Here is a 71,052-nt window from a genome sequence, read left to right on the forward strand (position 1 = left end):
AACTGTGGGAGGGGGTGAAGGTTTGATTCTATCTAGTATGTGTGGGCTTGTGGAGATACGGCTTGAAATACGGCATTTCTTGCTGTGTGAGGGGCTTGTTTTAGAGGCACTGCCATCTATAAACCACTTGGGGCCGTTTTCAAGAGGCAACCAAAAATACAGGCAAAGAGGAGTCAAGTGTCTGAGAGTGAAGGGGATTAGAGGATGGGGAGGAGTGTTGTGGGGTTGAGAGTGGGCTAGCCTCATAAGTTCTCACTAGCTGCTTCAAGCTCCTGCCTCTAATGACTTAGCTGCCAGGATGGTTTATAATCTGGAGTGATTGTGAACCAAATAAACTCTTTCTCCTAAAGCTGCTTTATCAGGGTGTTTTATTACCATAACAGAAAAGAAACAAGGACTTCACACTTGCATGGCAAACATCTTGCCCACTGACCCATCTCTCCCTCTTCTAAATTTGCTATGCTTGATCATTAAAAATAATCTTTTTAATGCCCTCTCCCGCCCCACCATAGTCTCGGTATGTGGCCCTAGCTGGCCTGGAACTTGCAATGTAACCCACGCTGCACTAGGACTCACAGAAATTGGCCTGCTTCAGCCTCAGAAGAAATTTTAAAGATGTATGCCACTATACTCAACAGTCGTTTTTAAAAAATCTTAACTTCAAAAACAATAAACAAATCACTCACTTCCACAACTTCTCTGAGTGTTCTATATATTCCATACCACTTTGAAAAATATTTTTAATGAAATTAGAATAAAAACATGCCATTGCACATATTAGCGTTTTTCAGCAAATACAACACCACGCACATTCCCCATGTTCCTTTCTTTACAGTCTTCATAGATAAAATTGTAATGTCAACTAACATTCTGTTGAATATGCTATAAAATAACACTTTTCAAATAAAAATTCCAAATAATGGATGTAGCTATTTCTGCCTATGGAAAAGTTTTATTAGGTTAGAAATAGTTGATCAGACTTTGGCATGTCTTATATCTTTCAATCTCTCTCTCTCTCTCTCTCTCTCTCTCTCTCTCTCTCTCTCTCTCTCTTTCCCCCCCTCCTGTTTCAGTCATCACTTAATAATTCAACATTCTATTGCCTTCATTTGATAATAATGACAGCCATACTATTCAGGCCACTGATAAGGAAGCCATCCCTTTTCTCTACAATTGAACAAAGGGGCTGGAGGGATGGCTCAGTGCTTATGGAGGGATATCTCAGTGCTTATGGAGGGATATCTCAGTGGTTATAGAGGGATATCTCAGTGGTTGTGGAGGGATATCTCAGTGGTTATGGAGTGATATCTCAGTGGTTATGGAGGGATATCTCAGTGGTTATGGAGTGTCCCGCGCTATCGTCTCGCCAGCAAGAACCACACAGGACATTCGGATCCTTCTGCAGTAAAGCTTTAATGCATCTTGAGAGGAGAGCATAAGCTTACCAGAGCGGAGACCCCGAGCCAAGAATCCCGTCCCCTAATAAAGGCTGGCAGCCGCCGCCTGGGACGTGACACCCTATGATTGGCTTCAGCTCATCAGGCCATATGACGCCACGGAATAGGCAGAGATCAAGGAATGGAAAATTACCCAGCGCCTGTGCAATAATCTTGTTTACATTCAGTGCCTGCAGGCGCCATCATTGTAATGGAGAATGCAGGGACGGCTCCCTACAATGGAGGGATATCTCAGTGGTTATGGAGGGATATCTCAGTGGTTATGGAGGGATATCCCAGTGGTTATGGAGGGATATCTCAGTGGTTGTGGAGGGATATCTCAGTGGTTGTGGAGGGATATCTCAGTGGTTGTGGAGGGATATCTCAGTGGTTATGGAGGGATATCTCAGTGTTTAAGAGCTTGGCTGCTCTTCTAGAGGACTCAGGCCCAGTCTCCAGCTCCCACATGAAGGGTCACAACCATCTGTAAAACTCTAGCTTTGGGCATTCCTGTGCCCTTTTGGTTCTGCAGGCACCAGGTATACATGTAGTGCACATACATACTCATAGATAGAACACCCAGACACATAAAATAAGAATAAATAAGTATTTATAATTGTACAAAAATCAAACCATGTGGCATGGCCCCTCAAATCTGTAATCCTAGCACTCAGGAGGCAAAGGCACCTGCTGAGAGTTTAAAGCCAATCTGGACTGTATGCTTCCAAGGCAGCCCGTGCTACAGAGTGAAAACCTGACATACTACCGTCTGTCTGTCCATGCATCCATCCATGCATCCATCCATCCATCCATCCATAATATACAATGTAATAATTTAAAAAGGAAAATGTTGGGCTGGAGAGATGGCTCAGAGGTTAAGAGCACCGACTGCTCTCCCAGAGATCCTGAGTTCAATTCCCAGCAACCACATGGTGGTTCACAACCATCTGTTATGAGATCTGGTGCCCTCTTCTGGTGTGCAGATATACATGGAAGCAGAATGTTGTGTACATAATAAATAAATAAAATCTTTAAAAAAATAAAATCTTTAAAAAAAATAAAATAAAATAAAAAATAAAATTTTTGAGCACCAAATCTTGGCCTGTGGTCATGAAGCAGCAAGCAGAGGGAATGGTTTAGCAAACTTAACTCTACTTGGTTTGGGCTATGCATGAGTTTTGCTCTGTCCCACCAATCAGCATGAAAATAATAACATGGAGACTTATATTAATTATGAAAGCTTGGCCTTCGCTTAGGCTTATTTTTACCTAGCCCTTATAACTTAAATTAACCCATTTCTATTAATCTACATTGTCACTTACCGCCCATCCTGCTTCTTTCGTGTCTCCTGGAGTCTCTCAGGTGCTTAGATTCATCTCCTACTTTCTCTCTCTCTGCCCAGAAGTCCCATCTATACCTCCTGCCTAGCTATTGACCATTCAGCTCTGTATTAAACCAATCACAGCAATATATCTTCACTCAGTGTACAAATATCCATATCACACCCCTCTTTTAACAGTGCACAAGGTAGCCTGGGGCCCTTCCCTGTGTATTCATACACCCACCTCTTTCCAGACTATGTACATGGAAATTTCTTGCAACATAGGACCTGCACCTACATCAAGTTCATGCACAGCTGTACCAGGCTTTCTTTCAGGCCACCAACAAGTGCCCAAATCATGACAAAGAGACTTCTTATTCATTATGAATGCTCAGCCTAATCTTATGCTTCTCCCACCAGCTCTTATAACTTAACTTGTTTTGCTATGTTTTGCCTTGGAGCTTTTTACCTTCCTTTCCTTCTGTATATCTTACTTTCACGACTTCTCATGTCTGGCTGACAGCTGCCTGGCTTCTGGCCCCTAGGTCCCTTAGCATATCATCTCTTTCTCCCTCCTTTCCTCCTTCTCTCTCCTCCTATTTATCCTTTTTTTTTCCTGCCTATCCCTCTCCTGCCTAGCTATTGGCTGTTTAGCTTTTTATTAGACCAATCAAGGGCCTTAGGCAAGCAAGGTGAAACAAATAACATATCTTTACATCGTTAACAAAGGCAGCAGAAACAAATGTAACACACCTTCATATAATTAAAGTAATATTCCACAGCATAAACAAATGTAACACATCTTTGCCTAGTTAAAATAATATTCACAATACATGACTCTCTGAACAATGGAGTATATTTCTCTTCACCTTAATGACAAAAAACTTGAAACACTTTCAATTCAAATGTATTTCCAGAATATTAGCTATGACAATAGAAGGGTTGATTTAGCCTGGACTGATTTTCTGTGTCTCCAGGGTGAACTTTTGGGGCAAATACCCAGCTCACCACCTTACGTTTATGAATAATTGGGCATACATATGATTAAAATCAGATGCATTATGGGAAAGGACATGTGCAGTGGAGAAATGGTTACAACTTATACTAGAACTATACAACTCACTCTGTCAACCCCCAAAACTATGGCCCTTAGTAAGCAGCCTCTTCTTCCTTCAGACCCCATAAATAGAAGCTCCAAACATTATTTTGGTACATCTTGAGACCCTTGATTACATGAGCCTCTGTGCTCTTAACAAAATATCCCTTTCTAATCTGTATTATTGGTTTTCTTTATTGAGTAAAGTGTCCGTGTATGCCTTTATTTTATTCTTGAATAATATACCAAGAACCTGCAAACACCAATTCCAGACGCTGACCACCAGTCATAGCAGGCACGCTAAGATACTGACTATGACAGGCCTCAGTGGAAGCCAACAAAGGGCAGCTAAACAATTGCAGAGTTATTGAGAAAATGATAGAGTGACCAGCTATATTCACCCCTTCTAATGCTGCCTTATGGTGACAACTTCATCCATCTATAGATTTCGCCATTATCTGGGTTTTCCTACTCCAACGATTCACTGAAAGCTGTCTTTGCCAGTTTGACATATTTCTGAGACAAAAAGCCACTTTTGCCTAGGAGCTAGCAAAGATGCACTACTTCAAAATGTCTTCCTCACCATTCAACAGAGCTGAGAGTGTCTGTCAAAACGTTCCAGGGAGAAGATACTCCATGCCATAGAAGGTACCAAGACTGCCCTGGCTCTTCCGCAGTTTCCAAATAGTTTACAAGCTGTGGCCTCTGATGGAATATGATAGGCTTAGCACCTTCTAATTAAGACTTATTTATTTAGTATGTATTCTGTCTGTGTGTGTCCCTGCAGATGGGAAGAGGGCACCAGATCTCATTATGGATGGTTGTGAGCCAGCATGTGGTTGCTGGGAATTGAACTCAGGACCTCTGGAGGAGCAGTCAGTGCTCTTAACCTCTGAGCCATCTCTCCAGCCCCTAAAAGGCCACTCTTACTCCTTGGTTTACTAGCTGGTATCCTTGTGCTCTACCACTGTTACTTTATTATGTACTGGCCACTTATTCTTAATATGATTCTAAAGTACTCCAGGACTGTGTGAATGGAGTTCCATTATAAAACTCCAGACAGATCCAGGTATGGTGGATCACACCTGTAATCCCAGCACTCAAGGGGCTGAGGCAGGGAGATTTGAGCTTTAGGCCAGCCAGAGGTATATTACAAGACTCTACCTCAAATTTTAAAAATAAAAACAAAAAGTCTAAACGGAAGTCTCTGCACCCCAATGTGCGCCCTTGGAAGAAGGCAATGCTCAGTGCTCCACCAGCGTTCTTGAATTGGGCTCTTATGATCTTCTGGTCTGCCTTCCTTGCCTGTCTTTAAACCACCTTTCACCACGACTTTTCCCTTTGTTCTCTTTTTGCTTTATTATCAGTTCCTTTTCTGAGTGACACAGCTTCAAATGCTGCTCACATTGGTGACTTCTTAAAATGTCTCCATTTGCTGCATGAACACTTGGTATAGTGTACAGTCAGCATTCCACAGTGGCTGCCAGACTATTGGTCTCTGGGGGCAAACGCTTGGATCTATTAAAAAAATTATTAAAAATTATAAAACAAATTATAAAAAAAAATCTTAGGGATTGGAGATACAGCCCAGCAGCCAAGCACTTGTCTGGCAGGTGGACGGCTCTGGGTTTGATCCCCAGTACCACAAAACAAACAAACACTAAAACAAAAATACTGGTTTTAATTTTTGAAAAGCCCCCACTTCCACTTTATTCAATCTTCACCCCCTACCTCCCTACCCCCGCCCTAGAAAGCTGTGGGTTTTGTTTGTTTGGGTTTACATGTGCTAGGCAAATGTTCTCCCACTGGGTTTCCTTCTCTGGAGACTCATCCGGTTTGTTGAATCAGTAATTTGTTCCCTCTTAATGCTGAGCAGTAACTAATGGCACCACAGTTTAAGCTAACTATCAAGTATGAGACTTCTGGCTTCTTTGGGGGCTCTGACAAACAAGCTTGGATGAACATGCTTGTTTTGTGTGGGGGTCAACTTTAACTTCTTTAGGATAAATGCTTTTGGTGATATAATGATTGCATGTTTTGATTTTAGGAAACTGCCAGACTCTTCCAGAGTGGCTAGGCTAGTTTGCATTTCCATCAGCCACCAATGAGGAGAGCTCAGTATGTTCAGATCCCCACTTTATAAAACCAGGTAAGGTGGCATGCACTCGTTCCGCCACTGCTGGAGAAATGGAGGCTTGACAGCCAGAAGTCTAAATAAAACTCTGAGCTCTAGGTTCACTTAGAGACCTGCCATGAACCTTTATCCTCTACATGCATATGCGTGAATATGTACGTGTCCCTCATACACACACACACACACACACACACACACACACACACACACACTGTACATACATGTACTACCTTACATACACATACCACCTCTCTCTCTCTCTCTCTCTCTCTCTCTCTCTCTGGGAAAAAACTTAGAAGCAGTTGTTAATTAATTAGTTTTAATTAATTTAGTGGTGCTGAGAATCAAACCCAAAGTTAATACATACTAGGCAGATGCCCTTCCACTGAGCCATACCCCCAGCCCAGTCAGTCATTTTAGTTGGTTTACAAATGCCATTGTCTTTTTCTTCTGCCTTTAATAAGGTAAAGTGTGTGTGAGATGTATGTACAGGTGTGTATGCAGGTGGGTGTGCCCTTGCACATGCATGTAGAAGCCAGAAGAAGACACCAGTGTCCTCTACCATTGTGTTCCACCATTTTGGGTAGGCTGGCTGGCCAGCAAGCTCCCAGGATTGGCCTGTCAGCCTCTCCGTGCTGGGGTTATAAGCGTGTGCCACAACATCTGGCTTTTTATGTAGGTGGTAGGGATTCAGACTCAGGTCCTCATGGTAGGAAGAGAAAGGCATATGTATTTGTGTGTGCTTTTATCCCCTTTTCTCTGCAGTGTATTACTATTACTATCTAGTAACAAAGGTTCTCTTATTTGTTTATTGGTTGATTGACTTGGATTTTCAAGACAGGGTTTCTCTGTGTAGCCCTGGCTGTCCTGGAACTCATTTCATAGACCAGGCTGGTCTCACATTCAGAGATCTACCTGCCTCTGCCTCCCGAGTGCTGGAATTAAAGTCATGTGCCACCACTGCCTAGCTCATTTGTATATAAAATTATAGAGAGAAAATTTTACTTTACTTCACAAAATTCTCAGCAATAATGAAAGATGGGGTCAGGAGCGATGGTGGAGTGCTTAAGACTTGCTATTTGCAGAGGACCTGGCCTTGGTTGCCAGCACCCACACGGTGACTCAAAACCATCTTTAACTCTAATTTCAGGGAATCCAACACCCTAACTAAGACAGAAGTTGGTACCAGGAGTGGAGTATTGCTGTGCTAGGCCTGACTATGCCTTTATTTGGAGGAATTTGAACTTTGGGGGTTTGGGTTAGGAAAGCAGTAGAATGCTTTAAGCTCTGGTTAATGGGCCATACGAGTAGGAACATGGAAGACAGTGATGCTGAGGGTGATTTGAACTGTGGTGGCTGTAGGGCACACGAGCCACTGGAAGATGGTGCTGAGGGGAAGTCAGATGGGTGAGTCCTGAGTTGTTTACAAAAACAAAGATGACCGATTGCCTAGATCGAACCAGATGAGGTCACTGCATGAACAGCTCGTGTTTACTAGGTAAAGTATAGGGCACCTAGGCACATAATAGGCTGACCTTTAAAACTATTGGCTGGCTGTTTTCTCTGCCCTGAGGTTTTTTGCTTTAAAAGATGTTTGTTGCCGGGCATTGGCAACACACGCCTTTAATCCCAGCACTCGGGAGGCAGAGGCAGGCGGATCTCTGTGAGTTCGAGACCAGCCTGGTTACAAGAGCTAGTTCCAGGACAGCCTCCAAAGCCACAGAGAAACTCTGTCTCGAAAAACCAAAAAAAAAAAAAAAAAAAAAAAAAAAAAAAGATGTTTGTTGTGGGACAATAAACAAGTTCCTACTTGACTAAACTCCCTGCCTTCCTCAGACCCAGCTCAGCCTTCCACCGTTGTTCTAAGACCCTGAAGTGCTCTGGCTCAAGAAGTTTCAGAGGAGAAGAATGTTAGGCATGTAGCCTAGAGACTGTTCTTGTGATATCTGGTGAAGAATAGCTTTTTGCTCTTGTTCAAATAATCTGCCTGACGTTAAAGAGTTTTAGATTAATTTCATTGGCAAGGAAATTTCAAAACAGCATAGTATATACTCTGTTGTGTGGTGATTTGTATTCACCCTTTTTGTTTTGTTTTATTTTTCAAGACAGGTTTTCTCTGTGTAACAGCCTTGGCTATCCTGGCACTCACTCTGTAGACCAGGCTGGCCTCAAACTCATAAAGATCTGCTTGCTTCTGCCTCCCAAGTGCCTCCCATGTGCTAAGTGCCTTTAGCACATGCTACCACTGCTCAGCTTTGTGTTCACTCTTAAGAAGACTTATAACTTTTCAGAGCAAGCTGAGAAAGGAAAAATACAAAATGTACAATTTAAGGGAAAAAAAAAGGGGGTACCAGGAAGTAGAGTATAGCTGAGTCCTGTGTTCAAGGAGGTAAAAACATTAAGGCAAAGCTCACTGTTAAATCGAATAAAGGGAGTGGTGACCTCGGGTCAAGATCCCACACAGCTAAATTTCAAACTTATTTGAAGGAATTAAAGAAAAGCTCAGATTGCCTGGGCAGTGGTGGCACATACCTTTAACCCCAGCACTTAGGAGGCAGAGGCAGGTAGATCTTTGTGAGTTCAAGGCCAGCCTGGTCTACAGAGCAAGTTCCAGGACAGCCAAAGCTGTTACACTGAGAAACTTTGTCTCCAAAAACAAACAACAACAACAAAAAATAGAAGAAAGAAAGAAAGAAAGAAAGGAAAAGCTCAGAGCCAGGTGGTGGTGCACACCTTTAATACCAGCACTGAGAAGGCAGAGGCAGGTGAATGGAAATTCAAGGCCAGCCAGATCTACAAAGTCAGCTTCAGGAAAGCCAAGTTTAGGTAGTAAAGATAACCATCAAAACCGGGCGGTGGTGGCACACGCCTTTAATCCCAGCACTGGGAGGCAGTGGCAGGCAGATCTCTGTGAGTTTGAGACCAGCCTGGTCTCCAGAGCGAGTGCCAGGATAGACTCCAAAGCTACAAAGAGAAACCCTGTCTCGAAAAACCAAAAAAAAAAAAAAAAAAAAAAAAAAAAAAAAAAGAAAAAAAAAAAAAGAAAAGAGATTGCATGAATTTTTCCAGACAGGGTTTCTCTGTGGCTTTGGAGGCTGTCCTGGAACTAGCTCTTGTAGACCAGCCACCACATGTATGCCTGCACACCAGAAGAGGGCACCAGATGGCATTATGGATGGTTGTGAGCCACCATGTGGTTGCTGGGAATTGAACTCAGGACCTCTGGAAGAGCAGTCAATTCTCTTAACCTCTGAGCCATCTCTCCAGCCGAGATTTTGAACTTTTAAACAAGTTTGAGACTGTTATAAACTATAGGCACTTTTGAAGTTGACCTGAATGCATTTCTGCATTATGTTATAGCTACAAGCCTATGGGGGCCCAGGAGAGGAATGTGGTTTGAATAGGAATGGCAGCCATATACTCATGTATTTGAATACTTGGCCCATAGGGGGTGTCATTATTAGGAGATGTGGCCTTGCTGGAGAAGTGTGACACTGTGGAGGTGAGCTTTGAGGTCTTTATGCTCATGTGGAACACAAATATCCTTCTGCTGCCTGAGGATCAAGATGTAGAACTCTCTGCATGCTGCCATGCTTCCTGCTATGATGATAACAGACTAAACCTCTAAAACTGTAAGTCAGCCCCAATTAAATGTTTTCCTTTATAAGAGTTGCTGTGGTCATGATGTCTCTTCACAGCAATAGAAACCTGAGACAATCCTCTGTAGGGGGAAATGCTGACCATGCCTGCTTGGGGGGTGGCACAGATGCCGCTGACCACACTCTGGTGTGGTCAGAGTGACTTAGCAAGGCTTTAACTATCAGAGACACACCCATGCGGCTCTCTTTTCCCTCTCCCCCCTGTCTGAACGGACGAGCAGGCTTCTGGTGTAAACCTGGTTTCTGGATCCGTTGCGTGAGTACTTTCCTAATAAACCATCTGTTATCAATCTAGTTCTGACTCCATTGCGTTCCACTTTACCCCTTTCCCCCGTTTTTTGAGACAAGATTTCTCTGTAGACCTGTTGGTCCTGGAACTCTAGTCCATGATGGCCCCTAACTCACCAGGACCTATCTGCCTATATCTCCCTAGTTATGAGATTAAAGGCATCCTCCACTACACCTGCTTACCCTAGATAGGAAATAATAACAGATCAAAGTAATATTCTACCAAAGTCCAACTTGGCGAACTAATGAGGTTATTGGCTTATTTACCAGAGTGTGGGTTACTTACGGGAGCAGGAATGACCCATGAGTGGTTGAATCACTGAAACACATACCCAGTACATGACTACTTATGACAGCTGGTACATTGGCACTCTCAGCAAGACCTGCAGGTAGCTCAACCCGTTGAAGAAGCTCCAGGCCAACTGAACAGAATCTCCCCCCTCAGCAGCTGCTGGCTTAGTCTGCAAGTTGGAGGAGGACCCGTGAATCTCACAAGTTTCTGTTAACTCCCTGAGTCAACATTCCAGGATAGAAATGTTTCAGCTCAAGGAAGTGGATACATAACCCATCTTGCTCAAACAAAGCCCCAGTGAGCTATTATATGTCCTCTCTGTTGTTTTCTGGACATGTGGACAGCTCCCCACCCTTGTGACCTTCTAGAGTCCCAGGAATTTACCAAAGGTTTAAAAAACCCTCACTGGTTCATTCATTCTCCATTTTTGACAGTCTATAATTAGCACTATACGTTTACCTTGTTACTCCACCTACACCTGTTTGAGAAATGACCTCAGTGTTTGTAAAGAGCAAACAGTAAATCTGGTGAAATGAAGACAGGAAGGGAGAGCTGTGTCCCAGGTGAGGGAGCTGCAGGGAAGGGATGTGGCAGCCAGCCTTGTGGGGAAGGGATGATGTGGAGGCCTACCCTGGTTTTACCTTAGTAGCTCCTAAGAACTTGTTTTGTAAGCCACTGTGCTGAGATCCTCTGCGTCTCCAGGCCTCTATGGAGATTGGGAAGGGCAACCAGTAAGGTTAAAAATGTCACAAGGCTCAAGTTTCCTGCTGAAATAAAATCAACTTTTGAAAAAAGCAAATACTTTTCAGGTTGTAAAATATTACTTTCCAGAGTTCTGAAAAGTCCTGGTTAGGGCATTTTTTTCTTCTTTTCCTTATTGCCTGTGTAGAGCCAACTTTTGGATATCCATACTCTTGTTCTCATGTAAATACTCTTGTTCTTAAAGATTTATTTTTATTTTTCAATTGCGGTATGAGTGTGAGTAACCATACAGTCCAGGGTCCCCCAGAGCTGGAGTTACAGGATGTGAGCTACCTGACATGGGTGTTGGGAACCGAACATAGGTCTGCTATGCATGCCCTTAAAGCACAGAGCCATCTCTCCAGGCCCTGGAGATGCTTCTGATTAACATGTTCACTGTATTTCCATTCTCTGTTGCCATGTTATCTATTTATTTGAGTTAAGTTCATGAGTTTCATGAAATGCTATGACATAGCTGGATCTGTGAGAGCAGCGAGAAGGCTCCCATGGTGAGCATGACAGGTCAGGGGTATGGCTGGAGTACTAGAATTCTTGCTTAAGTGTGTTCAGTCCCAGCAGTGCGCAAACTGGGCGTAGTGGCACATATCTGTAACCCCAGCACCTAGAAGGTGGAGACAGAATCATCAGGGGTTCGCTGCCACCCTTGGCTCCACTGTGAATTGAGCAGCAGCCTCAGACAAATGGTTTGGGGCCTGGCACTTTTAGACTACATGGGCAACCACGATCCCTGGCACTCTTGAGTTTGGAGGGCTATCATGAAGGAGGTCTATGGGCACTGTCTACCTAGTTGCTTCTGTCAGCGTGCTGCTGGGCTCTGGGCACTGTGGGCTACTGATGGCTACTTTTCACAGCCATAGGAATGCCTCTTGAGAGATCCTGAGCCAGAGCCAGGAGGCCTGAGGCAAATAAGCACACAAGGGGCTGTGTTCCTGACACCCTAGAACCATTCCTGGCTGGACAGACTTGCCCTCTTTCCATTAAAGAGCAAGCTTATTTCAAAAGGAGACAGGGATTGAGACACAGAGAGAGAGGAGAGGAGAGGAGAGGAGGAGAGGAGAGGAGAGGAGAGAGAGAGAGGAGAGAGAGCAGAGAGAGAGAGAGAGAGAGAGAGAGAGAGAGAGGAGAGAGAGAGAAAGAGGGAGAAGGAGAGGCAGAGACAGAGAGAGAGACAGAGACAGAGACAGAGAGAATGAAGTATTTTGGTATCTCAGACTTCCAAAATGGGTTGGGAAACCATCATACTGGGCCCCTCTCATCTGGGAACTTCTAACATCACACATTACTGGATCCACACAGATGCCAGTCTCCACTGTGGCTGCTCTTGCTACACAAACTAACACTGCTTTCAGTGTTAATACCATCAAGGCTCAACACTGGGTGTTGTTACCTGTGTCTGCTCAAGGTCTGGTCTGAGAGAATTCTGATGGAGCTGGCGTCACACATGTGTGCTCTGGTGTACAGAGGTCTCGGAAGTGATTCTTACTTATCTATATTGTGCAACACGTGACTTCTCCTAAGCCCCCGTGGTGGTTTGTGTAAAAGTGGCCCCTACAGGTCCATAGGAAATAGCACTATTAGGAGGTGTGGCCTTATTGGAGTAGGTGAGGCATGGTTGGAGGAAGTGTGTCACTGGGGGTGGGCTTTGAGGTCTCAGTGTGTCTGTTTCTTCCTGCTACCTGTGGATCCATGTAAAACTTTTAGCTACCTCTCCAGCACCATGTCTGACTGCATGCTGCCATGCTTCCTGACATGATGATAATGGACTAAAGCTCTAAACTGTAAGCCAGCTCCAGCTAAATGCTTCCCTTTATAAGAGCTGTCGTGGTCATGGTGTCTCTTCACAGCAATGGAAACCCTAACTAAGACAGTCTCCAAAATGAAAACTCCTCCTTTCCCATTAAAACATGGGCAATGTACGGGCAATGAGGGCTGATGAGAGGTTCAGTGGGTAACAAGACACTTGTAGCATAAGACCACTTCAAGGTCCTCTGCCCTCAATATCACACACTGAGGACCCAGTTTCTGATGGAGGAATTCTTTCAAAGAACATGCTCAAACCACATTCAAATTGCAGCAATACTTACCATGGAATGAGTATTTTTGTCACGACTCATCTTGGTTGCCAACTACGCTGGATTTAAAATGACTGTGGAAACACACTTCTGTGTCTATGAGGGTGTTTCTAGAAAGTTTAACTTAAAGGGGGAGGACCCACTCAGAATGTGGGTGGCGCCACCCATTGCCTGGAGTCTGAGGTTGAATAAAGATGAGAAAGGAGGCTGAGAACCAGCCTTCATCACTACTTTTTTTTTTTTTTTTTTTTTTTTTTTTTTTTTTTTTTTCTTCTTCGAGACAGGGTTTCTCTGTGGCTTTGAAGGCTGTCCTGGAACTCGCTCTGGAGACCAGGCTGGTCTTGAACTCACAGAGCTCTGCCTGCCTCTGCCTCCCGAGTGCTGGGATTAAAGGTGTGTGCCACCAATGCCCGGCCCTTCATCACTACTTTCGCTTGCTGATGCAGTGTGACAAGCTGTTTTATATCCCACTGCTGTGACTTCCCTGCTATGGTGGACTGTGCCCTCAAATTGCAGGCCAAAACAAATCCCTTCCAATTTTTAAAAATTTATTCTCTATTATTCTCTCTCTCTCCTTCCCTCCCTCCCTCCCTTTTCAGTGGCACACACCTTTAATCCCAGCACTTGGAAGGGAGATGCAGGTCGATCTGTGAGTTTGAGGCCAGCCTGGTCTACACAGAGTTTTCTAGGACAGCCAAAGCTATATAGAGAGATCCAATCTCAAAAATTTTTTTTAGATATTTTATGTGTATGAGTGCCTGCGTGTAGGTCTGTGCACCACGTGTATGTGCAGTGCTCATGGAGGCCAAATAAGGGAGTCAGATCCCCTGCAACTGGAATTAGTTGTGAGTCACCATGTGGCTGCTGGGAATCAAGCTCAGGTCCTTCCTCTACAACAGCGCTAAGTGCTCTTAACTACTGACCATGTTTTCTTGAAGCCGCTTTTGCCACCTAACAGTAAAACAGAAAACTGCTATCAAGAATGGCCTAAACCCATGACAAAACTGACCATGTGGGCTGTGGGCCTTTGGAACTGGTCTATAGAAGGAATGTCAAAGCATTTGGAACTTCAGGCGAGAAAAGCTCTAGAACATCAGAAGAGCTTAATGGGTTATTCCGCTGGGAGTTTGGGAGACCAGAATGCCAAGAGCAATGCGGTGGAAGCTGATTTTTGAGAGGAACAAGGACTTGCTTATGTACTAGGCTAGAGGCCAGTCATGTTACACTATGACAAAGTCTGGCTGCCTTCTGTGCATGTCCTGGGAGTCTTGAGTGAGGCTGGATTCAAAAGTAATGAACTAACTTCTTGGGCACAGGAAATGTCAAGGCATCGCTAGTCCATCTTACTCGTGAGACAGTTTTTCGAGGTTTCTCATGTTGTTCTTAACATGAGACATGTGTTATGAGACATGTCAGCCTCCTGAACAGGTGGGGTAACAGGAGTGTGTGCCTGTGCCTGTCCCTTTTGCCTATGCCTGCCCTCTAGGTTTCTGTGAGTTCCAGGTTCTGGTTAGTTCTTCAATGCTTTTAGGGTTTTTGTTGTTTTTGTTTTTAATACCTCATTGTGTTTGTAAAAAGAGTTATAACTATTTAGACCACAATTGCTAGAAGCAGAATCACGTATATTCTCTTGAAAAAAATAAATATGAAGACATATGTATGTGCGTATACTTACATATATACTCTTAAAAGTATATATTGGTCAATTCTAATGTATGTGAATGTGAATATGTAGTTCTAAACATAGGTGTGAATTCTGGGCCAATTCTGAGGACATTTGACATTTTAAGGAAAAGCTAACTCTTGGGCATAAATAGTTAAACTGTGACAGCTGTACATTATATTATTACTATTTATTATTATAGATAGGGTCTCATGTATCTCATTATATAGCTGAAGATGACCTTAAACTTCTGATCTCCTGCTTCATTTCCAGAAGTGCTGAAAGCTATGTACCACCATTTATGGGATGTTGGGAACTGAACCCAGGGCCTCATCTATGTTAGGGAACCACTCTACCAACTGAGTTACATCTCCAGCCCAGACCATTGTTCTTATTCAAGTTATACTACCAGCTAGAATGCTTTCCAGAAATGATCAGTAATGACTTTACCTTCTGGTTGAGTCTATTTGGTTGTGTCAGAGCTAGAAGCTTCCTCTTCAACATCCTTAAGGCAGAGAATGCTTTCATCAAGTGGCGAATATGGCCAAGATAAAAAAGATTCAGGTAATTTTAAAGTAGTAACCTGGAGGCTGTAGAGATGCCCCAAAAGCACAAGGACCCAAGTTTGTATCTTCAGCATCAATGTAAATACTGCAGCAGTAACTTCTGGCTTTCACATACTTACACACAACACACCCTCAAAAATAAATAAATAAAATAATACACCTTTAATCCCAGCAGTAGGGAGGGAGGCAGAGGCAGGTGGATCTCTGAATTTGAGGCCAGCCTGGTCTACAAGAGCTAGTTCCAGGAAAGCCTCCAAAGCCACAGAGAAACCCTGTCTTGAAAAACAAAAAGCAAACAAAATAAAACAAAAATTCTAGCCTGTTAATACCACGGATGTTGTCTGTGTATCATTGGAAAAATCTACATTTGATCTTAACCAAAAAGGTGAGTAGCAACATCACTGGAAAAATACATCATAAGATCCTTTTGGGGGTCCAGCACAAGAAAACAATAATCCCATCTCCAGTAGAGAATTGGAAGTGGAATCATTTGAATTTTAAGGTTTTTTTTTTTTTTTTTTCTTTTCGAGACAGGGTTTCTCTGTGTAGCTTTGGAGCCTATCCTGACACTTGCTCTGGAGACCAGGCTGGCCTCGAACTCACAGAGATCTGCCTGCCTCTGCCTTCTGAGTACTGGGATTAAAGGTTGTGTGCCACCATGCTGAGCAAATTTTATTTTTTTTTGTCTTTTTAAGGTAAAAAATGCTTTATTAGTCATGTGTGAAAAAGACAAAAGAACTTTGCTGAACATTTTTCTTAAGACTGGGAGGGGAACTACTCTAATTTTAATTTTTAATCAATATGTATGTGTGTTTCTGAGTGGCAGGTTTATGAACAGATGGCTGGGTCTGGGAAAGCATACAATAGGGTATCAGGTTCCCTGGAACTGGAGGTACAGGCAGCTGTGAGCTGTCTGAAGTGGGGTCTGGGAATCACACTTGGGTTCTCTGCACATTCAGCCCATGTTTTTTGTTTATTTTTTTTTTGAGACAGGGTTTCTCTGTGGCTTTGGAGGCTGTCCCAGAATTAGCTCTTGCAGACCAGGCTGGTCTCAACTCACAGAGATCCGCCTGCCTCTGCCTCCCGAGTGCTGGGATTAAAGGCGTGTGCCACCACTGCCGGGCTAGCAGTATGCTTTTCTAAGTACCCATCTGTCCTTATCCCAATATGCTCAGTGTGGGTCGAAGAGTCTTAGTACAAAGGAAATTTCCTGGGCTAATTTTCAGTATTTTAGTAAGTGTGGTAGAATGATCTACAGAAGCATCTCTACAGGGGGCCAGGAGTGGTGGCACACACCTTTAACACCAGCACTTGGCACTAAAAGATCTGCAGAGGCAGATGGATCTCTGTGAATTTAAGGCCAGCCTGATCGACAAAGTGAGTTCTATAGACTGTTACACAGAGAAACCCTGCCTCAAACTGCACCCCCTAATACAGCATGACAGAAACATTTGATTTTAATTGGCATGATACCTATCATCTCACAAAGTTCTGAAGGCTGCCTATCTTTTGGTTAAAAGAAATGCCACAGCACAATGAGTTACACACCCCATTTTAAACAAGCCAGCCAAGAGTGTCTTGCACACCTACAATCCACGATTAAGGAGACTGAGGCAGGAGGAACTCAAACCCATCATAAGCTACATGGGGAAATTGGGCTCAAACAAAATACAATGTATAGAAAAAGTAAACTCAAGTGCTCTGGTGGAAACCACAGCACTCAAATTTCTTTCACTAAGTTTGTAAACAAAACAAAACAAACAAACAAAAAACCCCCAAAAGCAGGCAAGCAACCAACCATCACAGAACCCTACAGATAGGGGTGGTAGTGCACACCTGTAATCCAAGTAGTCACGGTCAGTCTGGGTTACACATTTAGAGTGTCTCAAAAAGCTAGTTCTACAACAGCAAGGGATACATAGAGAAACCCTGTCTCAAAAAACAAAAACAAAAACAAAAAAGGTGCTTGCTACTGCAGAGGACCTGGGTTCAGTTCCTTGGTCCCACAAGGTGTTTTTACAAGTGTGCGTAATTTTAATTCCAGGGGATCCAATGCTCTCTTCTGGCCTCCATAGGCACCACACATAGGTACTGCAGACATACATACAGGAAAAATACACAAAGTCCACTTCTTTTGGTATGTATACATATATGCACACACATACAACCTGAGTACCTCAGGATCCAAGGACAATCAGAAATCACTGTCAATATCCAAGGAAAGATCTTCCCTACGAACAAATACCCACTGATTGGCTGGTGTTGGTGGTGCAAGCCTTTAATCCCAGAACTTGGGAGGCAGAGGCAGTTGGATCTCTGTGAGTTCCAGGCCAGCCTGGTCTACAGAGCGAGTTCCAGTATAGGCTCCGAAACAATACAGAAAAACCCTCTCAAAAAACCAAAACCAAAAAACAAAACAAAAATACCCGCTGATCTCCTGAGAGAAGTGGATCCACTGTGGCCAATTCTACTTCCCTACAAGCCAACAAACCAAGAGTATTAAAGAACACTGGCCAGTCTTTCTCTGAAAACCTAGGCCTCAGATAAGCCTAATAGGTTAGTAGGAGTTTCATGTTTATTTTTTCAGGGTTTCTCTGTGTAGCTTTGGAGCCTGTCCTGACACTCGCTCTGGAGACCAGGCTGGCCTCGAACTCACAGAAATCCGCCTGTCTCTGCCTCTCAAGTGCTCGGATTAAAGGTGTGTGCCACCAACGCCCGGTTTAGGAGTTTCATGTTTAAGATTCCAAAAATGTCAGGTAACTGCCCTGCCTTGAAAACCATGGGATTAATGAAGTGAGAAGGACCTTTGGTAGGGCTGTCACTCTTTTCTCACTAAATCACACTAACACACACTCCCTGTGTGTATGCACTTGTGCATATGTGTCCAAGGCCAGAGCCATTGGAACTGGTGGAGGTGGAGTTCCAGGTAACCCCAACAGCCTAACCCGGGTGCTGAATTCAGGTCCTCTCTAAGAGCAGCACTTGTTCTTAATCACTGATCCTACCTCCAGTTTCAAGACTTTTGACTTGTGTTAGTTTTTGAGAAACCAGAATCTCGTACATTTCATCTGAAATTTCTTAACCTGAAGTAACATGCTGAGTATGCCTTTTCAAAGCTGTCTTAGCACTTAAGAACATGCCTCTTCAAATGACTTTGAGCCCTGATAAGAGGAAGCGCGGTTAAATCATTATTGGAATAGCACAAAGAATCTATTTTCACTGTTGAGTATTACGCTAGAAATACCCCAGACCAACAATCACATCTTGTAGTTTTCAGTGACCAAGAAGTCATGCTGCATCCTTACTTTTTATGAAACCAAATCATGCTAAAAATCCAATTTCCAATTTGGCCATTTTAAAGAATAATATAAAATCCCAACTGATCCCTTTTTTTTTCTTTTAGGAATACATTTTCAAACGCTTGCAAAAAAAAGGCCATATAGAGGTTGTGTTGTTAAAAAAGTTGAGACCTGGGCTGGAGAGATGGCTCTTCTGGAGTTCTTGGGTTCAAGTCTCAGCAAACACACAGGAGCTTACTACCATATAATGAATGGGATCTGGTGCCCTCTTCTGTTGTGGAAGAATACATGCAGATAGAACACTCATAAACAACAAAAGTTAACAGCCAGGCAGTGGTGGCACATGCCTTTAATCCCAGCACTTGGGAGGCAGAGGCAAGTGGTCTCTGAGTTCAAGGCCAGACTGGTCTACAATGCAAGTTACAGGATAGCCACAGATGTTACAAAGAAACCCTATCTCAAACATTGGGGGAAAAAAAGTTGAGACCACAGGTGACATTAGGACAAGGTTTGAAGTTTTTTTCTTCATTAGTTTTCTAATACTGTTCAACACTTTTAACAAATCCATGACATGTATACACACACATTTTGTGTTTTGACTATGTGGTGAGTGTGCTCTCATGTTGGGAGGGCTGAGGCTGTCATGTCTTTCCTCGATTGCTTTCCCCTTAAAAAATTTCATATACTATGACAGTTATGTCGAGGGTGGTTTTGTAGAGTCAGTTCTCTAGGTAACTGGTGCCTTTAAGGGGCAGAGCCATTCTACCAGCCTGTCCAACTGTGCTTTTTGAAATTTTATCAACATTCTTACTCTGATTCTTAGTAAACCATCTCGGTGATCTTTGTATTTCCTTAAAGTCATACATAAAGACTTAACTGAAATTTTATTTTAAAAAGACTTTATTCATTTTGATCAGGGAAAAATGACAATCTCAATGTTAACTTGTCACCTAATTGTAAGCTTGAACTCACAGGTATTTCTTATTCTGGATATTGTACCAACTAACAATGTGAAATGGTCTCCCTTCTATTGTCTTGGCTGTAAGTTGAAACAAACAATTCTTTTTAATAGTCAACACTGGTACTTGGCCATAGTAAAATGAGGCCAATGCATTACAACTTGATAGCCTAGCAAGTACAAATATTATCGAACAAAGTTGTAGGCATTTTAAAAAAAGGTTATCAGTATAAAAAGCTCACACTGGTCTTCTAAGACCAAGCACTCTAATCTTTAACGTATCCCAAACCTAGAAGTGTCTGTGGAACCATAGAAATCCCCTTTCTAAGTCCAAGTATTCAATGGAAAACTCAAAGGTTGTATTACCTTACAATCCTAAAAAAAGGTTTTAATGCCCCAAAAGATAGACCACTTTTCCACTGCCTCAATAGAGAACTGCTTAAATCTACTCCGTTCATGCACTATGATGGGATGGATGCTCTAGTGTTAACTTCCTTAAAAACTCACCCCACTGCACCCAAACTTCAGGACAATCCCATACATATCTGATAATGCCCTTAACTATGAGTTTGATAGCATCCTTACCTTGCATTTATCTATGGTACTAAAAACCCAACAGCATGGTGATCAGCTAAAGCCTTTTTTTTTTTTTTTTAGCAGACAAGCCATTAACCGTTAAAAGCCATTATACATGGTTTGTCAGAGGAACAAAGCAAAGATAGCCAATTAACAACTTTGTGCTGCCAACAGGCCTTCCATTTTCAGTGTCAGCGAGGCAGTCCTAGCCCAGCCAAGATGCTTTCCTTAGGAAGTCTGAAAGTACAGCTCACACTAGAAAGCTTTACCAATCACAACAGACTGCAGTGTCAGTCTCCAGATAACCCCGGCAAACATTATTCAAAAGTTGCGGAATGAATATCACGTAGCAAAGAGACCAGGAACAAGGGGACAGACACTAGGACCAGTTTAGTTTCTTCCTATGGACCAATACCCCCTACAAAACAAGCTGTGCCTTAATTATTGCTTCTTTATAAAATTACATTTCCACAGAACTATGTAGTACCTGACGCAGAAAAACAATCACATAAGGAAGCATTTATTTGAGGTTTAACATGAATCATACAAATAAAAATTTGTATAAACACAAATCCACATTGAGTCAATACACAGATAGCAAAGGACAAAGTAAAAACAAAGAAACTAATTGGCAGCTATATACAGTTGGACACAATTGTGTCATGTACACTAGAAAGTCTTTTACAAAATAATCATCTTAGGTCAACAGAAGATCAAGCAATCTTCAATGTCTGTCCTGTAAGATGGTTTTCTTTACACCCCCTAAAACAAAAACAAAACAACTGTTAGATGTGTGCAATCCTCACAAGCTTGCAAAGGTCCACTTTCATGAATTGTTTTAAGTCCTCACTTTATTCTTTTCTTCAATAATTAAAGATCACATGCATATTCAGTGACAAAATGTAGTTTGAGTATTTGAAAAAAATCATGTGGAGTTCCCAAATGATATTAAGTGGATTTACTTTCGAACACAGGAATGCAATCTTCCCATAGTTACAAGCCTAGCAGATGAAGGCCAACTAGAAGCATAGCTCTAGTAAGCCAATAGAATGCTATCACCAACACAAATTTCAGGCAGGTTTATATTATCAAAACGACAACGAATTGCTTTGTGCATATGATCTTTAACTTATATCCCAGATTTAAAAGTTCTTGTTTTGCTTTGTAGATTTCACTATTAGCTATAAAAAGAAAAAGCAAGCATTAAATCTTAAAGAATGGACACTTAAATGAGGCTCCACAATTGAAATACAACACTAAACAGAAGACCAAAATGATTAAGCTGTAAAAAGGCATTTATGTACTTTAACTCCTGCAAAAAACCATTTAAGTTAAGTTTAGACACTTAATCTCCAAAAAGATTAAAAAGAAGCCAAAGTCTGAAGTTTTCCACTTTAATCTTTACGCTGGTACATGAAGTTGGAAGAGACCATACCACAGGACAGCGTTTTCTGGTGTATGCCTTGCGCTCTGCCCGCAACGTGCGACCCCCAGAGATAGACGTGGTCAGGGTGACACACGGCCTGCAATGAAGTTCCCGCTGGCGGGTACAAACAAGGTATAATGTCAGAGTTAGAAGACAACATTCTTGTTTTCCTTAAGTTGTACCCATTTCAGTACTTTACCTGTTATAGTTCTAAAAAAAGTTTAAACCTCCTGGTACACAAAGCAAACAGAAAAACTCTTAAGTTTTTCTGTAATTCTAAAAAAGGTGAGGTAAGACTTTAAAGTTAAAGATCTATAGACACTTTAGGCAAAACAGGCTCATAAAGCAATTAAAAATTAACAATTTAGTAAAGACTACACAGTATTTTGTTTACTCGTCTTTTCATTTGTCTATTGATCTTTAAATTAAATCAGACACTGCCAATGTTTTCTTGTAAGCTCACACACCTGCTTTTTCCCATGTCCTCCTTAGTAGGGCTGGTAATTGTTCTGGTGATTGCCACCCCCTCTGGATGCCTTGCCATAAGTGCTCTGTTGACCTAGTTTGAAAGGATACAAGTTTTACTAAGCAAGTTTCCTGTAAAACTGCCTTCTTAAACATAAAAAAAATCTACAATGTGTAAAACTATGCATGCTGAACATTAAAATATCAAGCCATCTTAACAGCCAAGAGTTGTAAATTGTACTTTAAACAACAATCACTGTCTGTTACTTTCCTAAGACTACACAATATGACTTAACTCCAAACATCAATAGGAAACTCATACACACATACAACTTCAGAATGGGAAAGTACTTCAAAACTGATTTTAATACCACTGGTTTATAAAATTAAGTTAAGTATTCTTACCGCTGTAGTCTGCATATCCCTGTCCATATCCATAGTTCCCATAGTTATACCCAGTATAATCATATCCGCCATAGCCACTATAGTTTTGATCACCACCATAGGCACTATTATAATTTCCATATCCTTGATCATAATAGTTATTAAATCCTTGGTTCCAGTTTTGGCCCTGACCTGAAACAATGCACAATGATTGTTAGGAAACCACTTTGGACTTTCCCGATCCTAACACAAAATGATTCATTCTTGTCCCCTACACTGTACTTACTAAAAACAAAACAAAAACCTCCCCACGAACCAGCCTTTACCATGTGGGGTCATTTTTAAGTTTCCATCTAGCTGTGTTCTCCTATGGGCCATTTTACCTAGCAGCTTACTGTTACAGTTTAAAAACCACTATTTCCCCGTCAAGTCTCACCTCTTCCACGTCCCCTCGTACCACCTCTTCCACCAGCCGCTCCACCTCTGCCACCTTTTTGTTGTTGCTGTTGCTGCCTGTATACCTCTTTGGGTTGTGCAACTTTGATTTCACACTAAAAACAAACAGAATTTTTGCATGTTCTAAGCTCTGAACACAAAAGTGGCTTTCTTTTCAAACAGGGTTTCCACATACACACTTCTCTTAATGGAATTCAATCTATTTACCTTCCCAGAACCTATTTGATGGTATCTGCTTTCTAATAATTTCTTTACTGGCTCTTCGTCTGTGTATGTGATAAAACAGAATCCTCTTCTTTCATTTGTTTTTGTATCCATGGGGAGCTCAATATTCTCTATCTGCAACCAGGTGCATTCAAAACAAACAAAACCACCCATTAGTGCAAGTGTACAGACTTCACAAACACACTCTACAGACCACTACTGTCTAAAAAGTCGAGTTATATTCTTTTACAGTGTCTTCTACCCCAGAGAGGCCACCAGTTGGTAAAACTTGCACCACTTTAATCCCTTGGGCTTTGGCTAGACCAGATTAGATACTGGTTTCCACCATGGCACAGAAAGTAGCAATTAAGATGCAAAACCATAAGGCACCCAAGAAGTAATTCAGGCCCATCTTGTGAAATACTAATGAACCCTACACAAACTTGAGCATTTCAAAAACACATTTATACAAACACAGCCCACCTCTCCAAAGGCTCCAAAGTATTCCTTAATTTGTTCTTCTGAAGTGTCTGGACTCAATCCACCCACAAAAACCTTTTTAGGGGGTTCTTTTCCCTTTAAAGCTTTGGCCCTTTTGGGGTCTATCAATTTGCCATCCAGTTTGTGTTCCTTCAGTTCCAAAACCTAGAAGACAAGTTAGACAGGAACTTAGAAGCCTATAGCAATTTGCAAGCAACACAAAAGCACAGTGCAAAACACACCCATACCTTATCCACACTAGCAGCATCTTTGAAAAGCACAAATCCAAATCCTCTTGATCTTCCAGTGACTGGATCTGTCTTAATTGTGCAGTCTACAACTTCCCCAAATCGAGACAAATACTCAGTCAGATCTTTCTTGCTTGTATCCCAGCTCAAGCCTCCAATAAACATTTTACTAGAAATAAAGTCATTTAAAAAAAAAAGAGACTTAACAGTAACTTAGTGATTACTTCAACCCTGTAATTAAACAATACAGTAGGTGCATGCAATCCGCTTTGATTACAAACACTAACAGACCACAAAAACCAGCTCAAACAAAAACTTGCTCAAACAAACCAGCAGACAGGTTGCTGTCTACAGTGCAAACACAAAACTTTATAAAAGGCCAACGAAGTCTGGTAGAGATTCGGCTCCGACTACTTTGGTTTGCAAAAACACAACTTGAACACCGAATCCGCCCCCTCCCTCCCCGACAACTTAAGTGAACTTTCATCCATAGCTCTCAAGTCAACTTGCTACCTACGGAACTCTTGGTACCAGCCGGCTACTGGTGCCCAAACCAAGTTTCCCAAACGTCCCCCGGAAAAAGTCGCCCCAGCAACAGCAACAATAACAACACAAGACACACAATGAAGAGGCGGCGGCAGCTGCAGCATGTGGCGCACCGAGCCCGGCCCCTCCCCCCCGCGGCGCCTGCGCACTCGGGACACCGACGGCGCCGCCTTCCTTCCCCAACCCCTCCTCCCTTCCCCCACCCGCGGCGGGCCTCTCGAGTCACCCCCCCATCTTACTTTCCACTAGTGGGGAAGCTACTGGGGTCCAGCGGGCACGCGGAGAATCGGCTCGGGGAAAGAGTGGGGGCAGCGCGCGCAGCTCCGGAGGGGGCGCGGGGCGCGCGCGGGGCTCTGGGGGAGGGGAGGAGCGGAGCGTGCGGTACCCGTCATCCTGCTGGTTCTTGCTCGCGTTGATCTTGGATCCCTCTGCGAACTCCTCTATGTTGCTGTACTCGTTCATGTCCTCCATGCTGGCGGAGCCGTCGGCGAGGGGGTGCTGGCGCGCAGTGCGGGTCCCGGCGGCGGCGGTGGCGGCGGCGGAGCGTTGTATGGAGCCGGATTTAAAATGGCGGCGGAAGAGATCCGGCCGCCGCCTGCGCCCTCCCTTTATAGCCGCCCCGCCCGCCAATCGGGAGGGCTGCTGGGCGGTGACGTGGCGCTGGGTCCGGCGCGCCCCCTGCCGGGAGGAGCTGGAAGCGAGCGAAGGGAGGAGCGGGGCGAGCTGCCGGGGAGCCCGTGGTCGCCAATGGGAGAGGCTACGGGAGGCTAAAGTAGCGGGAGCGGAGGGGAACAATGGCGGCGGCTGCGGCTGCACATGGGAAAGCCGGGGCGGGACCTCCATCGCGGTGCTCCGGGCGAGGAGCGAGGTCGCGCTGGGGGTCGGCCTGAGAGAGCAGGAGAAGTCAGACGCGCAGGACCGAAGCGCAGGCAATCCCGACGGCGCCGTAGCAGGGCCACAGTCCCTCTTGCCTTGAGAGCCTTTTGTGTCACCGCGTCCAGTCCGCCGCGCCCTCAGTCCCCCAATGCGGAGCTGCGGCGGTGGCGGCTATGACCGCCTGGCTGCTCCGGGAAGAAGGCGGCGTGCACCCGGGGCTGCTTGCTGATGCTGCAGCGCGCCCGCAAGCTCGCCCGGCGCACGCGTGCTCTGTCCTTGCGCGGGCTGAAGCCAGCCGAACCAGAAAGCGGACGCAAAGCGACGACCCTCTCTGTTCTGGCGGGGACTGCGGCTTTTCCGCCGTCGCCTCGGGGCGCTGTCTGCTCGGGGGGCGGGGGGGGGGGGCTCGGCTGCAGGATCGCCGCAGCCCGATGCGTGCGGCCGGCCTCCCGGGCTGGCTGAGGCCGCGGCGGAGGGCGGGGCCTGCTCGGAGGACTGAAGCTGTGCCAAAGCGCACGCGGTGGGCGGGGAAGGGGGTCGGGTGCCGGAGAAGGCAAGGGGCACTCACGTCCCCGGCGCGCCACTCACGGGGCTCCCGTCTGCACGTGGCCCGGGCCGCTCGCGCCGGCTCCCTCCTCCAGGCTGCGGAGGACTGGCGCCCGCGCTCCGGGATCCGGGCTCTGGTGTTCGCTTCTTTGTTCCCGCCCACGCGAGGCCCATTTTGACGGATCGGGTTCGCGGCTCGCCGGTGACCAATAGGAGCGCGCTCCCTGCTTTCCCCGCCCCCCTCGGAACCCAGAGCACCGCCCCCTCTGCCCACGTGGTCTGGGCCTGCGCCGCTCGCCTGGTCTTTGGGTGCAGCGTCTTGGGCGGCTTCCTCTGCAGTCGCGGGTACCCCGAGCCGGCCTGTGCCCACCTCTCTGGCCGCTCGCTGCTGCCAGTTCTCAGATTGTTGCTGGGCTTCGGGAGCCCGAGGCGTCCTGGGGGCACAGGCTGTGTTGTCCTCTTTACCAGCGCGGCCGAGCCCGTGGTAGCATCCGGCAGGGAAATGGTCGTGGTTTCGGTGCCCGCCGAAGTCACAGTTATCCTGTTAGATATCGAAGGTACCACAACCCCGATTGCTTTCGTGAAGGTGAGGGGCGGAAGGGAGCGGGGAAGTTATTTGTGTCTAAAAGCATCTGAAAAAGAAATCTTTCAGTGTTGCGGGTTTTGCCTATGGGCTCAAGGAGAGGTGGTGTGGCTTTGCGTCTCTGGAATGGGGAAGAGTGAGGCGGCGGGGGGTGCTTTTCCTCGCGCCACCATCTTCTCCCTCCCCTGTCTTTGCTTTTGGTTAGGTAGAAAAGGATAGGAAGACGTGGAGGTGGTCTCAGCAAAGGCCTGGGGGAGGGCAGGTCAGCTGGGAGGAGGTGAGATGACAGGCCTGCGGGTAGGTGTGTGCCCTGTCTCCTGGAGGATGAGAGTCCACCATGTGTTGGGCTGTGGTCTGGAGAGGTGGTGGCCTTGATTAGTGGTCCTTGAGGTTTAGGTCTTCCCTAATGCAAAAGACAGAAGTGAAAGAGGAGTTTTCAAGGGGCTCTGGTACCTTGGGCAATAACAACTGGTTTTCGAACTGACACTGGTAAGTGGCTGAGCCATATGCATACTTATTTCACTTGTCTACCAGAACACATCTAAATGTCTGTTTCACAGGTCAAAAGACTTTGCTTTCTTACATGTACTCAATCACCCGAATTAAGTGCAGATATATGTGTAGAATAGGAAAAAAGTTGGAAGACCCATTATCTAGTAAGCTTTGCAGCCTGTTTTAAGTTATATTTTGCTTGTTTACATTATACAACTACGCGATTTTCTAGGTGTAGATCTTAATATTTGTATGCAATTTTAGGTTGTTTTCTTAAGACAGGGTCACTCCCTCAATATATAACCCTGGTTGGCTTCAAACTCCTGGCAAGCCTGCCTCAACCTCCAGGGCTGAGATTTACAGATAGGTGTCACCAAACCTGGTAACTATTTACACCCCCCCCCCCATTAAGAATTATGGTACTTTGGACACTAGAGGTCCTGAAAAGGTCTAGTTGGACATTTCCGCAACATTGTAATTACAATAGAGACCAGTGGAAATTTTCAAGACTGCTTAAATGCTGATAATTGTGCCCATTTTCTTGTTATATAACTAGCTTCTTTGTGTGTGTGTGTGTGTGGGGAGGGCGTATAGTTCACTAGCTCTATTCTCTGTTGTCCACTGGGGAGGGTACCAGGAGTAATGACCACAGAGGTCATGATATAGCAATAGATTTGCACCATTTTTGGGAAGTTGATTTGTTGAATAAGATAGGTCATACAAGTCAGTTTAGAAGCAAAGAGTAAAACTTCTCCCCCATCTTTTTCCTCCCTGCCTTCCATTAGATGAGCCACTTCTTAATTCTTGGGCAGTCTTACTTATTCTGAAGCCTTTTGATAAAAATGTTCTAGTGGCCTAAATACAGTATATATCAGAATATATACACACATTCAAGGCTAGCTATCAAATAATGATTTAGGAATAACAAAGCATTTAGCAGTCAAGTGTGGTGCTGCTTGGTAGGCTGGGGCAGAAGGATTGTTGGTTTGAAGTCAACCAGGGCAACACAGTGTGACATCATCTCAACAATAGCTAAATATAGGGCCTGGAGAGATGGCTCAGCGGTTAAGAGCACTGACTACTTTTCCAGAGGACCATGTTCCATTCCCGGCACCTACATGGTGGTTCACATCTGTAACTCAAGTTCCAGGGGTTCAGAGTCCCTGTTTTGGTTTTGGGTGCCATCAGGCACACAAGTGGTGCACAGACATGTATGCAGGTAAAACAGTACACACAAAATAAAAATCTTAAAAAGGAAGCTAAGGGCCAGACATGGTGACACACACCTTTATTCTCAATGTTAGGGTAAGGCAGAAGCAGATGGATCTCTGTAGATTTGAGGCCAGCCTGTTCTAAATAGCAAGTTCCAGGATAGCCGCAGCTACTAAGAAGAGAGGGAGGAGAGGTGTGGGGAGGAGAGAAGAGACAGAGAAAGACTGTTTCAAAAAACAAAATAGTTTAAAAAGTAAACATCTTGGGTCTACTATTTTACTATTACACATGAATGTATCAAAATCAGTATTTCTAAACGCATGTTCAAAAGAATGAGTTACATTCAGGAGAATTAGAGTTCTGTGGGTGTTTATGGTAATTCTGCAGAGAAATTCCATCAGACACACTTGAGAGCTGCTGTCTAAACAAGTTTAGCTAGCTTCCTTTCCATCATGCCTCCTCATGGCCGCTGAACACTCGTGGGCATGTGCTGTGTGAGTCCTCAGAGCCATTGAACGCTCCGGTGTAGCCTTTGCACACTCGTGTGCACATGTGGTGTGTGAGTCCTTGGGAGGGGGGTGCCCACTGAAGTAGACATGTTTAGGGCATCTGAGGGAGAGGATGACCGCATCATACCCACCTGCAGCTTTTCAGCATGGAGCTGGGAGTTTAAAGGTGTCTACTGAAGAACTGTTAGTCAAGTAGGCGTGTGACTTTGAGTCTTGTCTCCTAGGAACACTGAGTGCTCTTTACTTACAAGACACTGAACTTGTCTCCATAATGATGATGTGTGCACTATCTGAATTTAATAAGGCTCCAAAAGGTTGTGTAATTTAAATGCCTGAGATTTGAACCCAAATAGTCACGATCATGGTAGGAGCTTACCTAGCATACAGCTCCAGCACGTTATAAAACCAGCCATAGCACTAGGTGTCTTAGGGCTTTTATTGCTGTGAAGAGACACCATGACCATGGCAACTCTTATAAAAGAAAACATTTAATTGAGGGGGCTTGCTTACAGTTTCAGAGGTTCAGGCCATTATCATCATGGCTTTTGGAGTGTGATGGAATACAGGCAGAGGTGGTGCTGGAGCTGAGAGTCCTACATCTTGCAAGCAACAGGAAGTTGACTGTCACACTGTGTGAAGCTTGAGAAAAGAGACGTCAAAGCCCCAGTGACATATGTCCTTCAAGATCACTCCCACTCCAAGAAGGCCACACTTCCTAATAGTTCCACTCCCTTTGGGGCCATTTTCTTTCAAACCACCACACTAAAGTGTGGTGTCAAAGGTCTATAACTCCATTACTAAGGAGGTAGACATGGGAGAATCAGAATTTCAAGGTCACCCTGGCTACAGAGCAAATTTGAGGCCTGTCTGGGCTACATAAGACCCTCTCTTTAAAGAAAAAAAAAAGCCACTCTTAATGTTTCTGTTATTGCAACTAACATTTGTCAAAGTGTTTTATCCCATCTCCAAACATTTTTTATTAGATGTATTTATTTTATGCGTATGAGGGTATATGTAGACCATATGCATGCAGTGCCTGTAGAGGCCACAAGAAGGTGTGAGGTATGAAACTGGAGTTATGAATGGTTGTGGATGCTGGGAACTGAACCTGGCCTGACCCCATGCAGTCTTTTTTGCATGGAAACAGTTGATATGAGAACAATTTGATCACTATGAGATACCATGAAAGTACATGGTAAAAAAATTCAGTTTATACTGCTGTCTGACGATGGGAACCCTTGGGTCAGAATGAGTAGAGGTGTACTTTATTTGCATATTTGGTTCTGTGGTTAGTGTTTACTGAGAAAGTGAAGTATTGTCCAGAACTGCCCTTGAAGTTTGTCAGTATTCTTTGGAAAGACCGACCGACTTCCTCCCTCCCTTCCCTCCTTCCCTCCCTCCCTCCCTCTCTCCTTCCTTCCTTCTTTCCTTACTTTTGGTAGTTCTGTTTTGTTTTGAGACAGGGTCTCTATGTACTCCTGGCTGTTCTTTAACTCTGTATGAAAACTGGGCTGGCCTTAAACTCAGAGACTGGCTTGCCTCTGCCACCTCCCCAGTGCTGGATAAAGGTATGAGCAACTACACATAGCCTCATTTTCCATTTTTTAAGTCAGTCAAGTGCAGCCAGTTATTTAAGGTTGAAAGAAGGCCCTTCTTAAGCTGTTGGCCCTGTAGCGGGTTATTTTGACCTCACACTGGAGAACTGAGATAGGCCTTGGGAACTGAACACCCTCATTGGGTGGAAGAGCAGGCAGATTGCTGGTATTGCCAGAATAAAATCTATCCTATTTCTGTGCTAATAGGCTTAAAAAGAATAATTTAACTGAATTAACTGATAATAGTTTGCATTAATGAGTTGTTTTCTTTTATCCTAATAGCATTTTTCATGACTGTTAGGGTGCACACATACTATGGAACAACCACTTGGTCTTTTTTTGTCTGTGGGGATGTAATGAGCATTTTTTTTATGCATTGTTTTTAGCCTTCTGAATACAAAATAGCACCAAGTCAGCAGTTTTCGGGGTTACCTTACTTGGGAAATTGGATATCCCTTCTGAGCCTGGGGAACATTCTCTCATTTGATAAAGTGCTTACTATTTCATGCTTTTTCTTTGGTTGCATGTAAGAACAGTTGTGATAGTATTAGTGAGTACTGAATCATTGCCCAAGAGGGAAATCCCACAAGGTTCAGTCCTGAAAGTTCTGGTCCTGTTTTTATCAACAGTCAGTGCACAACTTTGTTTTATATTTGTTTGTTTGTTTTTGGTTGTGTGTGTGTGTGTGTGTGTGTGTGTGTGTGTGTGTGTGTGTGTGTATGTATGTGGAGAGAGAGAAAGAGAGACATGAATATTGCAGCACAGCCATTTGTGTTTTCTCCACAAGGTATGCCATAGCAGCCTTGAGTTGAGGAAGCAATAAACAGCACTTGGGCACTTGCTGCAGGGCTACCACCTGAAATGTAGAAAAGCCTGTATTGTGTGGGAGCTTAAATAGGCATTCTTTGTTCATTCTCAGCTGTCACCTGGGATGTGGGCATCCTATCCTTGGGAAAGTTCAGTGATTTGTTTTGTTTTGACATGATGCCTAGCATGGGGAGAGTCTGAGGCAGAAGGATTGTGAGTTCTAGTCCAGTCTGGGGTGCATAGTGAGACTTTCTTTCCAAAGAGAAAGAATTAAGTATCTGTGTAATGGAGTAATTTCTAGATAGGGCTTGGGGACCATGTGGTTCAAGATTACAGTTTAGTTCTTGGCTATACTGCAGTTAGACTTGCAGTGGTTCAATTATTTTAGAAAATTATCTTATGATACTGACTATGATCTGTGTAATCTTTTGAAAAGATTTGAAGGTCGGAGGACAACTTGTGGGAGTATGTTATTTCTTTCCACTGTGTGGTTGTCAGGCTTGGAGGCAAGCACCTTTACCTTCTGAGCCGTCCTCATGGCTCAGCTTCTGCTTTACAAAGGATTGTGATGGTGAGGTTATTGAAGACAGTGCTCAGGGCTGGAATTTTAACTGAGAATTAGATACTTGTTGGTTATAAACAAAAGAGGGAAAATGCTTCGACTACTGAGGGAAAGTAACTTATTATGGTTATAGTTACAACTGCCTAATCAAAAATCCCTCAGCTTTTCAGTTCAAAATCTCTTAGAGCTGGGGAGATGGCTTAGTCAGCAAAGCAAGTATTGATCTTGTGACCTGGAACACATGTAAAAAGTGAAAAACAAAACAACACCCAAACCAAATCCTGGCATTCCTGAATCCCAGCACTGGGGCTCCACAGATCAGTGGACCTGGGGGTGTGCTGGCCAGTTAGTTAGTCTCATCAAAACAAGCTCCAGAGTCAGTGAGAGTCACTGTCTCTAGGGTGACCAAGAGCTTGCCTTTGACTTCTTGTCTCCAGAGGTCCATCCGCCCCCCCCTCCCTTCCAAGCCTCTTTAGGATGTAAAGCTTGGTTACTAATTTTCAAGTGGAATATGGTAACATCAGGGGGTTGGTGTTAGTGAGCTCTGTCCTTGAAGATAGCCCCTCTGAGGCCTGGATGACCTCACCTTGGTTTGGGGTTTGAGAAGCTTGTAACTTGAGTTCTGGATATACTTAGGGCCAACAGTAAAGCCTCTTGGAACCAATGTGAATTCTTGACCCCTTTCTCGTAGAGACTAGGAACCTGGGCATGGCTGGCTGTCAGGAGCTCACTGAGTTCCAGTTCCCAGCTGGTTATAATGCCCACTTTCCCTCATCCATTGTGACTCATCACACTTAATTAGATTAGAATTTCTTTCTTTCATTACAGTCAGCCTCCTTAACGGAATTTACGTTGGCCACATTTCTTCATTTATTTGGAGTGCGGACACTAGTTTTCTAAGGGTACCCATTGTGTGGGTTCTGCCTCACTCACTCATGGAAATAGAGATGTAGAGGGACAGTTTGTGAGCCCTTCTGGCCCTGGAGCACCAGACTTCTTAGTTTCTGGTCTTGTCCAGATGTTTAGTCTCTAGTTTTGCTGAGAGGTTCGGGAAGATGGCGTGGAGTTGTTTTAGCCTGATGTGGTGGCACATCCCTGTTACTCTAGAGGCTAGGCAGAAAGGTCATGAGTTGGAGGACAGTTTAGGCCATACATTAGTCCTTATCTTTAAAAAACTACTGTAATGAAAATCACAGTAAAAGTAGAGCTTGTTTGCTAGTGAGCCACGTCTAGGTAAAGTGCCTGGCAGAATAGGTGATGGATAGAGCATGCCTAGATCATTGCCACAGGCTTGTTGGCTTTCACTGGCATGTGTCCATATTGCAGCGACAGTGGTCAGGTGACTCAGTTAGTGGATCTTAGGGAGCCAGAGAACATAAGTGATGTAACTTGTCTAAGTCAAACCCTCCAACCACTCTGTGGGGTGAATATTGCGAATGAATAAACAGAGGTCAGAGGCTAGGGTTGAATTGACCCCACTACTTCCCTCCCTCCCATCTGCTGGGTATGAAACTGTGTGTGGGCATGATAAATTATTAGCACATGCTACTTACCCCGAGCTATGCCCTCAGCCCACAGCACTATTTTTGAAGGGAGAAAAGGACAACATTATAATTTACATATATGATAAAGCTAAGTTGTTCTTGCAGGGGTGAGTGGGTAGCTTTCTCTGAAGTCACAGGAACTCCTTGTCCTCTCTGTATGAAGCTGCCCTGTGTGATGGGACGACTCCTGCCATGCTGTTAGAGGCAGTCTCATTCAGAGTGCTCGTCTTCACAGCCAGTGCAGAGCTGTCTTAAGAGTAAACTTCTACTTGCTTTGAGCCAAGTGAATGCTTTTCTTTTTTCTTCTTTTCTTTTCTTTCCCTATTTTGGTTTTTCAAGACAGTTTCTCTCTGTAGCCCTGGCTGGCCTTGAACTCACAGAGCTCTGCTTGCCTCTATCTCTCAAGCACTGGGACTAAATGTGTGGACCACCACACCTGGCAGGAATTTGGGTTTTACCAACTTCTTTAGTCATAGTTATGTATGGCTAGCTACTCTTGTCATTGCATTTATTTTCTCCTAATTTCATTCAGGATAAATGGCTTCTGATTTGTTTTTACAGTGAGTAGCTGATTTAAACACTACCAGCAAGCCCACTGCGGTAGCATGTGCCTATAATGCCTGTACTCAGGTGGAGGCAGGAGGTTCTTAAGTTTCAGGCCAATCTGGGCTATGTGATGAGAGTCTATTTCACATCCAACCAAAAAATATCTTTTAAAATCTGATTTTGTTGTTGACATGGGGTCTCATATATCTCAGGCTGGTCTCAAGCTTCCTATGTAGCCAAGGATGGCCTTAAACTCCTGATTCTTTTGTCTTTACCCAGGCATGCTGCTGTCACACGTAGATTGACTTTTTAAAAAACTAAACTTTACCAATTTTGTGTTCTATTATATGTTTTTGTGTTGGTGAGATGGTTCACTAGGTAAAAGCTCTTGCTGCCAAGCCTCATGACCTGAGTTCATCCCAGGATCCATGAAGGAAAGAACTGACTCCTGACCACTGTATACATGCTGTGGAATGTACACCCCATACACACATGCACACACACTCGGCAGAAAGTAGAGTGCGGTATGGTAGCTCAGCTTGTACTCACAGCACTGCAGAGACCAAGTTAGGAAGGTGGTCAGGCAAGCCAGAGACAGCGTGAACTCAATGCCAGCCTAGAGTGAGACCTTGGCCTAAAAAGAAAGATACATAAAGGTGTATCTTCCTAAAGCTTTTTATTAGACTATATTAATGATAAATTATGGGATTCATTATGACTGTCTCATACGCTTGTGGTGTGTTTTGACCATATTTACTCCCTGTAACTCTCTGTCTGTCTGCCAATCCCCTGCCCTTCTGACCAGTCTCCTTCCATCGTCAAGTCTTTTCTTTTTTGGTGACCGAGTTTAATTAAGGTTGCTACACACTGAAGAAAATGCCTCATCTCCCCAGCACTCAGGGACTGGTTTAGAGCTGCAGGGAGAAGTGGAGTGAAAAGATATCCTTTGCTCCCAGTGAGACCAACCTGGAGAGAATCCTAACAGAGCCCTGTTCCCTGGTCTCTTCTGTATTTTATATTGCCCACAACAGGGTTTTACATTGCAAACTATCGAGTTTCATTTCTTGCTTAGAAAGTTAATTTGTTTTTAAGAACCACTAAACCATTTCATTTCTCTTTTCATCTGAGCTTAGTGTGATAGTGGGAACAATTCTTAATGTTTCAGTTACTATCACTTGTACTCCCTGGCTCCCCTGAAAGACTTCTAATGTATTCTCCTTAAGTAGCTGCACTCTGTTCCTGGGAGGCATCATTCATGCCCCATCTTCTTCAAAGGGAACTGACGTAAATATTGCAGCCACTATTTTATTTTTATCGTCTCTGTGACTTTCTCATTAAAACAGCCACAGCCATAAAACTCATCCATATTTTGACTTCTAAACATTTACGAGGCAGCTTCTACAGTTAGGCCGTCAGTTGTCTTAATGATGCTGTCTCTGTGAGCTATCATTGAGCTGTGTGGAGTAATATAAATTGCTGCTTGCAGGGTTTCCCGTCAGCACTTAGTGGAGTATAATCATAGTTCCCTGGAAAGCAAACACTCTCATTTAGTTTTCTAGCCTTCTCTACCCCCCAGAGATTAAACTCAGGCCCTTGCACATGCCAGGCAAGCACTCTGATACTCCGCTGTTGCCAGGCCCATAAACTTTTGTTCAATGTACTGCTAAATCTACGTCCAAATCCCTTAGATGTCCGGAGCACTAAAAATATTCTTAGGTTTATTTGTAGACACCAGGGTTAACAGCATGTTTTTCATACTAGAATATTTTGAAACTGCCAATACATGGGTTATAACTGAAATTGAAAGTTACGATCATTTCTGGAATTACTTTTTAGGCCTAAAAGTTTCACTGGATTGTACATTTTCTTTTTATTTGAGACCAGGCTGGCCTTGAACCGGATGTCTGGCCCCCTTCCCCTGTTTGAATTAAAGGCATGTACCACCACACCCGCTTTCTTTCTTAGACTGTTTTTTGTTGCATATTGAATGGATGAGGTTGCTGTGCTTGACCGTTTCCCCATAAGCTCATGTGTTAAAGGCTTGGTCTCCAGCTGGGGGTGTGTTTTAGTTACTGTTCCTTTGCTGTGAAGAGACACTATGGCCCAGACAACTTACAGAAGAAAGTGTTTGATTGGGGACTTGCTTCCAGTGTAAGAGGATGAGTCTGTGACCATCACAGAAGGAAGCTTGGCAGCAAGACAGATAGGCATGGTGCTGGAACAGTAACTAAGAGCTTACATACATCCTTTGGGGCTGGAGAGATGGCCCATAAGTTAAGAACACTGTCTGCCCTTCATGAGGACCTAGGTTTGATTCCCAGCTCACAACTGATTATAACTCTAGTTCCAAGGAACCTGATGCCCTCTCCACCCTCCTAAATTGTATGCATGTGATGCACAGATATACATTTAGGTAAAGCACCCATAAAAAAGGAAAAAACCCTTATATTCTGATTGTGGGTTTTGAAACGTCAGAGCTCATCCCCAGTGCATACCTCCTCCCTCCAACAAGGTCACATCTCCCAATCCTTTCTAAGAAGTCTGCCCATTACGGTCCAAGCCTTCAAATATCTGAGCCTGTGGTGAGACTTCCAAGAACCATGGGCCTTGCATTGTTGAGTTGGTCTCAAGTACATTGTGAAAGACAAAAAGCTGGCTTGAACAGTTGTGTTTAAAATTTACCTCCTGAAATCTGAGCCGGAGATGATCCTTGTGTGGTTTAAATATTTGTGCGAGACAATACAGTAATGTTGAAGGTACAAGGTGCTTTCTATAAACTACCTTTGGTTACTGCTGACTTTGCCTCATGTTATCATCATTTCCATATAGCCAATGAGGAAACTGAGACTCAGTGAGGATAAATTACACAGCTAGGAAAAGGCACAAGTCCATCTCCAGCCTGGGGTCTACTTCTTACGTCTTTACATCCAGTAGATATCCGAGACCTGGCATTCTGGAATTGTAGGAACCATGTGTTCACCAGTAAAGTGACCAATAGGAAATTGGGCTTTGGAACATTGCATTATTTTGTGAGCTTTCAGTTACTGGGAATTCCAGAGTCTAACCTGCATCCTTCCCTAGGAGGGCTTCCAGTTGATAGAAATTGGGAATGTTGGAGAAAGATGACCATACAAGAAAAAAGCAGGTATAAACAACCATAAGTTGGCTCATTTGCTAGTAATTGTGGAATGTTATTTTAGAGGTTGGAATAAATGCTATCATGGTTCTGTCAGTTCTCCCACCACAAAGATTGTCATGCCTTGTTGGTTTTAGATCCTTAAAGAACTATCACACATTTAGCTGAGATACTAAGTGCATCCTGTTTTGTATTCATGCTTATAAACGTAACTAGCACATTAACTTTAAAGTAATATGCAGTGTGTCCTGTTTGACTTTTGATCTGGAGACAGGGTGCAGTAAAACTCACCTCTCTCCAGCTCCTGTGTGCTGGAATTACAGCACCCACTGCCCACACAGGCTATATAATGTTTTAAAGCTGCTAAAGCTTTAGGCTGCTTCCGGGGCTTTTGCTGTTACTACCAGTGCTGCAGTAAACACCCCTTTAGCACTCTTGCTGCATTGCTAGCAGAGGAGCGGCTGTGTGCAGCACCTTGTTAGGTCACGTTCTCAGGAGGAGAGCCAGTTTGCTGTCCTACCACAGAGCTTGTGTGGGAGGAGGGGAGAGAGTAAGCAGGGAACAGAAGGAAAAGAGAGGCATGATGCAGAGCGTAATGGAAAAAATGTACGCAAAGTAGGTAGACTGTCAGTAGAAAAGGGGCCAGCAGGGGTGGCCGCTGTACTTGGCTCTTGGCTTTCATTATTTCATTGAGTTTATTGGAGGCTTCTCTGCCAAGTATGCTGGGGGATGTGCCTTGTCACACTGTTCTGTGTGTTTCTGAGTCTTACGTGGACGCCTTGTGAGAACATCCAAACGACTGACTTCTTTGTCATTGTTGGAGTAGGTATAGATAACAGATTTTGAGGGAGGCAATGAAAAAGTCAGAATTTGTTTTTTTAAAATTTTTTTTTCATTTGGGAGTTGTACTTAGATTTTGGTTTTTAGATACATTTTTAAGTTCTCAGACTTGAGTGTTCACCTGCCTGGACTTCTCATTGTATACCCAACCCTTTGTTTTGGTCTTAGGAGAAAGCGCTACGCTGAGAAGACAGTTTTTTTCATATTGATCTATTAACTATTAGTTATCCTAACCTTATTCCATGGCTGTTAGGGGTAACTTCAGTTTTCTGCACACCACCCGTGTGTGTGTGTGTGTGTGTGTGTGTGTGTGCGCGCGCGCGCGCGTGGGTGCACATGTGAGCACGTATGTATGTGTGTGAGAGTGTTTATGTGTTCATGTTGTGTGTGTATGAGTGTATATCTGTATATGTGTATTAGTTTGTGTGTACATGTGTGTGTATGTGTGTGAATGTATATGTCTGTATGACTGTCTATTTGTGTGTGTATGTGTGTGAGTGTATATTTGTGAGTGTGTGTGTCCCTGTCCACCTGTCAGTGCAGTTCAGAAGCTTTGGAGGAGGCCAGGTGAAGAGAGTGAGCAGTGTTACCTGCAACACACTGGGTGGAGGCTGGTCTTAGAGGTGGGGATCAGAAGAGGTGTGAGTTTGTGTTTCCACACATGATGGTAGCATGTGCTGGTGCTGTGTGACTTGGAATGCCTGTTCAATTACATAGCATAGTAAGCCCACTTTGCTAGGAATAGGATTGTATATCTGGAGTGGTATGAAAATACTTGAAATCCTGTATTTTTTACACTGAGTATATTAGGTGACCCTGCCTGAGAGCCTTTTCCTATCACAATGTATCTGTGTGGAAATTACTCTGGATTAATGTTTAACCTCTAGTTCTGACTATGTATTTATCATATTGGAATTAACACTGAGCAGCAGAGAACTTTTCATTATTATCATATTTTTGGTTGTGAGCCTAGCCTTTAGTGACTGAGCCATTTCTCCAGCCCATTAATTATTACTAATATTATGACTTTGTTTTGTTTTAAGACAAGATCTCATTGGGTAGCTCTGATTGGCCTAGAAATCACAGAGGTCCATGCTCCCCATGGCTAAGGACTTTTCATTTTAAATAGGAGCAGTCAACCTCAGTACTTTGGTAACATGAATGTCAGTGTGAACAATGCTAGTTTGGGGAAATATTTTTGTTGTTGTTTTGGTTTTTTGAGATAGGGTTTCTCTGTGGCTTTGGAGGCTGTCCTGAACTAGCTTTTGTAGACCAGGCTGGTCTCAACTCACAGAGATCCATCTGGCTCTGCCTCTGCCTCCCGAGTGCTGGAATTAAAGGTGTGTGCCACCAATGCCCAGCTTGGGGAAATATGTTAGAAGAGTGAATTTTTTTGTTTTCAAGACTGGGTTTCTCTGTGCAGCCTTGGCTGGTCTGGAACTTGCTCTGTAGACCAGGCTGGCCTTGAACTCACATTGATGCACTTGACTCTGCCTCCTGAGTGCTGGTATTAAAGGCCTCTATCACCACCACCTGGCTAGAAGAGTGCATTTTTAAATAATATTTTATCTACATATATATACGCAATTTTAGTCACTTCCACTCTGACCTGGAGCAGCATGTTGTACCTTGACATCTGGAGGTGCCAGGAGATAAGATAAATGCTGGGATCTGGTGGTCTTGCTGGGGTCTGGCGGTGTTTCTGGGGTCTGGTAGTCTTTCTGGGGTCTGGTGGTTTTGCTGGGGTCTGGAAGTCTTGCACAAGCTTTGTTTTATGCCAAGCAAGTTTATTAAGAAGTACAGCATCTTTTATACTGTTTGCAAAGGAAAAATGGCCAAGGTCAGCAGAGAGCCAAATTAGACAATGTTGGCAAAGAGAGCACAAGATATCTCAGACTCAGCTGCCTTAGGACTGATAACCACAGCCCCACTCGGGAAGAGGGGGATCCCCAGAAGCTACAACCTTGACTCCTCCGAGGCACTGGCTGCAGCCCCAGTGGCCTTGCCAAGTCCACTCCTGGACAAGGACCCTGAACTAGCCTTCCCTTTGTGCTTTCTTTGGGGCCTCTGAAAAACTCCTGGGTCTGTCTTGCTCCTCACACCACCTACCATTTCTTGTCTTCAACTCTGGCCTCTGTAACACCAGCATTTGTCCTTCCCAACTCTATATTCTCATCTCCCACCTCTTTTGAAAATAATATCCTATTGGGTCCACAATATGCTGCACATGTGCTCAGGGTAACAGGTGTGGGGCCAGCCACTGGCACATGGCTGTCCTACATAGATTTGTCAGCTTGACATAGCCTAGAGTCATCAGAGAGGAAAGCCTTGATTGAGGAATTGCTTAGATTAGATTGGCCTGAGCGGGGGCTATCTTGATTATTAATTGATGGGGGCAGGGTTCCTGCTCACTGGACAGCACTGTCCTTGGCAGTGATCTTGGACTGTGTAAGAAAGCTAACACACTGAGCCTACAAAGCAGCCTTGCAGGGTTTTTGCTCCATGCTGCTTGAGTTCCTGCCCTCACTTCCCTCTGTGGTTGTCTTACTCAGGGTTTCTGTTGCTGTGGTGGAACACAAAAAGCAAATTGGAGAGGAAAGGGTTTATTTAGCTTCAAAAGGAAGTCAGAACAGGAACACAAGCAGGGCAGGGATGTGGAGGCAGGAGCTAATGCAGAGGCCATGGAGGGGTGCTGCTTGCTGGCTTGCTTAGCCTGCCTCCTTATAGAACACAGGACCACCAGTCCAGGGATGGCAACATCCATAATGGGCTGGGCCCTCCCCCATAAATCACAGGGGCACCTGCAGCTGAACCTTGAGGCATTTCCTCAGTTGAGGTTGCCACCTCTTTGATGACCGTAGTTTGTGTCTAGTTAACATAAAACTAGCCAGCACAGTGGGGGGCTGTGACATGGAAGTATAAGCCAAATAAATCCTCCCTTAAGTTTGTCTCGTCAGAATGTTTTATCACAGCAATGGAAATTGGAACAGTGGGAAAATGACCCCTGTGACCCCCTACAGCCAGCAGCCAATAGGTCCTTTGTTAGGTACGGCTTCTGGCATACTCTTCCCCCATCCATGCTGGAATTTTGGCTGGCTTGATCTTGTACAGATAACAGCTGCAGGGTGTGCAGAGGACTGCATTCCCAGCCCTCCTCCCCAACCTCTGCCTCCTCTTCCATGAGATATTCCCTGTGTCTTGGGAAAGGTGGGGTTCATTTAGACATATTTAAGGCTAATAAAAGAAATGCAGTTTTGTATATCCCTTGAGCATTTGTTATTGAAGATATCTGGAATCTTTAATTTTTATTTATTTTCTGTGTATGGGTGTTTTACCTGAATGTATGTGTACACTGCATGCAGTGCCCCAAAGAGGTCAGTGTGTCCCCTGGAATTGGAGTTAGAGGTAGTTGTGACCCACCATGTGAGAGCTGGGGATGGAACCTGGGTCCTCTCAAAGAGCAGCCCCAATGTCTGGGTTCTTATGGCTGTTTTTGGTCTTTGTGGTACATCCATGGTCTGCATCCTCTCACTAAAAGGGAGGGATGGGAGGAGGGAGAGAGGGACATCTTAAGGTTTATTAGAAACTACTGATACCTGTTTGAAGGTTACTGACAACCATTGATAAACTAGTCACTCTGCTAACTTACCTAGAAAAGGTGTCTTTATCATCATTGTCAGTATCAACATCTTAGTGTTCTATGGAAGTGCTTTGACTTTTCAGGTTCCCTAGAAGGTCTCAGAACACTCCAGGGTTGTGAGTTAATAGCTTTAGAATCTTTGTTAAGCTCTGTAACCATTTTCCCCAAGCTTTCCTTCAGTTTCTTTGCTAGGACAAAATGAGAGTACGTGAGCTGGGTGTGGTAGTTTATGCTATAGTACCATCACTGACTAGGCCAAGGCAGGAGGATGGGAATTCTAGGCTAGCCTGGACTACATAGCAAACTTAAATAGCAAAATAAAACAATCCCCCACCAAACCCTATGCATTTACTTTTGTAGACTGTATTAAAGTACATTTAGCCAGGCATGGTGGCATATACCTATAATGTGGGAGGCCAAGGCATAGGATTGCAAATGTGAGGCCAGTCTAGGCTGAATAGCGAACCACATCTCAAGATTTCTGAATATATAGAGTGGATTTAATCAGGCTCCTTGGATTTAGCTCCTTATAGAATTTCATCTAAAACATAAGACCTTTGCAGTGTATTCGTGGGTTCTGCACTGGAGCACAAACCTAAATCTGTGGCTGTACCTCCTCCTCATCCTGAACCTGCCGGGCACCCGCTGCACTTTGCTTGTTCCCTCTCTGCACTGCAGGAAAATGTTTGTGAACTGTAGCTCCTTGAGCTCACTGGCAGTAGTGGCCGCACCTTCTCTTTTAATCTGCTTCTCCACTTCCTCCTCAGGCACCAGTTAACAAACCTTGATAACAGTAGACATTTAAAAGAAGCTGTTAGATGTGCCGTAATATGATAGAAAAGATGTATGTATATGCAGACATGTTCACTAAAGAGGAGGCACGTTTAGTGTGTCAGTAGAGGTTGTGCTTAGCAGGCACAAGGCCCTGGGCTCAATCCTGGGCACCAAACAATACTTTAGAAAATAAACCATTAATTTGGGTGTTTTGCCTGCATGTATGTCTGTGCACTACAAGTTTGCAAGTACCTGGGAGGACAGAGGAAGAGGGTGTGTGGACCCTTGGATCTGTAGTTACAGACGGTGTGAGAGCCATGTGGATGCGGGAATTGAACAGCCAGTTTTCTTAACCGTTGAGCCATCTCTCTAGCCCCCAAATAAATGAAATGTGATCACTGAGAGATTATACTCTCAGTGTATGAGTTACTGACATGTTATTTATTAATGAATTGTTTTGCATATAACTTTGTCTCCTCTCTAACTCTTTTTGTTTTGTTTTTCTGAGAACAGGGTCTCACATTGTAGCCCAGACTGGCCTGGGATATACTTAGTATATATCTTAGGTTAACTCACTCTTGAAGCATTCCTCCTGTCTCAGTCTGCCAAGTGCTTGCTTACACAAGCGAGAGGCATCATGCCTGGCTGCATACCTGCTATAGAGTGCTCTGTAGGAAGTCTGCACCGAGAAAACCATTTATTTCCTTTCTACATTGCCATGTGGCCACCATTGTCATGTATATACCAGTCATATACCATGGTGTACTTTGAGTAAGGCACTGTCAATCCATGCCTCAAGAGTCTGGCCTGGGGATGGAGAGGGCTAGTGGTTAAGAGTACTTGCTGGTCTTGCGAAGGACCCACGTTCAGTTACCACATCCACATGGTGGCTCATAATGTCTGACTTCAGTTCCAGGGGATCTGACATCCTCTGAAGGCAAACATACAAAGGTAAACACCCATACGCACAAAATAAAAATAAATAATAAAAACGAAACAAAAGCAAAGAGCAAACGAAAAGACTATGGTCTAACAGTATAGTCTGAGAGTTAATTTGTGTAAATGGCTGGTGAGCTGGTTTTAGGCTTTGTGGGCTAAATGGTCCTAGCTCTGCCATTGTGGCCAGAGACTATGTAAAATAAATGATTGTCGCTGAATTTCAATAATACTTCATAAATACAAGCTGGACCAGTATACCTGTTTCTTAGTCTCCTTTCCTGTCCCACTGGGAGACCCACAGCAGTAATTTCCGTTGAGACTTCCATTGTTGAATTTGTTAGTTAAGGTGAGATTATAAAACACAGATCATTTGGTGCAATTTAAAAAATAACATTTTTTTTTTGTCTCCCTCCCTTCTTCCCCCAGGACACTTTATTCCCTTACATCAAAGAGAATGTTAAGGAGTACCTGCAGACTCACTGGGATGAGGAGGAATGTCAGCAAGATGTCAGCCTGCTGAGGAAACAGGTGAGGACTTCCCTCTTCAACATTCCCAGAGTCTCGGAGTGGAGGATGCCTAGAGACTTGGAACATGCTGTGAGCACACTGGAAATCAGTGTCCTTGATCCTGGTCTAGAAGCTGCAGTGACTTGCCTGCCTAGCAATTCACAGCCTGTAATAAAACAAGCAAGTCATAGCAATTCGTTGTCTGCAGAATTGCTTCTTTCAGCAACTGTTTAAATAGCCTGAAAGCCTTGTGTATTTGTAAAATTAGCCCTTTCTGGTGGAATACAAAATGTCTTGTGCAATGTCATCACATTTCGTATATGTCACCAAGTGACAGCACCTTGTCATTTCCTATTGTCCCACCTTATGGCATGAAACTGCCCTCTTTACAGTGCTCATGGGTCCTTGAATCTTGTCACCCTACCAGACTTCTCAACCAGTTTACCCTTGGCCCAGTCTACAGACTGCTTTCTGCCACTCTCTAGCCAGTCTGTGAACTTCTTCAGCATGGTGTGCTGACTTCAGTGGCAAAGATCTTCATGTTGTGCAGCCCTACACTGGATTGTACATTTCCTACACTGGATTGTAGAATGCTGTCCATGTGTCTTTTATTTATGGCAAGAAGTTAGAATTAGAAATAATCATGCCATCCATTGAATCATGCAGTATTTGGGTTTGCTGAGTTTTCTGGATAACTTGAGGTTAATCTGAAATACTCCCCTTAATCTTTATTGTCTCAAAAAGGAGGTTCCATACATACATACATACATATTTTATGTTCATTTAATGCATTGCATTGTTACAAAGTCCTAGTATATGAATTTGTTTTAATTATGTATATGTGTATGTACACGTGCCATGGTGCACTCATGGAGGTCAGAGCACAACTAGAGAAAGTCATTTCTCTCCTTTTGGTCATGAGGGTCCCCGAAATTGAACTCAGGCCAACAGGCTTAGTGGCAAGTGCTTTTTACCTAGCGATCGATCCCTTTTTGCCAGATCATTCATTTAAGAATAATTTTTAGCAGTTCTCAGGATAATTGATAGTTGGAAAAAACTGATCTTCCTGGTTTTGCTGTATCTTTTTAAAATACATGCACGTATGGGTGTATGCTTGTGCAAGCATATGTGTATAGCTCTTTAAATGAATAAACTTGATCTGTTTCTGATTTAAAGGCTGAAGAAGATGCACACCTGGATGGGGCCGTTCCAATCCCTGTGGCGTCAGGAAATGCTGGGGATGACCTGCAGCAGATGATCCAGGCCGTGGTGGATAATGTGTACTGGCAGATGTCTCATGATCGGAAGACCACAGCGCTCAAACAGCTGCAGGGCCACATGTGGAAGGCAGCTTTCACAGCTGGCCGCATGAAGGCAGAGTATGTGCTGTAATGATAGAATGTTTCACAGGCCCCAAGTCCACATACACCCCTCACTAGTTCTCTTTCTCCCTTGTAGACTGCAGTAAAATAGTAAAACAGATAAGTAAAAACAGATAAGTTGCTGGGCACGATACTACACACCTTTAATCCTAGCACTTAGGAGGCAGAGGCAGGCAGATCTCTTGAGTTCTAGGCAGACCAAGATGACATAGAGAGACCCTATCTTAAAAAAAAAAAAAAGATAAAATTCATATTGCTTTTATTGTAGCAAATGATTGTTCTCTCTCTCTCTCTCTCTCTCTCTCTCTCTCTCTCTCTCTCTCTCTCTCTCTCTCAGTCGCCAGCTTAGGTCCCCCAGATCTGGGGTTTAATGGGTAGGTGAAAGACTTTCAGTTCTATTTTAAAACAGTGTCCTAGAACATGGCAACTCCAGCCTGGTATACTGTTGTATGTCTGTGATACCTGAACCTTCTGTGAGCTAATTCATATTTAATCTGTGTCACTCATACCAGTGACATTCACACAGTGACAGCATTCTTGGTCTGCTTCTCTCAGTAGTTGATAAGAGAAGTGAGAGGGCTCAGCAGCCGGCTCAGCAGTTGCCAGTCCTGGGGGACCCAGTCTGACTTCCACAGATATTAGGCACATACACACACTATGCATGCAAAACACTCAGACACATAAAGCAAAATCAGAAAGAGAAGTAAGAACACTGAAATCCTGTTATTTGCAGTTACTCGTGGGCACAGTTTACTTCCCTAGCTTTTGGAGCACCTTCATAATCTTGGAGTCTCAGTCATGGGATTTCTGCTAGCTTTCCTGCTGAGTACTGTATTACTGAGATTGAAAAACAAAGCATAACAGTTTGGGCCAGTAAGAGGGCTTAGTGAGCAGGGCTGAGTGCTGCCAAGGCTGACAACCTGAGTTCAATCCCTAGGATCCACATTGTGGAAGGAGATAAACAGCTTCTGCAGGTTGACCTCTGACCTTGATATGTGTGCCATGGCATGTGCCTGTGTGTGCAGGTGTGTGTCTGCACTTGCAGGTATATGCACGAACAGACACATACACACACACATGATGTAAACAATTAAAGATAGGGTCTCAACTTATGTCTATCCTAGCTGGCCTGGACTTGTAGTGTAGCCCAGCTTGACTTCAAACTGGAATTTTCTTGCATTAGCTTTCTCAGTGCTGGGGTTTATAGATGTGTGCTTCCACATTCAACTGACCTTAGAGGTTCTTTTTTTTTCTTAAGGATTTTGGTAAATTGCCTTAGGTTAATTCTCAGATTCAAGGCCATTTTCAGCTGCTTGTGTGTCTTGTATTTCTTGTGTTTTGTTTAATGAGATGTTTTTGTCTGATACAAGGACCTGCCTTTTAAAAGAAGGCATTGAGATTTCAGGGTGTTTCCTTATGTATATGCAAGAAATACTCCTACATATATATAAAAAACATACTAAAATAGATATTTTTTTTTAAAATGGGGGAAAAGCATTTTCATGGTTTCTCAAAGCACAGTGAAGGTAAATCAGGCTTTTCTTATAAATTGCATCAATTAAGTAATACAATATTGTACATATTTTTATTTTAGCTCCTTGAGAATTAAAACATTTAATTTAATCTCAGATTTATTTTATTTGTGTTTTTTGCCTGCATGTAAGTAAGTATACCACATATATGCCTGGTGACCATGGAGGTCAGATGGGGGCATTGTATTCCCTAGGACTGGAGTTACAGACATTTGTGAGCTGCTATGTGGGTGCTGGGAACAGAACCAGGGACCTTTGGAAGAGCAGCCAGTGCTCTTAACTCTTGAGACATCTCTCTACCCACTAGTTACTTTCTCATTTCATCCCTTCATGCTTTTTTTTTATTAAAGTCAAATACCATTCTCTCTACCAAACTTGTTGCTTCTAATCTGTGATCCAGGAACTCCAGTGACCTGTTTATTACAACCACAGGAATTTCCTGTTTCATGGAGTTGCTTCTCAGGTTACCTTGTGAGTCGAGGCATGGTCTATGTACTGTCTGATTTTCATCTGACTCCATGGTGTATTTCTGCTTTGTAACTTGCTGGGTTTTCCTCCAGGTTCTTCGCGGACGTAGTCCCAGCTGTCAGAAGGTGGAGAGAGGCTGGAATGAAGGTGTACATCTACTCTTCAGGGAGTGTAGAGGCTCAGAAACTGCTCTTTGGGCATTCCACAGAAGGAGATATTCTTGAGGTAGGTTACTTGGTGTCCTAATTTGTTTGTTATTGCTGTGATAAATACTGACCAAAAGCAACCTTGGGAAGATTTATTTGGCTTACACTCCCACACACTCCCACATGAAGTCATTTGGGGAAGTTAGGGTTGGAGCTCAAGCAGGAAGCTGGAAGCAGGCAGTGATGCAGAGACTACAGAGAGGGCTCCTTTATTGGCTAGCTCAGCTGGCTTTTTCATGCACCTGAGGCCACCTGCCCAAGGGTGGCACCACCCTCATAAGTCATTAAGAAAATGCTCCACAGATATGCCCAGAGGCTAGTCTGATGGAGACAATACCTTAATTGAGGTTTGTTTTCTTCAAAGATGACTCTAGTTTGTGTCGAGTTGATAGAAACTAACCAGCACACTTGGATTACTTTGTTTTGATACTGTTAAAGCATGAAGTACTGAATAGTGAAAACCATCTAAAAAGCTAAATTGGCAACTAGACAGTTGTACTTACTATTGTAAAAAGGTGAGGAAAGACTGAGGGTACCTTGTATAGAGGGGGGAATGTCCTGGGTCAGCAGGCCATTCTTCAGTGGCGGGTTTCTGAGAGAGGTGACCAGGGGATGAGAAAATGGAGAAGCCAGGAAAGTTTGGGGTCAGGAGGTCCTGCACAAGCTGACGCTCACACAGGCAAGAACATCTTACACACAGCTTGCAAGGAGACGATGGGATAAAGTCAGCAGGAAATTAATCAAGCCCATTGCACAAGGGACACAAGATGTCTTAGATGTGTCAGGGATGCAGCATAGTGGCCTTGGGACTGATAACTCCAGTCTCCTGGGGAAAGCCAAGTTCCCAGGAACAGAAACCATAGCTCCTTCGAGGGCCCTCTTTTGAGCCTCGGATTGGACCTTGTCAAGTCTGCCCTTGGTCAGAGATAGAACTAGGTTCTTTTTGTTCTTTCATCAGGGCCTCTGAGAGAGCCTTGGCTCTGCGTGGCTTCCAGCAGGTGGAATATTTTGTGTAGTACCAGCTTTTGAATCGAAAGTCTCTTAAGTTTTTCTTGTGTATAAGGACCACCAGAAGTTTGTTTAAAAAGTGGATTCTGGGGCTGGGACAACAGCTCAATTGGTAAAGTGCTTGTTCTGCAAGCCTGAGGCCCCAGGTTTGATTCTCAGCACCCATGCAGAAGCCAAGCTTCATGGTGCATACTTCTCATTCCAGCACTGGGGATGCAAAAACAGGAGGATCATTTGGGCTTGCTGGCCAAATTGGTGAGCTCCAGGATCAAAAAATAAGGAAGGGTTGGTAAGTTGGACCCATGATGGAAAGGCACTCACCTACAAGCTTAAAGAGCAGAATTTGATCCCTGGCACCCACATGGAAGAAAAAACCAACTTCTGCAAGCTGTTCTCTGTAGCATGCATATACACAAACACAACAAACTAATTACAGGTTGGCTATACAGTGAGCTTGAGGCTCACAAGGGCTATAATGGTGAGTTACTATCTCCAACATCAAAATATGAAGAGCAGTACCCAGTCCCTAGGAAGTTTGAGTTATCAGTGGAGTCAAGAGTACATTGAAATATCTACCCTAAGTAATTTTTGGTGAGGCTAATACTAAAACCAGATACTGTATATATTTACTTTATTTATAAAGAGATATGAGTATGTATTTGTACACTGTCGCACACACTAGAAAGTAAATGTGCTATTTCGATAATACAAAAAACAAAACAAAACAAAACATCAGTGTAGTGGTTTGAAGGAAAACTGTCCCAAAAGGGAGTGGCACTATTAGGAGGTGTGGCCTTATTGGAGTAGTTGTGTTCTTGTTGGAGGAAATGTGTCACTGTGGAGGTAGGCTTTGAAGTTTCATAGATGCTCAGGCTACCACCTAGTGTCACAGTCTACTTCCTGTTGCCTACATATCAGCATGTTGCAGCTCCTTCTCCAGCACCATGTCTGCCTGCATGTAAGCTGCCACCTCAATTAAATGTTTTCCTTTGTAAGAAAACTATGGTCATGGTGTCTCATCACAGCAATAGAAATCCAAACTAAGACAATCAGCAACTCAAAAGAAACTCCTCCCCTCCTGAGAAGGGCTGACTAAACAGAATTAGTTTGGTCAACTAACTTTTAAGTTGCTGGGGTTGGAACCCAGGACTTCATGAAATACTAAGTGCTTTGCCGCTTAGCATTACCCCCATCTCTAAAAGTAATATTTTCTGGGCCCATTTGGATGTTTAGGGTACATTTTGCTTTTGGGTAGTGCCATATTCTAATTTTAGTGTATGTTCTTTTTGTCTGTTATAGCAGATATCAAACCAGTAATGAGATCAATGATGGCTAATATTTTCTCAACACAGACAAAAACTTTCTGTCCAGTGAGAAAGGTAGTAAGGTCGACATGTGTGCGGTATAATAGTTACCTGCTGGTTTCAGTAGTAAAAACCATTTTCCAACTACCAAGTGAGGCAAATAGAGAAAAGAAGTATGCAAAATTGGTCACAAGTGTTTTAATAGTTAAAAAACCAACCAACCAACCCTGGGGCCTCTGACACAGCTCAGCAGGTAGAGGTGCTTGCTAGGCAAGCCTGGTGACCTGAGTTCAATTCCTGGAACCCATTTTAAAAAAAGCCAGACCCGGTAATAGCTTTTTGTCATCCCAGTACTTTTACAGTGGGATAGGAGGTGGAGACGGGGGCCACCTACAAACTAGCCTAAGACTTCGTGCTTAGTTAGCAGAAACTACAAAGAGAAACCTGGCTTCACAAGTCCCAAACCTCAAACCTTAATATTGTCTTTAGTCTTTGATTGCTAAACTTGCTTTTAGTTGGCAAAAGACATCCAGACAGTCAAAGCTGAGCCTATAAATATGAACGTACTTTAATTACTGTTGGTTAAAATAGCAAGCATTTGATTCCAGTTATGTTCAAGACCTCAAGGGTAGTGTTCAAGGATGTGTTAATTAGAAATGAAGCTGGGTGTGGTTGTGTGCATTTGTAATCCTAGCACTTGGGAGGTGGAGGCACAAAGATCAGGAGTTCAGGTTCAAGGCCAGCCTAGGCTCCAATTGATCCTGTCTCAGAAGAAAAATGAAACTTTGGTGAAAGCAGAGTAATAACCTGTCAAGAAAGGTTCTGGTTAGAGATAGCCTTTGTTTTTTTGAGGCACAGTCTGGGTATGTAACCCTGACTGGTCTAAATTGTGCTGTGTGAATCTGGCTGATCTTGGTAGTGAACCTCTTGCTTGCCTGGAACTGCTGTGATGACAGATATGTACCAACACACTCAGCTAGATATCTTTTCATTCTAGGATCAAAAGGATAATGTTCACAGCCTTCTTTTTCTTTCCTTTGTTTTTTTTTGTTGTTGTTTTTGTTTTTGTTTTTGAGACAGGATTTCTCTTAGTAACTGCCCTGACTGTCTTGGAGCTTGCTCTATAAATCAGCTGGCCTCGAACTCACAGAGATCTGCCTGCCTCTGCCTCCCAAGTACTGGGATTAAAGATGTGCACCATCACTGCTCAGACACAACCTTCTTTTTCATCTGGAGCAAAACCCAGTTCAAGAAGTAGTTTGAATGTAAAACGTGTTGTAGTTAATGCATATTTGAAGTGATTTGGGGCATGAAACAAAGCTTATGACAACCAAATGAAACATAGGTTGAACTAGTAGAACTCTTCGAAGTATTTATTACCATAAAATCTTTGGGCTTTTGTTTTGTTTTGCTTCTGTAGCTTCCATAAAGTACTCTATTAGGTATGTTTTCAGCAGACATTTATGGAATGAGGTCACTGTGACTGGCCTGCATTTTGGAGGAAGGCCTGCAGTGAACAGGCATGGTAGGCTGCACATATATTGTACTGAATAGTCCTTCCCATTCTTTTGTTTAGCTTATTGATGGCCACTTTGACACCAAGATTGGACACAAAGTGGAGAGTGAGAGTTACCGCAAGATTGCAGACAGCATCGGGTGTTCAACCAGCAACATCTTGTTTCTCACAGATGTTACTTTAGGTAAGTAACTGGCTTTTTTGTTTTGTGGGTTTTTTTTTTTTTTGTCCTTGTGACGTGGTACCTGAGGGAAGCCGCTTGAAGGGAGCAGAAGTTTGGTTTGCTCATAGTTCAGAGGCTGCTGCCATCATGGTCACTGTGTCACCTCTCACACAGTCACAGATCAGGAAGCACAGGAGACCAAAATAGGCCTGGACTGTTCTAGTTCAATAAGACCGTTTTTTAAGACAGTAAGGCATGTAACACACACATGTACACATGCACACAGATACCATATCCCCTCTGCACAGGCATGTGCACACAAACACACACATATACATATAAAATAATGGGAGATCCCCCTCCCCCCAAAAAAGACATGACAATAGAAAAAGGGCTAACTGGGAAGAGGAAGGGGGTGAGAGGATAATGGGTAATATGATAAAGATGATATGTGCATGTCACAGTGGTACCCATTACCATGTGAGATTAAGTCCTCTTGTCTCCATGGGTATATGTGCACAGGCATATGCATCTACACATATATATGCACACACACTAATCTAACTTGTTTTTTTGTGCATTTGTTTATTATATGGGAGTGGGGACATGTGCTACGAATACACTGAGAGTGGAAGACAGTGTGTGGCTGGTGGTGAATGGTGTAAGTTTTCTTCTTCTCCCATGTACATTTACATAGTTAGCTCATGTCAACAGGTTTGGTAGCAAGTGCTCTTACTAGCTGCCTATCCCACTGGCCTACAACTCCCCTGAGCTCCTTAGGCTTTCTTCATATTTTTGTCTTTAGGGACTTTTTAAAAAGTTGACTTGCAGTCAAGTCTTGCTTATGTAATTTAAGCCATTTCCTAGGGTTGAAGTTCTAGAAATTAATTTCTAACTTGAGTAAAAGGAGATGTATACAGTCTGAAGAAACCAGAGTATAGATATTCCCAACTCTGTTTTTGTTTGTTCTCTCTATGTAGCCCTGACCATCCTGGCATTTACTATGTAGACCAGGCTGGCCTCAAACTCCGATCCACCTGCCTCTGCCTTCTAAATGCTGGGATCAAAGGCATGTGCTACCATGCCTGGCTATAGTCCTATCCTAGATTGGCCTTAAAAGGAAATCAGCCTTGTCTAGGTATCGATTAACCCCTCTCCTCGCTCCCCAGGCTCCCATCCCTTTAAGCAGAAGGGCCAGAACTTGAATGAACTATAGCCAAGATGGGAAAGTGGGAAAGGTGGAGGTTGCTTGCTTTACTCTTCTGTCATGGTTTTTTGTACCATGTATCCATCCCTTCACATAAAAGGCAGGGCAGAAAACCAAGGTGATGTTCCAAATGATACTAAAGTATGAAAGAGGAAACTAAAGTCTTCTTGGAATTGCAGCATGCTGTGTCTGCAGAATATTTGGTGCCTGGATCAAGACTTGGCACCGGATAGTAAATTCATAGATTTCAGCCCACAGAGTTTCTGTCACAGCTATTGTGCCTTCCTTTGGAGAGCAAAGGCGTCACAAACAGTATGCAAATGACGGTGTATCCGTGTGCCAATACAGCTTTTAAGTGGCATGCAGTGATTTGCCAGTCTTTGTTTCCCAGCAGTGGTTCTCAACCTTCCTAATGCTGCATCTCTTTGATACAGTTCCTTATGTTGTGGTGCCTGCTCCTCCAACAATAAAATTATTTTCCTTGCTACTTAATAACTGTAATTTTGCTATTGTGATGAATCATATTGTAGATAGTTTTGGAGGTAGAGGTTTGTCAAAGGGGTTGTGACCACAGGTGAGAACCACTGTTTTAGAGTATTGGGCATTGCATCAGGCTGACAGCTGACAGTTTCAGGCCTACTCCTTGCTTAGCTCTGTTTCTGTAGCCCAGGATGGGGCTAATGGTGTAAGTTACCTTGAGTTGTTAGGAAAGATGAGAATGTAAGTTGCACAAAGGCAGGAGCCCTGTTTGTTCACATATATCTTGTCCAAGTATGGCTCCTAGCACATAGTAGATGCTTTTAAAGATGATAGCTTTTGCTTTTCAAATAAAATGGAGAGATGAATGTGAGCCAAGGAATATTAGAGGTATCTCCTGTAACACCCAGCTTACATAAGTTATTATGCCGGGTCTTGTTTTTACTCTGCCACCCAGCACCATCCCAGTCACTGATAATACGGTACCCACAGTCTAAGGGGGGATAAACAGTAATAAAGCGCAGTGTTGTGACAGCTAAGTATAGGGTGTGAGTGCACATGGGCGGCTGTCATACAGGGATGGCACTTCTGGATGCTGTCATGTTTTGAATGGAATTTTGAAGAGTAGGAATTTGTCAGGCAAAAAAGATGTGGCGTCTAGGCAAGGGGCATGACACGTTGCATGCACTTTGGCTAGATTAGATCATAAGACACTTTTGCTCTCTATCAACTTAATTGATGTAAGACCCTACAGCTTGCCCTTTGAGAAACAGCTCAGCTGTCTGGGGCTAATTTGTAAGAATGGACAAAGAGCGTGGGCCAGAGAAGGCCTGCGTTCCATTATCAGTAGCTCTAATTAAAACACAGTATAGGACAGGCTGTGTTTTCTGTCTGTCGAGTACAGTCATGTGTTTTTGAGCAATATATATATTGCCTCACGGCCCATCTTTTAGCTGCAAACAAAGCCAGTGCCACATTCCCTGGTGACTTAGCTCATCTCAGGCATCAGGTTTTGGTGGTCTTACCGCACTTTGATTTTTCACAGAGGCCAGTGCTGCTGAGGAAGCAGATGTGCACGTCGCTGTGGTGGTGAGACCTGGCAATGCGGGACTGACAGACGATGAGAAGACATACTACAACCTCATCACATCCTTCAGCGAGCTATACCTGCCGTCAACATAGAGCAGGTTCTGAGGAAGACGAAACTGTTCCCCCCTAATGTCTAGCTTTATTCTAATTGTAAAAGTAACTTACTTATATGTACACACAGACAGATGCAAGTGTATATACATGTATGTGTGCTCAGATTAATTTCCACGGGCACATAGGTGAGCAAAGTTTCGGTTCTGTGAAAATCAAATTCATGTAAAGAGGCTTTATATGACCATAACTCGTAAGTCTTACTGAGGCCAGAGTGTATTTGATAGAAGGAACTGCAAATACAAATCAAATGTGGGTGTTTATCAAATTCTTTACTGGAATGGAAATCTAGTTTTGAGAAATTATTATCCAGAGACCCTGTTATTTTCAAAACTGGCAGTGCTTCAGAGGCATCTATAGAGGAACCCACCAACCTTGCCTCCTTGTGAGTTCGAATCACACTGCTGCGCCCAGCCTCACTTCCCTGTGGGCACGAGACAGGCATCGGTTTCCGCTTAGAGAAAGGGAATTGGCTTTGATCAATCAGGTGTCGGGGTGCAAAGCCGCATACGCCCGCCTCTGGAGTAGTGTCTGTGGGACAGCTAAGGTGACAGTGGCTCCACTGACCCGCCAGTGTTAGCACTGTTTTCTCATTGGCTTCTGTGTCTTACGTAGCTTGAGAATATATGTTAATGACTAGTTTTTAAAAACGTTTTATTGAAGCCAGTGTAATACCACAAAGAGCTCTAATGTGTAATATTTCCTCTGAAGTGGCTGTGAAGATATAAATTTTATAACAGCATTGTTTATCCCAGTGCCATTCTGACAGGATTTTATGTCAGTGTTGTGTAATTAATTAATAAAGGCATTTTCCTCTTTCAGTTTACATATAGATTGTGGATTGTACCTTATGCTGCCAGAAGCAAAAAGGGAAGTAAGCCTGGAGCAACTGAACAACTGGACTTTCTTTAGATTTTGCACTGAGTGTGATATGCACATCTCTTTTAACAGACTATAAATGAAAATCGTTACCTAGCTTCAACTTGTATTTCTATGTTGTTACTATTTAATTCTGACAGTAGCATTCATGTATGAGTGAAGTTTCTTGGAATTTTGATAACCATGGTTTCTTTGTCCACATATTAATTTTGTGTGTGTGGTGTGAATGTGGGTGTGAGGCAAGACGGTGTGATAGGTGGTTCTTGCCTTCTGCCACTGGAGGTCCTGGGTATTGAATTCAGGTCACGAGTCTTGGTGGCAGGAGTTTTTACCCGCCCGCCTCTGTCTCCCGAATAATGCTGGGATTAAAGTCATGCGCCACCACCCAGGACTATCCCATTTTTTAAGGCTATATAAGAAAACAGTTATTTTTCTAATTAATCAAGAAAATCCTGGAGGAATAATCTTGGAGATACATTGAATAAAGGAAAAAGTCTTGCAAATAAGAGCGGGGAAGTGGATAGAAAAAAATATTGATTTATATTTTGTGTCAGACTAGAAAATAGAATCAAATTCATGTAAGTCATAGAAATGGGAATAATTTATAAATGGTGATAAACCACAAACTAATGAAAGGATAACTATATATCTGTAGACAAGTTCATGGGCAGAGGGCAGAACAGATTATCCTTTAATAACAGTGTCTTATTTAAGGTTTCTATTGCTGTGAAGAGACACCATGACCATGGCAACTGTTATAAAAACATTAAATTGGGGTAGCTTACAGTTCAGAGATGCAGTCCATTATCATCTCGGTGGGACATGGCATCATGCAGGCAGGCATGGTGCTAGAGAGGTAGCTGAGAATTCTACATCTTGTGCGAGGAAGTAGACTGTCTCACTGGGCGTGGCTTGAGCACATATGAGACCTCAAAGCCCCCCTCCACAGTATACACTTCCTCAAACAAGGGCACACCTACTCCAACAAGGCCACACCTCCTAACGGTGCCACTCCCTTTGGGGGCTATTTTCTTTGAAATCAGCATAGTCTACTGTCTGGCCCCCAAATACTTGAAGCCATATCATAATACAAAAATGCATTCAGTCCAATTTCAAAACTCCCCATAGCCTATAATGGACTCAAGCTTATTTAAAAGTCTGAGATCCATGCAATCTCTTAACTGTAATCCCTTATAAAATCAAAATAAAAAAGCAGATCACATAATTCCAACACATAATGGCCCAGGATATACATTACCATTCCAAAAAGTAGGGAAGGGAGCATAGTGAGGAAATACTGGACCGAAGCAAGACCAAAATCCAACTCGCTGGGCATGGCTTGAGCATATATAAGACCTCAAAGCCCATCTCCATAGTGTCACACTTCCTCCAACAAGACCCCACCTACTCCAACAAGGCCACACCTCCTAACAGTGCAGCTCTCTTTGGGGCCATTTTCTTTCAACCCACCACAAACAGTGATTAGTAAATAAGGAATCGAGAAAGAGCCTGGTGTGTGACAAATCCCCGTAATCCCATATTTCCCAGCACTTGAAGAGAGTCTTTAATCCCAGCAGAGGTAGGAGGGTCTCTGACTTCCAGACAAGCCTGGTATGCATGGGGTGGGGGTGGGGGTGGGGGTTCCAGGACATTCAAGACCAGATAGTCTCAAAACAAACAATGAAACAAACAAGCAAGTCCACATCTTTTAAGGTGCTGGAGATGGGGTCCACACACATTCAGGCAGAATAAAATGGTTATTTTTTTTCCCCTGTCATTTCCAAGAGACTTTGGAAATGGTGGGTCAGTTTTTATTACTATCTCAAGCCAAATAGACTTTGTGTTATAGGGGGAGAAATCTCAAAAGCTGATTCTCTAATTAGTAATTCTGGAGTAGAGAGGTTTGCTGTTTAAATTCTGGCCTTGGTTGCCTGAGAGCCAGGGATTTAATGCTAACATGGGTGCAGAGTAGACTCTGTCCAGCAGGTGGTGCTGTTTCCTCACAGACTTTGTCAAATGACCGGCTTTCCCATCAGATGGAGCAGGGGGCAGAGGGGAGATGAACGAACAGTTCATTTCTTTAAAAGCTAATAGCATGGTTTGCAAGAGCAGAGTTGTTGGGCAGACTCTTAGCAATAATGCCAACTGCAACCCACCTAGTAATCCCCCCCCCCTTGTATCTAACACACTTAAAAAAAAGAATAATTTGCAGAGCCTGGCCTGATTGTTTACATCTATAGTACCTGAAGGTAGAGACCAACCTGGTTTGTAGAGGGAGTTCTAGGCTAGTAGCCAGGGCTACATGGACCTGTCTCAAAACAGAACAAAAACCCTTGCAGTTCTTACCCACCATCATGTGTTTGTGGGTGGAGACCGGAAGACAGCATGAGAGCCTCTGAAACTGAAGTTACAGGTAGTTGTGAACCATCTGATGTAGGTGCTGGGAACTCTCCAAGAGCAGCAAGTGGTCTTTGGTACTGCTCCATCTCTCCAGCCCCTACTCTGGTATTGTGATCACAAAGGAATTTGAAACAAGGGGTAAGGCTTTTACACAAACCAATGGAAGGCTTAGAAGAGGGGTGATTAGGGGAACGGCCCCAGGAAGCCCCACTGGGATGAGTTCAGGAAGCTTGCCATGGTTGTCACTGCTGCTCAGTCATGAAGCCGGCCAGGTAACACTTGTGTTGTAGTGCCCTTGTTTGCCCACACCAGCAGCAATGTGAGGTTGCCTCTCTTTGTAAGGCTACACTACCATATTTCATTGAGTAGTAATTCCACTCCAGAACAACGTGTAGGTATGTCTGGGGAGTGTTTTTAATTTTCCAACTCCTTTAATCACTCTATTTGCTGGATTCAATATCAGAGACTATTGTAATGAAGGGCTAGCAGTGACTGGCTCTGGATGTACCACCACGCCAGTCACCTGTGAAGGTAACCCTGCCAGGATTTCCCCAAAGATATGAGGAGAGAACAGATACAGGAGAGAGAAGCTGAAGATAGGCATCTTTAACTTAGATGGGACAATTGTGGGAAGGGCAGGCTACAGGCCTACGATCAGAGAGGTTAAAACTGAGATGCCAGCCGGGTGGTGGCGCACGCCTTTAGTCCCAGCACTTGGGAGGAAGAGGCAGGCGGATCTCTGTGAGTTTGAGACCAGCCTGGTCTACAGAGCGAGTTCCAGGACAGCCTCCAAAGCCACAGAGAAACCCTGTTTCGAAAAACAAAAAACAACAACAAAAAACCAAAAACAAACAAAAACTGAGTTGCCTTACAGTAGAGGTGCCATTAGTAGTGAAAGCCAACCAATCAGGATGGAGATCTGGGCTGGACAACTTGGAAGGGTCAAGATATGGTAACACTTATATCCTCTCTCCTTGTTTGAGACGGGTCTTACGATGCAGCTCAGTCCAGAACGGAACCCAGTCCTCCTGCCTCTGCCTCCTTAGCATGGGGATTACAAGTGTGTCCCATGACATACTAATGGCCTTTTCTCCTTCAAGAGGCAGTAGATGGACCATGTGCAGAGTGAAAGAGGTTAGAATGCTTATACTAAATAGGATGTGTTTATCACACCCCTCCCTTCAGGGCTCAGGGATCTGCAGAAGAGGAGGCAGAAAGATTGTAAGAGCCAGAGGTGATGGATGGCTCCAAGGAAACTGTTTTCTAGGTACAATAGGGGCGATGCATGCCGGGCGTTGGTGGTGCACGCCTTTAATCCCAGCACTTGGGAGGCAGAGGCAGGCGGATCTCTGTGATTCGAGGCCAGCCTGGTCTCCAGAGCGAGTGCCAGGATAGGCTCCACTCCAAAGCTACACAGAGAAACCCTGTCTCGAAAAACCAAAAAAAAAAAAAAAAAAAAAATAGGGGCGATGCAGACATCTTTGCAACGCAGAGAGATGGTGATAGTACACACATGGGTTCAAGTCAGACAAAATCCCAGCACCAAGAAAGGAAAATGGACACAAAGTCCCAACCCTAGCCATGAAGTTACTTGTAATTGGTACCTGCTTGGAAACAGGAAACCAGTTTTCTGAAATGGAGTGTCACTGCGTGTATCAACCATGCTCACAGTAGTTGGCTAACACACAGAAAAAAACATGTTTTTTTTTCTTATCCCCTGCTCTGTCTTTCTTGAAACATCCTTTCCTCCCCAGGTTACCTTTTTTTTTCCTTTTTTTCTTTTTATTAGTTCAAATTAGGAACAAGCTTGCTTCACATGTCAATCCCTTCTCCCTCTCCCTCTTCTCCCCACCAGCCCTCACCCCTTACCCCCTCCACTCCCCAGGGAGGGTAAGGCCCTCCCCCATGTGTCCAGGCCAAGAAAGCATCCCTTCACGTGGGATGGGCTCTCAAAGTCCCTTCTTACACCAGGGAAAACTGCTAATCCACTACCAGGGGCCCTATAGAGTGCAGAGGCCTCCTCATTGACATCCACGTTCAGGGGTCTGGATCAGTCCCTGCTGGCCTCCCAGATAGCAGTCTGGGTCCATGTGCTCCCCCTTGTTCAGGCCAGCTGTTTCTGTTGGTTTCGAGAGCCTGGTCCTGACCCCTTTGATCTTCATTCCTCCCTCTCTGCAACTGGGTTCCAGAGTTTAGTTCAGTGCATATCTGTGGGTGAATGCCTCTGTTTGCATCAGCCACTGGATGAGGGCTCTAGGATGGGATAAAAAGTAGTCATCAGTCTCATTATAGGGGAAGGGCATTTAGGTTATTTCCACCATTGCCTAGATTGTCAGTTCGTGTCATCCTTGTAGATTTCTGGAAATCTCCCTAGTGCCAGATCTCTCCTCTGACCTATAATGGCTCCCTCTGATATGGTATCTCTCATCCTGCTCTCCTCTATTCTTCCCCCCACTCAACCTTTCTGCTCCTCCATTTCCTCCTCTCCTCCTCTCATTCTGGCAGCTCCCTCTCCCCTACCCTCATGCTCCCAATTAGCTTAGGAGATCCTGCCCCTTCCCATTCTCCAGGAAAAAACATGTTCTTTATGAGTTTTTTGTTTTTTTGTCTTACTGGTTTTTCTTTTTCATTTGTTTTGGTTTTATCTTTTTGTTCAGAGAGAGAAATTGGATGAGTATGGAGGCGGAGAAGACCTAGGAGGAGTTGGGGAGGAGAAATAATATGATAAAATTTTATTGTATGAAAACATTTTCTCAAATAAGATGTTTGGCTTTTGTCTCTACTCCTGGCATGGAAATCCTAACACCCTTAGGATATAACAGTACTGTTTTATTCATAATGAACTTCTTCTGGTTATACCAGAGTTCATGCTGCTGAGGTAACTTCAGGATGAGGGCTGATTACCTCAAGTACCTCTGGGAGGTGGGAGGGATAGTTGGGGGATGGAGAGCTATTACACTGCTCCTGAGCTGTGAGCTGTAGATGGCTTCCAGGCTGAGGAACACTTTGGGGAACTGGGAGAGTGGAATGTTCTGAGGACATGGGAGTGGGCCCCTAGTCGTTGTCCTCTTCCCATGAACCTCTCCCATTTGCCTGATCCTGAGTTGTATCCTTCATAATAAAACAGCAAACATAAAGACAGCGTCTGCACACTGTTAACAGCCACATGACTGTGCATACACACACCCACAAAGAACTGTTAGTGTCAGAAACAAGGAAGTCACAATTTTGCATAAAACAACTTTTATTTAGTGGCCAGATCCCAATGAGTAATGGCAGTCTTTGCTTGATTCTGCTAAGATGGGCTGTTACATACACTCTGCAGACAGCAGACAGGTGGGTCATCAAACACTGTTTGGAGTGTGTAGAGTCAAATAAAAATGTGTTTGATAAAATCTTTAAAATATAAAAAAGAAAGAAGCCCAAAGCAATTTTAAAACCAAGATGTCACCCTGTACTATTTACAGTAGATACCTTTTTAATAAGAGACACTCTGCTGAGGCCCCTCATTGCCACCATCGAGGGAGTCCTACCCGGTTCTCTTCCTCTCTTTCCTCACTTGAGACACCTTCTGTACTCTGTCACTCACTTTCAAATCTCTTTGATATTTTTTACCTCTGCTCATAAACAACCTATTCAGTGGAAATTTACTAAGCAACTACTGTGTGCCAGGCACTGTGCTGGGGGTAGAGATTTAGATGAAACAACATTTGGACCCCTCCTTGGGAAGCTACACTTTGGGTTGAATTTACAAAATAGCATTCTTCACATTATGTTCTGGGGTACCCCAGGCCCCTATGAATTTGGGGATTTCTTGAAACAGTACACTTGCTTGGGGTGGTGGTGGTGGTGCACTTGACACATCCGGTTGACACAAGGGATCTAGGATAGCCTTGTACTTGTTTGTTTATGAGCTCACTTCTGAACTTGTAGCAAGTGAGAGATTCATTGGCTCTATTTGTGCCAATGTGGTTTTGGGGAGGGCGATATTTTTTTTTTTTAAGGGAAAGAATATTATTTTTTTTAAGATTTTATTTATTATGCATACAACATTCTGCTTCCATGTATATCTGCACACCAGAAAAGGGCAACAGATCTCATAAAGGATGGTTGTGAGCCATCATATGGTTGCTGGGAATTGAACTCAGTACCTCTGGAAGAGCAGTCAGTGCTCTTAACCTCTGAGCCATCTCTCCATCCCGGGGAGGGCGATATTTTAATTAGATTCTATAAATTCCAAATTTGAAAACTCCTCAGTCCCGGGACAATCAGATTTGGGGAACACATGTATATGAAAGTCTCTCCTGGCTTGATTTACAGCAAACATTCTAGCCTCCCATCTGTCATTCCTCAAAGCCCACAGGTGCCATCATACCTCGTCACCCACAATCCCACCCCCATGCAGATTTCCTTGTGCTTCTTTGAGAACCCTTTTAACCCCCTTCAAACATAAGTCTGTAGGTATCACCCCCTGTCATAACTGAATCCAAAACAAGGTTCTTGCCTTTGGTCCACATCTTTGTGAGGCCTACAGACACCCATGAGAGTTGCATTAAAGAAAGGAAAAGGCAAGCCATGAGCTATAAAACCAGAATTGTGCATGCCACAGTGTGGAAGCAAAAACTATACCATGCCTTCTCGGCTGTACGTGGCAGACAATCCCTGTGAACATTCGTGTTTGGAGACCTTTCTCAGGCAGAGTGAGTCAAGTCCAAACACCGATGGTGGGCCTCTTACCCACGAGTGCACTCTGCAGTGTGTTCCTTTCACTGGATCCACAAAACCAACCGCTGAACAGTGGTGAAGGCAGCCTGGCGGGAATGCTCTACCCACGCCTCTCAGGGGCCACAGTCACGGCTTCAATTGTGCATTCTGACAGATGTTACTTTGGTGTCCACTCAAGAACATTGGTACCAGAGCCACAGCTCCCAACAAGCTCACTCCAGGCCCTTATGACCTGAAGGTGACTTATGGAGTTGGTATCATTCTTATGTTACATCCAGCCTGCCATACTCTGCTGGAGGAAGATGCCAGGTTCTAAACATGAAGAAGATGAGGGTGGGACAGGGAGGTGATCATGTACAAGCTCCTGGCTCTGTCGTGCATATGTGTTCAGTGTGATAGTGTGTATTTCCACACGAGGGCTTGTGCTTTTCATGAAAGAAATAACCTGCCCTGAAAAGCTCTTTTGGCAAATGTGGCCACGAATATGTGCCCCTGTGTGTGAAACGTGTCATGAGGCAATGTGTCAAGTCCCGTGAGTGTATCCTCCTGGCCCCTCCCTGCCACACCCACCACGCCCCCAAGGACAAACTGATGGGTTACACCTGGTCGGTTTGATATTCAGAAGCTTCTGACAGGCTCTCTGAGAAGCTCAGGAAGTTCTCCTGGTACTCGGAGCACACAATCTCATAGCGGTAGTGCCGGAACTCCACAGCCAGGGTACCGAAGTATGATAGGAAGCACATGACCAGGCCCCATTGGACCCTGGCTGCATACATGTGGATATCTTGGGCCATGAGGATGAAGTCTGCGGAGCAGTGGTCAAGGAAGGTAATCAGACGTCAGTCTCCCCATCACTGGCAAAGCTGTAGCCAGGGCCATGCTCAAGATTAACTCGACAGAGCTAGCTGGGACCTGGTATTTGCATGCAGTATCAGATAACGTTGAGTTGTGTGCTGTGTTGGGTATATTTCTAGATATCTTCACAGATAATCCCTTCAACCCCACAGTGATCCTATCATCACTGTTTTAGAGACAGTCAAGAAACTGAGGCCAAGTAGGTAACTTGCCTGCAGTCATTCTCACACAGATATGAATTGGTAGATATGCATAAACACCTTGACCATGAATCAGCCACTGAACTCTACACCTGCCTGATTAAATGTGAGTAGCAACTGAACTGCTACTCCGCTGAACATTTCAAATCACAGCTACTTCCATATAACAGTGTTTTTGTCACAATGCTAACATGACCCCTTTGCTCTTCTTTTAGGTGATACTATATAGGTTAGTCTCATTTGTGACCAAATGCAGAAAAGCAACTTAAAAAGTCTTAGTGAGCCCAGTATTGTGGTGTATGCCAGTAACCTCAGTATTTGGTCACTTTATCTACACAGTGAGTGGTGTATACATGTAACCCAGAACTTGGTTACCCTATCTATACAGTGACTGCTATATGCCTGTAACCCCAGCACTTGGGGAGCAGAGGCAGGAGGACCCAGGCTTCATGGATAACATTATACAGTGAGTTTGAGGTCATGCTGTACTATATGAAAACTTGTCTCAAAACAAAATGGTTCACAAAAGTAGGAAGGGACAAAGGGCTAAAAAGGGGTTAATATGATCAAAATATATTATGTATACATGAAATGCCATAATGAAGCCTGTTATCTTTTTAATTTTAAAATTAAACAGATTCATTTTACTTCACATGTGAAGAAGTATGCATTTTACCTGGTGAGCATGTGTATATGTGTACTACTTGCATGGTCAGAACAGGGTGATGTAGCACCATGAACTGGAATTATGAATTGTTGTGAGCCACCAAGTGCATTCTGGGAACTGAACTCAGGTCCTGGGCTCTTAGCCACACCAAGCCATCTTTCCAGCCCTACTAAGCCCATTATTATATTGTTTCCAGCACCCACACAATGGCTCAGAGCCATCCACAATTCTAGTACCAGGAGATGACTCTGTCTTCTGAACTCCAAGGAAACCAGACACAAATGTCGTACACATACATGTAGGCAAAACAGCCACACACATAAAAATAAATAAATTAAAAACTTCTTTAAAAAAGTCACAAATGCTAATAAAAATCATGATGGTCCTATTCCTATATATACACCTATATAAAAGAAATGCACATATGTAATATATATAGTGTATGTGCACATACATGTGATTGTGTATATGGAAGCATCGGAGCTAAAAGCAAAAAGCTCATAGCATATTTTAGTGAACTCTGAAGAGTCTGAAAACCAAAAACACTTATACAGAAAAATCAGATACATCCCCAGACATCTGAGAACTTGTGTCTGTGTTCTATCTTTAAATCACAGACCTAAAATCTTCAGGGACTTTCAGAGAATAAAAGGACAGGTGGAGTTAAGTCAGGCAAACTTTGGTCCCTTGACTGAACCTGGATGCAGGAAACCCAGATACCAATTAAGGCTTCCAAATGTTCAGATGCAATAGGATTGGAACCATGGGCTGACAGCCCAGAGTCACTGCAAGTCTGTGCACAATCTTTTGACTGAGGGTAGAAAGCATCACCAGTGCTAACTCGCTGGGGAAATGGCAACTTTAATTTCTTTGATCATATTTGATCAGGTTGCTACAATCTTTGTCATCCTGGACAGATTAACTTACCTTCAAATCTCAACCTATAATTAAAAGAATCAATGCATTTTGAGTGCTTACAATGATGGCAAGACATAATAAATGCCCAGCAAACACTGGCGGTTACTATCACCGAGGCGTGTAACTGTTAGCTGTGCTTGGCCACGTAGGAAGCACGACTCCCTTTCTTCTGGTTTCTAAGGATAACCTGTGAGTAAATACCGGTTACCATAGGGTATAGATGAGCCTGAGCCATTCCTCCCAGCTTACTAGGAATAAAGGCTGATTCCTTTTTCATCTGCTCTGTGCACTGGGTAACTGACAGGTGGTTTGGGGTGGGTGGTGGCTTGAATGAGAAATGCCAACCATAGGCTCATGCACTGGAAAACTCCATCCCCAGTTGGTCTTTTTGGGAGGTTACAGAACTCTTAGAAGATGGAGTCTTGCTGCAGGGAGTATGTTACTGAGTGCAGGCTTCGAAGGTCTATAGCTTTGCCTGCTTCTGTTCTTTCTGTTTCCTATGTATGGGTGACAGTGTGAACAGCCAGCTTCCTGCTCCAGCCATCATGGTTTTCCTGTCTGTTGCCATGCCTTCTCTGTCATGATGAACCCTAACCCTCTGGATCCGTAAGCTAAAACAAACCCTTTCATCTTCTAAGTTGCTTCTGGTTAGGGAATTTTATCATAGGCAACAGAAAAGGGACCAACACAGATGGGAAGTGGCAACTTCTCCTGGGCCAGGTTACTGGTGGTGTCACTGAGCCCTGTGCTAGCTAGCAGTGGGACTTGTCTGGGGTTTAAGAGAGTAAGGCTTTCCCTTTCTTCTGCTTGTTAATGGGCAGGTGAGGTGACCTCAGGGTGTGGATGGGGCCTGAGCCATTATTCCCCAGATTACTAGGAATAAAAGCTGATTTATTTTATTTTATTTTGGTTTTTTGAGAGAGGGTTTCTCTGTGTAGCTTTGGAGCCTATCCTGGCACTCGCTCTAGACCAGGCTGGCCTTGAACTCACAAAGATCCGCCTGCCTCTGCCTCCCAAGTGCTGGGATTAAAGGCATGGGCCACCAACGCCTGGCCAAAAAGCTGATTTTTATTTTTTACTGATTTCAGTAAAAATCTGATTTTATACTTTATTTTTAAGATTTATTTATTATGTATACAACATTCTACCTCCATGTATCCCTTCAGGCCAGAAGAGGGCACCAAATCTCATGACAGATGGTTGTGAGCCACCATGCGGTTGTTGGGAATTGAACTTAGGACCTCTGGAAGAGCAATCAGTGCTTTTAACCTCTGAGCCATCTTTCCAGCCCCCGATTTTATACTTTAAAAAAAAAATTTAAGTTACTTTTATTTTTGAGACAGGGTTTGATGTAGTCAATGTAGCCTTGAACTCACCATGTAGCCAAGGATGATCTTAAATTCTCAATTCTCTTGACTTCACCTGCCAGGTTCTGGGATTACACCTGTGCTCCACCATACCTATTAGTTTTAATTTATTTATTCTTAAAAGATTTTTGTTTTTTTTTTTGTGTATGAGTGTTTTGTCTACAAGTATGTATGTATTCCCCTAGTGTGCCCAGTACCTGAGGAGGTCAGAAGCAGATGTTGGATACCCTTTATCTGGAGTTATCATGCAGGTACTGGAAATCAAACTCCAGTCCTCCATAAGAGCAGTCCCGCTCTTGACCACCAGGTCATCTCTTAGCTCCCGGCTATTCATTTTTAAAGCTAGCATACAAAGTGATAGATTCATTATGGCATTTTGGTTTGACACTCTTTGATCTGACAGTTTTTCTACACACCAGGGAGGGTAATAGTCTCTCCTTCTGCATATAAAACTTACCTGTGTTCTATTGTCCCTGGCAAAGAGCCTTTAAAGGATACACAGGACTACACAGAGAGTGATAACAGCTGACAGGATGACTCGTGGAATTCCAACTCTCCGTCCTTCATTCTTGATATTGACTTTGAGTGTCAATGCAGCCTGTATCCAGCAGGTCAATGTGCCAAACCCAAAGGTCAAAGATGTTCCCACATTATGGATTTCTTCATCATTTGTGAGCTAGGGAAAAGAGAAGCCATGTGGAGCTCATTTTTGAAATGTGTGGACTAATGAAAATACGAGGGAAAGATGGGAAAAGAACCTCTCAACAGTGAGGCCAGAAAGCTTGGAAAAATTAGACTTTTTTTTAATCTCTACTGACTTTGTGTCGATTCTCAAATGGTGAAAAGCTACAGAGGGGGAGAAAAAGAAACAGGTTTTCCCAAACTTAAAAACATTTGTTTAGAAAACCCTACAGGAGGCAGGGATCCACTTCCTGAATCTATTTTTTCAGAAAAAGCTTTTAAGAAAAGGAAATTAAAAACCAGGAGAATTACATAAAAAGGGAAATGTCAAGTTTCTATGAGTACACATTGCAGACTCTGCTTTCCAAGCTGAAAGAAGGAAGCTTGGATGGATGCAACTGTGTGCTTGCTTACTGAGAATTGCCAGTCTGAAGATTTGATAGGCACACAGGGATATATCTTGGGACAACTGGCCTGTCTATGGAACTCAACCTACTTGGTGTTAATAGGAATTCTCTGGGTTTTGTTTTCCTATAGTAATAAAGAAAACTGTAAACTCTGAGTATCAGCCAGATCCATAGGCCATTAAAGAATGGCTGTGTCTGAAGATCCATACTCAAGGCTTCTGCGGAGTCTGGAGACTGAGACTCATTTGGATTATTTCAGTTGGTTGTTAGAGATGTAATGAACTCAGTGAATCATTACCTAGCTACTTTACAAAAGGCGCTCATTGCTGAAAACTCCATTTGAAATTATCTGCATTTTAAGTGCACATACAAAAAAAAATGAAACCTGCTGAAGAGACAGGCTTTAAACTACTATTATTTTAGAACTATACATTACCCTCAGGTGTTTGACAGTGTTGCCATAGCATTGTATCAAACCAGTATTACTTTTCCCTTATAATTTTTCTATTTTTTTGGTTTGTAGTGCCCCTCCCCCCACCGCTAGGAAGGCACTTTCCCCCTCATAATTTGAAAGGTATGTTTTCAAATTTTACTTAAAATAATGATTTCTCGAGTTAAATTTCACTTCCAGGAAATCCATTTCTCATTTCAAATGCAACCCATTTCATTTATTGTCAGTATTTTTCCTGATTTTAAAATAGGTAATACTGAAAACAAACAAATAAATAAATAAATTAATTAAAAAAAAAAAAAGCCAGGCGGTGGTGGTGCACGCCTTTAGTCCCAGCACTTGGGAGGCAGAGGCAGGCGGATCTCTGTGATTCGAGACCAGCCTGGTCTACAAGAGCTAGTTCCAGGACAGCCTCCAAAGCCACAGAGAAACCCTGTCTCAAAAAACCAAAAAAAAAAAAAAAAAAAAAAAAGTAATACTGCCATATGGTTCAGACTTGCATAAATTTATAAAAAGGGGCAGCGATTGAAACGTTTCTTATGCCACGCTCCAGAGGGTTGATTCTTGCAGATACTCCAGCAAGGGTTCTTCATATTGAGTGTCATCATTCATAGCTTTATATTTTGTCATTCTTCAAGACCACCCATCTCTGGGATTCTTCTAGGACTTCAGGATGAAGCACACACTTGACTACTCATCAGTGCTCAGAGCCCTGGTGGAGCCAATGGTATTTACTTTAAGCTATGCCTACATCTGCAGCACAGGCAGGCAGCATAGCACAGGCCACCACCAAGAACTCGGTAACAATCTCAATAGATACGCTCTTGATCATTTATTATCCTAGGCAATAAGCTCATTCAGCTTGATACGGAATGGGAATGCCAAACCACTCACAATGCAAGAAATGTGTGTCAAGGTGAGGTCTTGAGGAATAGACGATCCTGGTTGAGTGAATCAGTAAGAGTGAGGGTTAGAAGGAGAAAGAGCCATAGAAAACCCATGAGTGTGTTTTGGAAAGAACACAACCATGTGCTCACTAGAATGCCGAGGGCCTTCAGTGCCTATATCATTTGGACCAGATATGTCTCTCATTTGCTCACAAGAGAAGTTTGTAGCAAGTGAAGGGTGGACTACAGTGTGGAGTTAATGGAAGCAGGGAAATCAGCCAACTGTGGAAATAAAGCCATTCAGTTCAGAACAAGAGGAAGATGTCATATTGGCAAAGGAAGCCACTCTTCCAGGTGTGCTGGGGCGGGGGCGGGGGCGGGGGGGGGCTTCTGAATTCCAGGAGGATGAGTCAGGGATTCTGGAGAAATGCTGGGCTTCCCGTCATGGGAACTTGCTATTCTGAAATGTGTACTTCCATCAAATACGGTCAGCCAGTGTTTAATTATCAAGAGGCAGTGATCTTAGTAATTTTCTAGAAGCACACTGAGATACGATTTATAATGAAGAAAGTGTGAAACACTCTGTAAAGACATCCTTTTAGGAAACACACAGCTGTTCTGGGATACCTCCCCTGTTCGTCATGCCATCTGCATCTGCAGTGAGCACTTCATGCAAGAACAGGCATGAAGACCCTGAGGATAACAGATGAGGAATCAAAGTGCAAAGTGTTTACTTGTTTCTGAAGTTCATGCAGAATTATATGGGTCATACGGAGACTATAACTCAGGCTGCCAAAATCTAGAAGTGAATAATCTTACCAGCATGTGAGGGAGGCGAAAAAGCAGAGGAAGTACCTGGAAATTACCAAGTAAGGTCATTCCAAAGGAAGCCAGACACAGCGCCACCAATCCACTAATATTCAGCCATGGGTTTAGAACCTTTGGTTTCAGCTGGATGAAGCGCAGAACAGCTACCACAAGGGCTGGAAAAAAACAAATCTTAAAATTAAAGAATATAAACAATGTGCCTAGACTAAGGCAGAAGTCTAAAACCATAATATGTAAAAGAAGAAAAAAAAAAAAGACCCGTTGAAAACCTTTTCTGAGACAAGGTCTTGCTATGCAGCCCAGGCTGGCCTGGAAACTCAGTATATAGCTCAGGCTTGCCAGGAACTCAGTATGTAGTCCAGGCTCAAATTCAGGATCCTGCTCTCTTAGCCTCTTGAATGGTGGGATTAAGGCATGTGTTACCATGTGTGTCTCTCACAGCACATTTTAAATCTCACCACAGAAAAGTTTTCTCTATTTTTTCTTTTATTTTTTTGAGGTTATAATATATTTATGTCATTTTCTCCTGTTTCCTCCCCCCAAACCCTCCCATCTTATAAACTCATGGCTTCCTTTCTTCCTTAATCATTGTTAGACACATATATGTGTGCATAGATATGTGAATATATATATGCATATGTATATATACACATATATGCACATTCTTAAATACATAAATACAACCTGCTTGGTCTGCATAATGCTACTTGCATACATGTTTTCAAGGCTGACCATTTGGAATTGGATAACCAAATCGTGTGCTCTTCCCTGAGGAAAGCTATTTCCCCACACTCAGAATTCCTCAGTTGCCTGTAGTTCTTGACAGACAGATGGACAACTTTCAAAGAAACTTTCCGCCAGGCGTTAGGGGCGCATGCCTTTAATCCCAGCACTCAGGAGGCAGAGGCAGGCGGATCTCTGTGAGTTCGAGGCCAGCCTGGTCTACAGAGTGAGTGCTAGGAGAGGCTCCAAAGCTACACAGAGAAACCCTGTCTTGAAAAACAAAAACAAAAGCAGAAAAAGAAACTTCACTCAATGCTGCAACTTTTCAGATGTCTTATTATTCTTAACTTTCGGGGAATCAGAGGGGACATGCCACATCCAGGCTGAATGTGACCCTTCCAGCAGTGTGAGGATGAAAGTTCTCAGGTTTCTCAAGGTAAGACTGACAAAGGAGAGACTGGCCTGGGGGAGTACTGCAGAGGCACAGCACCAAGCAAAGGACACGGGGACAAAGAACATGGCTGAGACTTGCTGATCAGCCTCGTTCAGCTTACAGCAGTGTTAGAAAAGATAGAAGACACGGGAATGAGTACAAGGTTACCACATCTGGATAAACTGCATTCACTAAAAATTAATTCTTTCAAATGATATTAATCACTCATTTTTAAAAAGGACACTTTAAAAAAGTGATTTGAGAATGTAAAGGCAGAATGGGGGAAGTCATATTTCAAGCACCATTTCTAATAGAGGCCTTGGGGACAGTCCACACTCAAGCCACTGACCTAAAAAAAATCACCTTTTATTACTTAGTGCAGAGACAGCTTCATATGTGTGTGTATGTATACATGTATACATATGTTAGTCTATAAATGATGAAAGATAATTGGCAATTAATTTAAATCATATCTACCTATAAGGGAATGTAATAATGACTTCCTATGACTATTTTGATGTTATATTTCAGCAGAAACTCCCCCATTTATATAGCAATTAAATTGTTTACTAAGGGTTTAACCTTGGCTCTAGACCTTCATCTCTCTAGCCATTAATAGAGAAAAGCCATCCACATGTTTGCATTTCCCAGGTTGCTAGACTTCACTGTGTCTATACGTACCTCTGACTCATTCCCATTCCCAGCAATGGGAATAAAACATGATTCACA

General features: G+C 43.6%; 3 protein-coding genes across 9 annotated transcripts in view; 1 reads left to right on the forward strand and 2 right to left on the reverse strand.

The window, feature by feature from the left end:
• Positions 1–20,621: 20,621 nt before the first annotated feature.
• Hnrnpdl (heterogeneous nuclear ribonucleoprotein D like) lies at positions 20,622–25,324 on the reverse strand. Of its 5 annotated transcripts, XR_003479581.2 has the most exons (9): positions 24,717–25,324; positions 23,786–23,954; positions 23,541–23,702; positions 23,061–23,192; positions 22,834–22,948; positions 22,419–22,589; positions 22,016–22,107; positions 21,558–21,662; positions 20,622–20,884 (listed from the first exon to the last, which is right to left on the reverse strand). XR_003479581.2 is itself a non-coding variant. In XM_027387648.2 (8 exons), the coding sequence occupies exons 1-7, from the start codon at positions 25,172–25,174 to the stop codon at positions 22,037–22,039; spliced, it is 1,278 nt and encodes a 425-aa protein (XP_027243449.1). In that variant the 5' UTR covers positions 25,175–25,324; the 3' UTR covers positions 20,622–20,884; positions 22,016–22,036. The 5 variants fall into 5 exon arrangements, 4 of the variants coding, with proteins under 4 accessions (XP_027243449.1, XP_027243448.1, XP_027243451.1 ...); XM_027387648.2 differs by lacking the exon at positions 21,558–21,662; XM_027387647.2 differs by having other exon boundaries at positions 20,622–21,662.
• A 692-nt stretch (positions 25,325–26,016) lies between these two features.
• Positions 26,017–54,962, forward strand: Enoph1 (enolase-phosphatase 1). Of its 2 annotated transcripts, XM_035452094.1 has the most exons (8): positions 26,017–26,310; positions 42,904–42,944; positions 43,359–43,460; positions 44,616–44,818; positions 46,914–47,046; positions 50,916–51,039; positions 53,748–53,889; positions 54,725–54,962. In XM_035452094.1, the coding sequence occupies exons 1-7, from the start codon at positions 26,256–26,258 to the stop codon at positions 53,882–53,884; spliced, it is 795 nt and encodes a 264-aa protein (XP_035307985.1). In that variant the 5' UTR covers positions 26,017–26,255; the 3' UTR covers positions 53,885–53,889; positions 54,725–54,962. The 2 variants fall into 2 exon arrangements, with proteins under 2 accessions (XP_035307985.1, XP_027243452.1); XM_027387651.2 differs by lacking the exons at positions 42,904–42,944; positions 54,725–54,962 and having other exon boundaries at positions 26,021–26,339; positions 53,748–54,723.
• Positions 54,963–62,502: 7,540 nt separating this feature from the next.
• The window catches only part of Tmem150c (transmembrane protein 150C), a 17,288-nt gene continuing 8,738 nt past the window's right edge, over positions 62,503–71,052 (reverse strand). Inside the window, exons 5-7 of one of the 2 annotated variants that reach the window (XM_035452388.1) lie at positions 69,195–69,322; positions 66,412–66,589; positions 62,503–62,711 (exon numbers count right to left, since the gene is read on the reverse strand). In XM_035452388.1, coding sequence (XP_035308279.1) covers positions 62,503–62,711; positions 66,412–66,589; positions 69,195–69,322 — 515 coding nt within the window. The remainder of the gene's footprint in view (positions 62,712–66,411; positions 66,590–69,194; positions 69,323–71,052) is intronic. The other variant, XM_035452387.1, reaches the window with a different exon arrangement.

Source organism: Cricetulus griseus, assembly GCF_003668045.3.
Source record: "Cricetulus griseus strain 17A/GY chromosome 1 unlocalized genomic scaffold, alternate assembly CriGri-PICRH-1.0 chr1_1, whole genome shotgun sequence".
Taxonomy (NCBI): Eukaryota; Metazoa; Chordata; class Mammalia; order Rodentia; family Cricetidae; genus Cricetulus; species Cricetulus griseus.

Bases quoted from the DNA above. Each gene is read 5' to 3' on its own strand.
- Hnrnpdl (XM_027387648.2), bottom strand. From the start codon at position 25,174: ATGGAGGTCCCGCCCCGGCTTTCCCATGTGCAGCCGCAGCCGCCGCCA. The intron at 23,193-23,540 runs GTGGGCTGTGTT...ACCTGGTTGCAG, and splicing joins ACTTTGGAGCCTTTGGAGAG to ATAGAGAATATTGAGCTCCC. The intron at 22,108-22,418 runs GTAAGAATACTT...CTTTCAAACTAG, and splicing joins GGGATATGCAGACTACAGCG to GTCAACAGAGCACTTATGGC.
- Enoph1 (XM_035452094.1), top strand. From the start codon at position 26,256: ATGGTCGTGGTTTCGGTGCCCGCCGAAGTCACAGTTATCCTGTTAGAT. The intron at 42,945-43,358 runs GTAAACACCCAT...TTCTTCCCCCAG, and splicing joins CTGAAGGCAAACATACAAAG to GACACTTTATTCCCTTACAT. The intron at 43,461-44,615 runs GTGAGGACTTCC...TCTGATTTAAAG, and splicing joins TCAGCCTGCTGAGGAAACAG to GCTGAAGAAGATGCACACCT.